This window comes from Budorcas taxicolor, chromosome 7 (genome assembly GCF_023091745.1).
Source record: "Budorcas taxicolor isolate Tak-1 chromosome 7, Takin1.1, whole genome shotgun sequence".
Taxonomy (NCBI): Eukaryota; Metazoa; Chordata; class Mammalia; order Artiodactyla; family Bovidae; genus Budorcas; species Budorcas taxicolor.
Window position 1 is genome coordinate 103,173,861 of NC_068916.1, and position 72,089 is coordinate 103,245,949.

The window sequence follows — 72,089 nt, forward strand, 5'->3', positions numbered from 1 at the left end:
CAGAATTTCTAACTTTACTCGAAGCATTTATACCAATTTTGCCCTCAATACTGGGAAAAAAAAAATTTAAGAAATTTCACTCTTTCTTTACATTAAGAATAGGGAAAAACATCTGAATCTCTCTGAAAAAAAATTTATTAAACCCATAAAATTACAATATGTTTATTTTCTACTTAAAATCTCAAAATATTTTACCCAGTATTAACTGGCCACTTATATCAGTGTCTATTTATTTTCTGGTTTCACTATGATACATAATCTATCAACAAAAGCTTATGTCACTTAAAAAAAATATGTTAGTCACTCAGTTGTGTCTGATTCTTTGCCATCTCATGGACTGTAGCCTGCCAGGTTCCTCTGGCTGTGGGATTCTCCATGCAAGAATACTGGAGTGGATAGCCTTTCCCTTCTCCAGGGGATCTTCCTACCCAGAGACTGAACTTAAATGTACTACATGGCAGGTCTATCCTTTACCATCTGAGCCACTAGGGAAGGCCCTTTATGTCACTTATATATAGTTAATTCTAAAAACAACAAAATAAGTTAACTCTATCGTTATTATTTAATTGGACAATAAATCAAATTTTGTGCATTTGTTAAATGTTCCTGGCATACATTATTCTTATGGACATGCATATCTAAATTGAAGGAAAAAAATCTGTATTGCCAGTAAACAGAATTTTTATTTGTTTTCACAATGTGAGTTACTTATTCTGACATACAATATATTCTGTGAATGTGCATCTAAGGAATGCAAACTTACTTTAATATTAGTATTAGTACATACAAATTAGTAAATGAAATCTTCTCTGATAAACTTAGAGCATAGGAATTATTTTTAGATAGTCAGACTTGACTCCTTTCCATTAGTGCAGATAATTCAGAATGAACTCTGTGAATTTGTGTGTGTAGACTCATTATAAATCATACTTAATCATTTTTGTTTTCTTTTGAGTAGAGGTATACAGTAACAACAAATAATACATTTTCAAATTTTCTTTGAAAATTAATATTTCTGGATATAGGGCATAACAAATAATCTGCTGTCAGACAAAAGCTATCTGATTTTACAACTGTAGTATTTGCAAGAAGGCAATGACAACCCACACCAGTACTCTTGCCTGGAAAATCCCACGGACGGAGGAGCCTGGTCGGCTGAGCCCATGGGGTCGCGAGGAGTCAGACACGACTGAGCGACTTCACTTTCTCTTTTCACTTTCATGCATTGGAGAAGGAAATGGCAACCCACTCCAGTGTTCTTGCCTGGAGAATCCCAGGGACGGCGGAGCCTGGTGGGCTGCAGTCTCTGGGGTCGCACAGAGTCGGACACGACTGAAGCGACTTAGCAGCAGCAGCAGCGGTTGGAAAGGATGGGCTTCCCTGATAGCTCAGCTGGTAAAGAATCCGCCTGCAAAGCAGGAGACCCTGGTTTGATTCCTGGGTTGGGAAGATCTGCTGGGGAAGGGTTAATGTACACACTCCAGTACTGCTGGGCTTCCTTTGTGGCTCAGCAGGTAAAGAATATGCCCGCAATGCGGCAGACCTGGGTTTGATCTCCAGGTTGGGAAGGTCTCCTAAAGAAGGGAAAGGCTACCCACTCCAGTATCCTGGCCTGGAGGATTTACCGTCCATGGGGTCACAGAAAGACGGACACTACTAAGCAACTTTCACTCACTTCACTATAGGAAAGAATGAAATTTCCTTCAGCTTTTTAAGAAATGAATTTGTCTTTAGGTACCTATCATATGCAGTAAGAGGAGAAATTTGGCTTTTAGAACTGGTGAACTAATAAGATGAATTGCTACAAAGTATTGAGTTCTCATATCAAGACAATTTTACAGTAAATGTAATATTGCTTTTATATTTACCTCATTCCCGCAAATAAAGCAAAGAAATACAAAGTTCAATGCTAATACTCAATGAAAGGCCTAGCCCTTTCCAAAATAATTGCCGGGATGTAGCATAGTCATTTAAATTATATAGGTCTTTTAGTCTAGATTTCTTAGCCATTTACTGACAGTGCTCATATTCTCCAAAAGCCAGTTACATGAATGAGGCTCTGCATAGCTGTAAATTGTGATCCGTTTTTATAAATTGTGCCAAGGTGTATTCCACATCCTGCATAAACTGTATGAAGATTCAGAGAAAAGGACAGAGTTAAAATTGTGTTTATCAGTTATTTGTTCCAGATAGATCAAACAAAATCCCATACTTTTTTCTCACGACAATTTTACTTAAAAATGACCTTCAAATGTACTAAATAGTTATTGTATATCTAGCAGATACCAGAAATGTTAAGAGTGCAAATGGTATAAAATGGAATTTTTGACTTACAGGAATTCATGGTCCTGACTGAGGGATATAACATGTTCTCCAAAATATTAAATGGTACCATGTTCTGGACAGTATGAAGGACAGGGAAGCCTGGAGTGCTGCAGTCCCTGGGGTCACAAAGAGTTGGACACAACTTAGCAACTGAACAACAATATTGTTTTTTACTAATTGTGTAGAAGTCTTGACTATTAAAGGGCTTATATAAAATTTGAGAGTTAAGTTGAAATTTCAAGAAAAGATGAAAGAGGGAAAAGAATCTGAAAAATACTCTATGTACATACAGATGTGTGTGTGTGTGTGTGCATACACATAACTAAATCATTTTGCTGTGTACCTGAAAACAACACAACATTGTAAATCAACCAAACTTCAAATTTTTAAAAAATTGATCTTTAAAAAAAGAAAGAAGGAAAGGACTTAATGGATTAAAAAGAACAGTGGCAAGCTTTCCAGAAAGTGCAGTACAGAAGTAAATCTTAAAAAAATCAGGATTTAACAGGGCATGTGGTTCTCACAGGAAAGGGCCGTCTTAAAGGGGCATGGCGGTAGGTATATTGTATCTAGACACAGGAGAGTTTGAACAGTCAGTTTCAGAAGTTGGACCTGTTTCTCAGGATTCCCCACCATTCTCATCAGAGGGATGGCAGTGATGGGCTGTATTAGGGGGTTTTGTTTGGGGAAAAGGACTTAATTTTCCCCAGAGCAGCAAGTGGACAGATCCTCCAACATAAGTTGTGTGTACTGAGAAAGGAAGGAGAGTATCTTCAAGTAGCTATTCATTCTTCCACGTGATGTTTTGTAATTTCCTCTCTTTCACGCATGTACACATGTATACATACTCCAGGTGTATACACATGATCAGCTCTTATTTACCTAAATTCTTAGAAAGGAACCGTGACTGATGAACTCAAAAATCTAAAAATAATTTTGGTTTGGCCGTAGAATGAGTAGTAAAATGTATCAAAGTTTATTTATCAATTACTTTGCTGCACTGATATTAAAATGAGTTCATATAATAATACACTTGTCTTATGTTGCAGCAACATCAATTTTTGCCATGGTCTGTACACAGCTGCTTCTGTACACTGGCCCCTGCCAGTCTCCTGCCAGGAATGTTAACCTTAGCACTATTACATGGGTACCGGATACCATGCATTAGGCCAGGTGCTTTTCATTGATCAGCTCCTTTAGTCCTTATAAAAATTTCACCATGTTAATTTTGCAAATAAAGTAATTGAGACTCAGAGAAACCAGTAACTAATTCCATCCCACACTAGGTTATGAACTCCCTGAGGGTTGATTCTATGTATTCATTTTGCTCCTGCCAGTGACTGTTACCATGATATTAAATGTTGGTTGATTAAATACATTATTGAAGAAGAAGACATAGGTAAATATATTAACCCAGAAAGAGCCAGCATTATGTAAAATAGTATCATACTCAGATGGTCAAAATCTAAACATTAGGGAATTGAAAATTCATGTAAAATTCATGTAAACATTCATGTAAAATTGGAAATGTTGGATACTAATTGTATCAAATTATGATGCAATTATTAGTGAAAACGTTTAGAAAGTGCTACCATAAGTCTCAACACGTAGCCACTTTCTGGACTTTATTATCACCTAGCTATAACTTACTTATACCACACTTTGTGAACAAAATCTTCAGTGTTGATAAACATTATTCCTTTATTTAGTTTATAATCCACTGAGATATGCTACCCTTTTATCCACAAATTTCTCCAACAAAACGTGATCATTTTAGTCTAATTTACTACACAGACTAACGATGAATTGGCTTACTATCTCATCAATAGTCTCAAAATTGCAGCTCTTGTATCTTTTCGCTCTATCGTTCAACTCACAACACTGATTAAACAGTACAATTTGTTATCTATTTTCCTGCACTAGTAAAGTGATTGCTTTTTGGAAAAATTACAAAAATTTGTGGAATGGTAGACTGATGCAACTCCAATATCATTATTTTAAGTTCTATCTGAACCATCAACAGTATTTGTCAGTCTGTTATTAAAAATACATTTGTGACCCCTTTCATTCGAGAGGCTCTCCTAATAAGCGAGGAAATCTCCAAGGTTTCCTTACCAAACTTTCAACCCATTGATTGCTCCTATAACTGATGCAACCTCTGACCTCCCTCACTGAGCAGTGCCTTATGTTTTCCAATACAACCATTCCTTCTGTGATACACATTAAGCCTTTAGACTTATTTTCTTGATCATTCCTAAAATCCCTGGGACCTAAAGCATTCTCTGGAATGTCACAACTAATCAATAAACATATGTAAAAAAAATTAAGAAAACCATTAGATAGGTAATATAAGTGAGGTTGATAATGAAACTGGTAGTTAGAAATGGGGGTGAGGCGTTAAATCTGGAAGATGGACAGAGGAAGCCACAGTAACATACTCTGAAAACTGAATATGAATGCCTGGAATAAGGCTGAGCCCTAGCAGCAGAAATAACCATGTCTGAGCAATAACTATAACCAGTCTTTAGGTTGTTTTATGGAGAAACAGCACAGCAATACCTTCTTTTGGCTCGAGGTTTGAAGAAAGAAGGGAAGTTAGCTCCTGAGAAAAAAACACCGTAGACATCTGGCAGAAAGACATGGGTTATCAGGGTTCAGTAGAAGGTAGAAACACAACAGAGCAAAGACAGTGGCCTGCCACGCTAGCCTGGCTATTTGCTGCACCACAGTGCATGGAAACTTTGAATTTTATGGTGATTTGCCCTTAGCTGGGAAAGGATGATGTGAACAAATTCCAGATATATGATAGCAATGGATACTGATAGTTATCTTTAAAATTTATTTTATTGTCTTTATTATGGAAGGAAGGGGAATTTTAAACATAGATCCGTAGAGTCTACATTAGATATTTTGGGCACACTTTTCATATATCTCTTTTAATCACCCCAAATCTCTTTAAGAAAGACGGTATTATCATCATGCTTTGAATAAAGAAATGCATGCTCAGAGAAGTAATTTGCTTAAAGCCATTTATTACACTGTAGAACTGGATCTGAAGCCACATTGCCTCTTTCATGATCCTGTGCTAAGTAAAGAGCCTGCATCTTCCTTGAGGGGCCTGCATGAAAAGCAGGATTAGAAAAACTTGCTGTGAGAGTTTGCAAGTATTTAGTTTATCATTGCTTAATGCCAAGCCACTAAATAGTATTCTCTTCAAAATGATAAAAGGAGAAAAAATGAGTTGCTAGTTGGGGTTTAAGGAGAACCCCAACTTTAAAAGCACATACGGAATTGGGTGCAGGTGTCTTTAGAATCTACACATTTTAACTTCTTGAGCTTTGGTCAAAATAGTATCTTTTAAAAGCTGCTAGCAAACTTTGGTAATTAATATTTAACTAAATATTTGTGCTATGGCATAAGACTTTATTTTTGAGTTGACATTTTGGTGAACTGGAGGCTATTGTACTGAGGATTCTGGTCCTAGAAACAATTTTACTATTCATTTCATCATCTTTCTGTCATTCATTCTAACAAAGAAAAATAGCAGTAGTTGGTATCATTGATAACCTTGGAGGAAGAACAGGAGAATAGATGTCACACCAAGAGTCTGCAACCTTAACAAAACAAGGCCTAATTAACGGTTTTGCTTGTTTTACCCTGAAGTTGATATTTTATGCTACTGATATCATGTACCTAACCAATTTTTAAAAATGACTTTACTCATTCATACTAGTACCACCTCTTCCACTATTTTTCTTTCAGTGAATTTAAAAGTATATATCACTTAATTAGGGACTTCCCTAGTGGTTAAGAATCTGCCTTGCAGGGTGGGGGAACAGAGGTTCAATCTCTTTTTGGGGAACTAATCTCCCACCTGCCATAGAGCAGCTAGGCTTGTACACTGCAACCACTAAGCCCACGAGCCGTAACTAGAGAGGCTGTGTGCTGCAACAGAAGGTCTGCACGCCACAGCTAAGACCCAGCACAGGCAAGTGAAAGATACAAGCCAGGCATAAGGGGCCACCAAAAAAAAAGTGTAGCACTTAGTTTTATACTCATTCAAGCTCTTGACTACTTTTCCTCATAGCTTACATGGTCCCAAATGAGACCCAGAGTTAGCAGATAATGCAAACAGTGGTAATACAGAATGCTAAATCAAACTCCGGAGGAAATACCTAGTTCAAAAATGAAATTATTAAATAGCATAAACATTACCTACTCACTTTAACTGCTCATTTTGTCTGTTTTCCAATGAATTAAACTATGTGAATGGTCTTTAACAAAACTAATTAATTCTGTGAGATTATTGAGCTGCCATTGTGTATGACAAGAAAAACACTGGAAGCCATTGGTATTTGCAATCACTTCTCTATTCTGCCTTCTAAAGAGGCTGCTGCTGCTAAGTCGCTTCAGTCATGTCCGACTCTGTGCGACCCCATAGACAGCAGCCCACCAGGCTTCCCCATCCCTGAGATTATCCAGGCAAGAACGCTGGAGTGGGTTGCCGTTTCCTTCTCCATTCTAAAGATGACTTGGGTTGTTGTTATTCAAACTCTAAAGCTCATTTTGTACTGGGGTGTAGCCAGCTTACAATGTTGTGGTGGTTTCAGATGAACAGCAAAGGAACTCAGCCATACATAGACATGGATCCATTCTCCCCCAACTGTCCTTTCCCAGTGACAACCGTAAGTCATTTTCTAAGTCTGTGAGTCTCTTTCTGTTTTGTAGGTAAGTTCATTTGTATTGTTTATTCTTAGATTCCACCTATAATGGAAGTCACATGGTAGTTCTCCTTCTCTGGAGGAGAACTCAGTAAGAGGCTAGACTGTGCACAGACTGGCTGGATTAAAAAGGCTCTAAAAGAAGAAAAGTCAGCAGAAACAGTAGCAGTGGGAGAGCCGGTGTTCGCGAGGAGTAACATGTAGGTGGTTCTGAAAGGTGTGAAACTTTTAAGAAAAGAGTCAAGTATTTAAAGAGGATATTTTCATGGTCTTCTTGTGATCAGTGTGATGTACTCTCTAGTCTGGGTTAATTAGTAAAGCTTGGCCCTACTTTTCAAGAATTTTGATGATAGAACTTTGTGTGTGAGTATCTATGCCCACAAATGTGTTTTGTGCATTTAATAATTATATTCATATTAGCCTCTAACAAGTAATATGGAAGGATGGCAAGGCAAGGACCAGTAATATGTAATATTTGAATTGTAACAATAGTAACAACCCAAGAAAACAGTTTGGTAGATATAGAAACTAAGAGAAATCATTACATGAATTTATATTTATAATTATGCCTATGATTATAAACATATCAGATTTAATAATGAATATACTTCTACATCTTGCATATATTGAAAAAATTCACACTCATTATTCTTTTAACCCTTTGTATTTATTAAACAAAGTCAATGTTATTGATTTGGTAATGATAAATTGATCTCAGTATATTTTTAACCATAAGAGATTACTGTATTCTTATTTTTCTCCAGGTTTATATTTTTCTCCCATCTATCTTTCTAGTAATTTGAGGCAGTAGAAATATCATATGTAACTTCAAAATAAATATTGGATTCTCTCATTTTGCTGTATAAAATACTTTATAAAAAGTCTGAGAGGATTTCTCTAACATTATTTACTATCTATATTACATAAAGTAACAATAGAGTTATTGTTAACTCAATCATCTAACTAAACATCTTTCTTCAAATATGGCATAAACATGCATGTAAATTTCACAAAAATTGGAAACATTTTTTGTTTTCATGCTAAAATAAGGAAAATATATTTTTGGCTGCTTGGTAATTTAAATTTGATAAATTTAATTACACCATTCATTCAATGGATTCTACATTTATTTTGCAACCAGATTTCACATAAATCCTTCCAATTCCTTAAAGACTTTGAGTTATCAAGACTTACAGAAATGCTCAACATTTGATTCTATAATCTATACTTGTAAATGTAGTCTACAAATATGTACATGACTATTCTTCACAGTGAAGGTTAGAGTGCTTGGCCAGAAATTGAAAATGAATGGAAATCAGTAAACTTTGGTGAGAGATAAACTTAGTACAGGACTTCTTTACTTTATATTCTCATATATTTTCAGACCAAGTGACTTTTCAAGCGTTAAATGTTACAAGCAAATAAATTTGGTATGAGCATGTTGGTCCTAGTGCTTATATGATTACATTGTGTTTCTTTTACTGTGATGGTGAGGGCTATCAAGTTTAAATGTAAAGGAGAATAGCAGTCTCTTGGCATTTAGACATTTAGCATCAAATTTCAAATATTCATAATCAACCATAATTCCAGAAAAATATCGACTTCTGCTTCATTGACTGCACTTAAGCCTTTGACTTGGATCACAACAAACTGTGGAAAATTCTTAAAAAGATGGTAATACCAGACACCCTTACCTACCTCCTGAGAAATCTGTATGCAGGTCAAGAAGCAACAGTTAAAACCGGATGTGGAATGGACTGGTTCCAAATTGGGAAGGGAGTATGTTGTCACCCTGCTTATTTAACTTATTTGCAAAGTGTATTATGCTAAATGCTGGGCTGGATGAAGCACAAGCTGGAATCAAGATTGCTGGGAGACATATCAATAACCTCAGACATGCAGATGACACCACCCTCATGGGAGAAAGTGAAGAGAAACTAAAAAGCATCTTGATGAAAGTGAAAGATGAGAGTGAAAAAGCTGGCTTAGAGCTCAACATTCAGAAAACAAAGATCATGGCATCCAGTCCCATCACCTCGTGACAAATAGATGGTGAAACAATGGAAAATAATGACAGACTTTATTTTCTTGGGCTTCAGTAACACTGTGGATAATGACTACAGCCATGAAATTAAAAGACACTCCATGAAAGAAAAACTATGACCCAGCTATGCAGCATATTAAAAAGCAGAGATACTATTTGCCAACAAAGGTCCATCTAGTCAAAGCTACAGTTTTTCCAGTAGTCAAGTATGGATGTGAGAGTTGGACTATGAAGAAAGGTGAGCACTGAAGAATTGATGCTTTTGAACTGTGGTGTTGGAGAAGACTCTTGAGAGTCCCTTGGACTGCAAGGAGATCCAACCAGTCCATCCAAAAGGAGATCAGTCTTGAGTGTTCATTGGAAGGACTGATGCTGAAGCTCTAACATTTTGGCCACCTGATGGGAAGAACTGGCTCACTGGAAAAGACCCTGATGCTGCGAAAGATTGAAGATGGGAGGAGAAGGGGACGACAGAGGATGAGATGGATGGATAGAATCACCAATTTAATGGACTTGAGTTTGAGTAAGTTCCAGGATTTGGTGATGGACAGGGAAGCCTGGTATGCTGCAGTCCATTGGGGTCACAAAGAGCCAGACACAATTCAGCAACTTTACTGAACTGATAATCAACCTTAAAGTTACATGACAAATAGTAATCAGTAATTTTGCTAAAGTGAAGTGAAAGTGAAGTGAAGTGAAAGTCTCTCAGTCGTGTCCAACTCTTTGCAACCCCACGGACTATACAGTCAATGGAATTCTCCAGGCCAGGATACTGGAGTGGGTAGCCTTTCCCTTCCCAACCCAGAGATGGCACTCAGGTCTCCCACACTGCAGGCGGATTCTTTACCAGCTGAGCCACAGGGAAGCCCAAGAATACTGGAGTGGGTAGCCTACTCTTCTCCAGTGGATCTTCCCAACCCAGGAATCAAATCAGGGTCTCCTGCAGGCGGATTCTTTACCAACTGAGCTACAAGAGAATCCCTTTTTTTTTTTTTTTTGGCTAAAGTATAATTTAAATAACTCCTGAACTGAGGCTTTTGTTGACAAAAGAAGCTGATGGTACCTGGAAAACTCAGTCAGGGCTGCTTTGTATTACTTAACTTGTCCTATGTGTATTTTATGCTTCTTTTTTCCAGGTTTGAGTTCAAGAAACCAAAATTATATCAAACATTTTAAACAGAAAGTGATTTAATAGGTAATAGAGGGTAAACAAATCCACCTGCAATGCAAGAGACCTGAGTTTGATCCCTGGGTTGGGAAGATCCCCTGGAGAGGGGAACGGCAACACATTCCGGTATTCTTGCCTGGAAAATTCCATGGACAGAGGAGCCTTGGTGAGCTCTGTGAGCCTTGGTGAACTCTTTGCTCATAGGGGAGCAAAGAGTTGTACTCAACTGAAGTGACTGAGCATGTATACACACAGACACATTACGAGGCCCGCAAGAGTGAATTTTATCTTAGGCCCCAGGAGAGGGTAATGTTCAAAAGCCCCAGAACTGAGCCACTAAGAGGGTTACTAACTCTGTAACTGTCAAGAAGCTCTCACGAGAGTATTTTAGCTCATGAAAACACCAAAATCACTGCTATCCAGGACGTGTTCCCTACATCCATGGCAACCGTCCTCGTGAGAGAATTTGTGTGTGTGTTCACCTTTTATCTAGTCCTTTACATTTTCTTTTGTTAAATATGATGTACAATGCACATCATGTATTAGAACATCGTGTGCATGTGTTTAAAAGTAGATGCTCGGGGCTTCCCTGATGGCTCGGTGGTGAAGAATCTGCCTGCCAATGCAGGGGACATGGGTTCAGTCCCTAGTCCAGAAAGATTCCTTGTGCAGTGGGACAACCCAGCCCATGAGCCAGAGCTACTGAGCCAGCGCCCTAGGGCCCGTGATCCACAGCAAGAGAAACTTCTGCAGTGAGGAGCCAGCATGCCACAGTGAAGAGTAAGCCTCCGCTCGCCAGAACTAAAAGAAGCCCACGGGGCAGCAATGAAGACCCAGCTCAGCCAAAATAAATAAATAAACAAAACTTAAAAAAAAAACTATGCTCATGACATTTACACAAAGATACTGTGATGCACCTTTTTCATGGTACATGCTGATGCACCATGAAAACCCTTTGGACAGCAGTGGCCTAAAGCCACTCTGCTTAGCCATATCCCCGCTTGACTGCTGCTGGTAACACGTGCCGGCTCTATGCATGTTCTAGGAAAAGTGCAATTTAGGATTTTCAGGCAAGAAAAATTCTAGTCCTCTAGGGTTAAAACACGGGCTTTATTTAGCACGGAGGGCTGCATCCCATTGCCTTCTCAGCCTGATAACAATGTCCATGACATCAAGCACCTTCCTATGCCTGAAAAATAGCGGAGGAGAAAAGGCAGAGGGAAATGCTCTCCAGACCTGTTTTGTTTTCACACAACAGTGACAGAAAAACACAGTTTCCGCTGCCTGGTTCCTCAAGCACATTTTCTAGCTCTCAATCAAACAAACAGGAACTTAGAGGCCTTTCAGACCTCCCCGTTCTCGGGCAGATACTTACTTGTCCCTTCCTGGCAGAGCTTCACATATTGTCTGAAATACACAAGTAGATGTGTAATGGCTTTTTTGCAACCTTGGGTTGTTCTCCGGGACCTGGCCACCTACACTAAGCAATAAGGGACAAAATTGAAGAAGCTTTTTAGCTTTTTATAGCTTATTGATTTTTGTATTTTCTGATGTATTAGAGCAATTTTTCAAACGTATCCTCCTTACCTTGATATCTTGAGTGTAGAGAGAGGATTTCACATTTATTAGTTTTGCTTTAGGTTAAAAAAAAAAAAGAGAGAGAGAAAAAAATTTATATAAATTCTGTGTGTGTGTGTGTGTTATCTCAGAGATATAAATGGTTTAGTATTAAAAAAATCAATTCTTAGAGTAAAATTCAAAGACTGCGTGCAAGTGTGATGTAAAAAGAAGACAGCAAGGAATATTCCCCTTCCAACAGGCAACAAAGAGGGTTTTGCAAAGTACAATTTCTGGGCCATGGTTAGACTCAGAGATGCTCGACACTTTTCAAAAGAAGAGTTCTACCATCATGGACAGCGTATAATGTGGAAAATACTTTTTTTTATTACCTCTGATCATCCGTGACAGCATCAAAGAAGGAAGCGCAGCAGAAATGTCTTCTCCAGTGGGAGCAGTCTTTTCTCAGAGCTCAGAGACAAGGTGTGGAGCATTTCATGGTAGAGACTCTGTGAAGCTCCCCTTTTAAAATAATAGGTGCAAAACAAAATTACCTGGGTATGCTAGTGCACTGCTGCACTCTGAAGAATTAATAGTTTCACTTTTAGAGAGAGTCTATTCCTTGATAGTCATGAATTTCACTCGAGTATTTTCAATCCTTAAGATTCTTGAGAATCAGGCTGAAGTTTCCCCCTATTATTTATTTATTTTTTTTGGACAATAAATTCCATGACTTATCAGCATTCTTTTAAAAACCTCTAAAACTTCACTCATCTATAATGTATTTAGATAGAGAAATAAACTAAAAGCATCAAGGAAGTTTTAGAAACCTTGAGTTATCCTACCTCCAACAATGTCTCCTATTATTCTGATATAATGAGTGAACTTTACTGAACTTCTATTTTCCTTGAGGCGATGTTTTTGTTTGTTTGTTTAAGAGTTAGCTATTACAATATATAGAGCAAATTAGGTTAAACACATACTCCTGATTTCAAACAAATTACAATTTTAGATGTGTTTCTTACCAGTAATTAAATTTAACAGGTTAAAAATATGGAAGACTTTTGATAAAGACAGTGGGCACGCCAAACTTAAATGGTGGTGCTAGTAAGTCAATTATCACACAATCATTGTGCATTCTTAAACCTCTCTGAGAATGGGTAGTTCATCTATAAATTGGGAATAGTGATACATAAACACAAGGTCGTTTTGAGAAAAACAATAGAGCAGACGTGAAACATAGAGTACCCAACCAAGAGTGTAGTGTGCCCTAAAAATACAGCAGGGTGCTTTCTTGATTGTTCCATCGTGTTGCTCATGAATTTATTTGATTCAGAGGGTACTTCAATTGAGAAATACTCCTGATGGTGATTAGATGTGGTATAGACAGGGGAGATATGAGTTAAGGTCTCTAAATTCATGCCAGGAAAAAGGAATGGAGTGTATAAAAGAAAGAGAAGAATAGAATAGATCCTGGAAGGAAACCACAGTAAAAACCTGCATTCTAATGTCATCTAAGATTTACCCTGAGCTTTGAGTTTATATACACAGACTATCTGATAGAAGCTCCAAAGGCTTGAGCTGCTGTGAGGTTGGTTGATAAGCATTTCTTTCAACCACAGTGTATCTCTTGCCATCCTCAACTCTTCAATATCAATGACCTAGTTTACATCATTTCCTGAGCCTCTGAAGCTATCAGAAGTTGTCCACTTTAATTTGCTCACTTGCATCTTCTGGCGAAGAACAACATGCCAGTGTGGAACATGCCCCCCTCAGTTCACTTCTGTGAGCCAAGGTGGGGGTCCGGTCCAATGGCTGGAAAACTGTCACTTCATTCGTAGCAGCTGTGTGAATGCTCTGAAGCAAGAATGGGCGCCCCCATGCTCCTCATACAATGGGAGGAAATCTCCATATGGTCGCTACCTCGTTTGTTTCCTAGCCCATATCTTCTTTTCTCCCTTGAAAAGCAACCGCAAAGCACAAAACCATCAGTTCTGCTCTCAGAACAGAGAATAAAGGCATCTGACTGCCCACTCCGTGGTCATCCCACAACAGATTTCTGGAGGCCAGCCCGGTCTTTGGAATTCTTACTCAAGTTCTGAGCAGTGATGAAATCCCCTTTGCCTGACCCTGATGGTTTTGACTTCAATTTTCTGACAACCAGGTCTGTTTCGAACAAAGGACTGAGAGACGAGGACAGGAATTGAAGGGAGGAAGCTGTCTAATACATCGACTGAAAGCAATACAGCCTTGAGTAAACACTGACCTAGACCCATTCTCTGATCACTACCTGAATGGATTATCTGTAATAATCCATTATGATTATCTGACGGACACTGCTTGTGTAAACTAGGGCTTCCAAAGTACGGTTTAATTTGAACTTTCTTAGAATCTGTCAGTGGTTTCCATTTCTTCTAATGACTTTCTTGGACTCTGACTTATATCATTTTCTCTTCATAAATGACCTCTTTTTTCCTCAGCAGGCATTTCACTATATGACATTAGGGGCCAGAGAGTATATAACCCAGCCAGAATATATTCAAAAGTGAAAAAAGGTGCAACAGATAATATGCCCATCAGGTCTCTGGGACAGCAGGACAGATAGGTATGAACTGAATCATCCCAGGCAAACTGTGACTAATAGTTCCCCTGATTTATTGCCCCTTTTTTTTTTTTTTTTTTTCATCTATTAGGAGCACTAAAAGCTTTTGCCAGTATTAGGCTTGGACTAAACATTTAGGTGTAATTTTAAAGAATCATGTATTATGGCGAGTTGAAGCAAGAAGAACTTGAAGTCAAAGAAGTACCTTCTATTTGGATTCTGATCCTTCCCTAAAAGGAACTATAGGGAAAATGCATTTAATAGCACCTGCGCTTAGAGTTGTAAGAATTAAATGACACAATATATTTTGAAATGTTTCCAAAACTGCACAACCCAATCAACATTAAAAAAAAAAAAAAGTTATCCAAGAGCAAGGTGTGTTAAAGTAGAAAGTCATGGGTTGGTGCCATTATGTGAAACAAACAAACGTTTTAAAGAAGATAAGTCTTAATAATTAAATCTAAAATTTATATCAGTGGTAATAAAATTAGGGGGGATTATTTGCTGCTGTTTGCTAAGTTCTATTAGAAAAGTAGAAATAATTTATGAACCAATAGCTCTTAAGGATGATAAGTATTTTCAATCTACCTTAAAGGGTATCAAGAGAGCAGGGAAATAAGTTGCCAGAGCTAGAGAAAACAATTAATTGATTAAGCTAATGCACATACCTTCATAAGATTCCCCCAGGCAGTAACCACAATTGCCTATATAGTAATATTTTTAAAGCACCAACATATGACTCATCCTTAATACGTGAGACTGTCACATGACTGGGAAGTTACTTATTGAAATTTCTAAATTCTCGTGGGAGGAGCAGAGGAAAGTGACTGCAGTGGAGCAAGTTGGACACATTGGTGTAGAAGAATTTAATTTGATCTCTTCCTCATGCAGGCTTAACACTGACGTGCCTATATCAGACCCTGGTTCTGTATGTGTAGTCACTATTATTCTAAGAAATCACATGACGACTATATTTTGTATAATAATATGGCCTCACACACCTTACAAAACTTGAATCTTATTTACCCAAAATGGATACCCAGGTATCTTCACAGCTAAAGCCCACATCACTGCTTTAGTATGGTGTATTATGAATCTCACCGGTATTTTCTGCCTTTTTTTTTTTGGCCATGCTCCACAGCAGGTGGGAATGTGAAATCTTAGTCCCTGGACCAGATATGGAACTTGCGTCCCTTGCAGTGGAAGCATAGGACGTTAACCAAAGGATTGCCAGGGAAGTTCCTCACCTACATAATTTTAAGTATCTGTTTTTTAATAAACTACAAGTATAATCATTTCTTTAAAATAGGGGTAGGATGTTCAATGAAGTTTTGTGCACTGATGACAATGCTTTGTTTCAAATAGAAATTAAAAAAAATAGGTGTGCATTTTTGTGTGTTGGGGGGTGATAAAGAGAAAGAGAAATGGAAGGAGAGAAAAGGAGTAGGAGGGGAGAAAGAGAGCTCACGGCATTCCAGGAGATGCTACAGAAATAAAAAAGGTCCTTGCTTACATGCGGCTTTTGTACCAATACAAGGAGCACACAAACAAAGAGATCTGTGTTTTTCATTGTGTGGAAAAAATCAAGTGATGTTCCAATAAGGGCCAAGGATGAGTTGGGTAAGCTTAGGAAGGATCGGTGAAGGCCACTCTGAACAAATGGGATTTTAGCCTAGGCTGGAAGGACAAAAATGAGCCTACCATGTCAAAAGCAGAGCCAATTTTTGTCACTTTCAGCCTCTGAAACACTTTGGTGTATTTAAGGAATGAAAAAAAGGAAAAATCAAAAGCTGACGTCAGAAAGCAAGGCAGAGAATATAGGAGATGCAAGCAGAGAGACCGAGAGGGGTTGGTTCTCTCCCTCCTCCCAGCGGTTTATAATGAAAGGCATGCCGTATCATCTGTGTTGGTGGCATTTAGAGATGTGTGGAGGTGGAGAGCTCCTGGCATTTAATGCCCAGGGCCTTGTAATGGCAACCATTCTGCAGTGCCAGGGACTGCTCCTCACAAGGCAGAACCCTTCTTCTCAGAATGGCGATAGCACCATCATCTCACCTTTCCCCACTGAAAAATACCAAAAGTCTTTTAATTCATGCTAAGGAGCTTTAGAATTTATTCTAAAGGCATCGAGGCTAATATTTTTTTCAGGGAGGTGATATCATCTAAATTAAGGGTTTAAATAATCTGTAGCTCTATGGAAAATGGATGGTAGATGGCATTAGTAGTATCATTTGGGGATTTGGAAAAAAATTATATTTGTAACCTAAATAATACACTGTGACATGATTTCTTCGTATGAACTGGGACTACCTTTTTCTTTTTTTTCTTGCCTCCCAAGTTGATTCTGTACATTAAGTGAAGGGAGAAAGAATATTTTAAAATAATGAAGCACTATTTTGGTTCCTATTTTTTATCATCTTTGGGATTTCCTCATCAACATAACCCTGAAAACATACCAAATATTGAATTAGATAACCTCAACCCCTATGTCTTCACAAACTCAAAGGAAAGTGCCAGTAATTTTGCATAAATCTGAGAAGCTAAATTACAGTCTTTATTAGCCTTTTTTTAAAAGCCAACATTACCCTAAAATTTCAGTCAAGCAACACACAACAGTTTAACCCTATGACTTAACATTCCTGCCAGATACCAGGCTGGCTTGAGGCACTTAGCTGAAAAGCTGAAGCCCCCATCGCAGTAGAATGCCTCCTGCCCTTGCTGGAGGGCTCCTGTCCCCTTATTTTCCACATTCAGATGTTGTTTGAGGAGAGCATTATGTCCCCCTTAGCCCTTTGGCCCCACTGGCATCTGCATCCATTAATTCAGGACCTCCTGTGAGAACATGTTCATTACCAGAATCCAACCACCTCTCCCCTAGTCTCAGTAAAACATCCAAATCCTCCGAACACATTTCCTTCTGCTTAATGAGGTGCCCAGGGGTGATGACAAAGGTTTCAGGCTGGGGAGGGATATATACCAGCTGTGGTCTGCTGGTGTAGGAGGTCACTGAATTATTACCACCCCCCCCAAAAAAAATTGCCATCAAAGAATGATAACTGCAAATCAAGAAGGGAATAAAGAGATCATTTAGTCTGTGTGTTGCAAACACAAGTATATACAGAGACAAGCAAGTAACAAAAATGAGCGAAGAGGGCCCTGTAACTTCACTCAGAAGGGCCGGGCTGGTGGGAATGGAGAGGGCGGCCCCTGAGAACACACGCTGTTGCCATGTGTGCCAGGACATGGCACGTGTCCCCACCCACTGATTTTTTTTTTTTTTTTCAGAAAAAGCTATAAATCCAGACTATTATAAAAATGATCCTTAATTTCATGCTAGGGCTTCTCTGGTGGCTCAGATGGTAAAGAATCCAAAGAATCCGCCTGCAATGCGGGAGCCTCAGGTTCGATCCCTCGGTTGGAAAAATTCCCCGGAGAAGGGCATGGCAACCCACTCCAGTATTCTTGCATCAGAATCCCATAGACAGAGGAGCCTGATGGCTACAGTCCGTGAAGCTGCAACAAGTTGGACACCACTGAGCAACTGACCACACTATTTTGTACCAAACGAAACAAAAACAGGCTGCCAGTGTAAAATCTCTGGCTCGTCTAATCTCTTGATTACACCGAGATGCTAAAGCATGGTTCTAGAGTTAATAGAGAGAAAGAAGGAGTTGTGATTAAACAACAGAGATGTCTTGGTTTTTAAGTCATTACTTTTCTATGTGTGATTGAATCATCCTTTTCCCTTTCTTCTCTATTACTCTAGCCAACTGAGTCTCAGCATGCCTTCCAAGTATGTGTCTTCAGCTCACCAGAACAGGTTTCTATGGCACCTTCTGGCATGACGAAGTGAATATCAGTTATTCATTCTACCAGCAAGCAGAAAGTTTTTAGGACTAGCAGAAATATGGTTTATCATTGTAGAGGATGAAAATACCTTCAGTTTCAGCTGTTTTCCTGTGGTATGTATTACAAGTTGCATAAAGTACTTTCCCGACCAGATGTGAAAAAAGGAATACCAGACATATATAAAGAATCCGATGCAGATTAAGGTTAATTTGCTATATCCAAGGAGCTTTTAAAAGCACGGGCAACTTAAAAGAGCAGTGTATGTCATTTTAGCCAGTTTTCTATGTCTGATAAGTGTGCGTGCTGTCACTTCAGGCGCGTCCAACTCTGTGCGGCCCATGGACGGTAGCCCACCAGGTTCCTCTCGCCATGGGATTCTCCAAGCAAGAGTACTGGAGTGGGTTGTCATGCCCTCCTCCAGGGGATCTTACCAACCCAGGGTTCAAATCCATGTCTTTTAAGTCTCCTACATTGGTAAGTGGGTTCTTTACCTGCTCACAGATAAGTGTGAGCAGTTATTAAATATAAATTGAGTAGAACAATAATTTTTACAGATTTTTAGTAGCTATGGGTACTATTTCAATAATCGTAGTAATAAAATCATATTATTCATATTTATCACATGAATTGAAGGTAAATAAGTTCTCTTTTTTAATTAAATGTCTAATTATATACATATAATTTCAAGAGTTGACATCTTTCTTAAAGATTATTTAAAGTGGTAATTTTGAGGAAAGCCTGACACAGGCAGGGTTATTCAATAGTTCTTATTTAAGAGGGCAGTTTATTTGCAAGAAGGAAATATGATTAGCTCAAAACTGTCATTAATAAAGAAAGACATCTTAAATTATCTTTATTTATATATAATATGTATATTATTTATATATATGTATACATATATAATATATATACATATATATTATTTATATATGTGTATATATGTATACATATATGTATGTATACATGTGTATGTATGTATACATATATGTATATATGTATACATATATATAATGTGTTTGTATGTGTGTTTTCCTTAAAGATAATTTAAGATATCTTTCTTTATTAATAACAGTTTTGAGCTAATCATATTTCCTTCTTGCAAATAAACTTCCCTCTTAAATAATGAAATAGCTATAAATATAAGAAGTTGGCAAAGGGGGAAACAAATGAAGAAAATCATCTACTCATGCAATCATCCAATGGTTCCTTAGATTTTTTTTTTAATCTACTATAAAGCTAGGTAGCTAGGCAGTAAGGTACAAGTAGAAAAGAGAATTTGTGTCACAGATCAACTTTGGTTGTAATGAATTTCAAGTTTCACATTGTACTTGAATGTCAGTGCTCTGGAATTGTTCAACCTATATTGCTCATTGATTAGAGTTAAAACGTTTTAAGGATATGGGAAAACTCATTATTATGGGGTTCATATTAATAGCATTTATCTGCATAATTTTGAAACTTACCTACTGCTCTTCATTCATTCTAGTGCCTGTGTGCTCAGTCATGTCCGACTGTTTGCGACCACCCGGCTCCTCTGTCCATGGGATTTTCCTGGCAAGAATACTGGAGTGGGTTGCCCTGTCTTCCTGACCCAGGGATGGAGCCCCAAACTCCTGCATCTCCTTCACTGATAGGTGGATTCTTTACCACTGAGCTGCAAGGAAGTCCTTTATTCTAGCATTTATTAGCAATAATTATGATAATAATTAGGGTAACTTGCTTATAAGCTCTATGGTTAGAAGTTCAATAAAGACATTTTTGACTACATTGAGTGGGTATAAAATTTGGCAGTGAAATTCTAAACTGGATTGGATCCCTAATCCAGTTATGACAGCTGCAATCTCTATTTAACCTTCTATTATCCCAGACTTCTATCATCCCTAAGGATACCAAAATTCACAAAAGAAAAAGATTTTTTTCAATTTTTAATGCAAATATGAATTGAATGCTTTCTGTATGCTTGATTTTTTACAGGAATTAGAGACCCATCAGTTAATATAGGAAAAAGATATCCCTTTGTTAGCAATGGACAGGGAGGCCTGGCATGCTGCAATCCATGGGGTCGCAAAGAGTCGGACATGACTGAGCAACTGAACTGAACTGATAAAGCAAGAAAGTGTTTTTATTGTGCCTACAGATAAACAATAAACTTGAACAACATAGGAGTTAGGGATGCTGACCCAGTACACAGTCAGAAATCCATGTATAAGTCAACAGCCAGGCTTCCATACCAACAGTTCTATATCCATTGATTCAACCAAATCAGATCATATAGTATGATAGTGAAAGTGAAAGTGAAGTCGCTCAGTCATGTCCAACTCTTTGCGACCCCGTGGACTGTAGCCTACCAGGCTCCTTCCTCCATGGGATTCTCCAGGCAAGAATACTGGAGTGCGTTGCCATTTCCTTCTCCAATTGTATTGATAGGTAATTATTGAAAAATACGCATATAAGTGAACCTGTGTGGTTCAAACGTCTGTTTTTCAATGGTCGATAGTAGTTTATCACCTTTATGTTAAATGAAGGGGAATACAGTGTGTTGCAGGTGGAAAAAGAGCTGTACCTTCACACCTTTGGCTAGAAAATGTCTCAGTGAGAGCTTGCATTTGAGGAAGACCTACAACTGGTGAAGAAGTAAAGTGAAAGTTACTCGTTCAGTCTTGTCCAGCTCTTTGGGATCCCATGAACTGGATCGTCTGTCCTGCCAGAATCCTCCCCCCATGGGATTCTCCTGGCAAGAATATGGAGTGAGTTGCTATTTCCTTCTCCAGGGATCTTCCCGACCCAGGGATTGAACCCGGGTCTCCTGCACTGCAGGCAGACTCTTTACTGTTTGAGTCACCAGGGAGGCCAGAGAAGGAGTAAACCACGCAGCTATTTCAGAAAGAACATTGTAGGGTGTGAGAAGAACGCATGAAAAGGTCTGGGATTGGAATACACGTGCATGTTCATGGAACAGCAAGGAATGGCAAGGAGTCCCTGTAGGCTGGAGAGCACGTGGGGAGGGCTGACTGTAGAGAGGCTACTGTGTATGAGAGCTTTAGGAAAGATGGACCGGGTCAGGGAGGAGCCTATAGGCTCCTAAGAGACACCAAATCTGACTCTGAGTGATATGCGAAGACTCTGAATTCTTGTTGTATTTGTAAACCACTGTTATATAACAAATGACCACACACTTGGTGGTGTGTTAATTCACAATCCTGTAGGTCAGAAGTTCAAATATAGGAAACCAGGTTCTCTGCTCTAGGATAGATATCAAGAGGCTAACATGAGAATAAAACTGAAGTCAGTCTTACAGTATATTCAGATAATTTTTCTCATACTTCTCTTTAATTTATATTTTCTTATTTAATTCATTTATAAACTATACTAAATTTCTTTAAACTTCTTGATGCTTTGACAGAATTGAAATGAGATAAAATCATAAGTATATGTCCCCCTAAACTTCATAAACATGTTGCCATTCACGTGTTTTGAGATTTTTCTAGGTATTTATCTTCCTGTTCGTTCATTTGACATCTATTGCTGGGAGAAATCTCTGAATGTTATTTTTAACTCTTTTGGCCCATTACACTTCTGTGTTTAATACTGCATTTATGTTGGTGTTACCACAGGAAAACTAAAAAGTTAATACAAATATTTATAAAATAATACTTATGAAAAGAGTAATTTATACACTTGGAAAATGTTTTTGACATTCTACTCGAGAAGACCGTCTCATATTATCTGGTGGCATATAAGTTAATCCGTGTTTTATGCCTTTTGGATATAAGGAACAACATGTTGTCACTGGAAACACTGTCTGCTGACTCGGCATTCATGAAATTCACTCAGCCTAAATTGCGGGGTTAGTTCAGCCTATAAGATATGAAATCATTCAGGTTTCTAAAAGGGAATAAGAATAGCTTCACCCTCAAGCCTCCATTTCACACATCATCACTCAAAATATCTTCACATTTTATAACCTTTTGAAAAAATCACATTTATCAGCACTTTTAATATTAGATTCTAGGCATGTTTCCTTGTTGCTTTTGATATTTGTTGTTGATATTGCTATTTTGTTTTAATTAGCATAATTGGTATTATAGTGCAATTAGAATTTTATTATTCTTCGCATCCAGTCAACTTGGAGAATGCTAGAGTATGAGTTTCTGGCAGGTACTCCGGCTCTTATTATATTGAAAATTTCTTATTTTGCATACTGATTGAATGACCATCTGTCCCAATTTTTCATCTCCAAGTTTAAGTATCTGTAATATCATGAATTTGGAAAAAGCAAGATCCTTGGTAAATTATAATAGAGCATGTAGTGCATGAAACAATCCCATGGACGGAGGAGCCTGGTGGGCTGCAGTCCATGGGGTTGCTGAGTCGGGCACGATTGAGTGACTTCACTTTCACTTTTCACTTTCATGCACTGGAAAAGGAAATGGCAACCCACTCCACTATTCTTGCCTGGAGAATCCCAGGGACTAGTGGGCTGCCATCTATGGGGTCGCACAGAATCGGACACAACTGAAGCGACTTAGCAGCAGCAGCAGTGCATGAAAATAACAGAATATTAATGACATGCAATTGACTGAAAAGACTTGAAATGACTCCTCTAACACCTGATCTTTTCCATTTAGCAACTGACTTTCTTACTTCAACTTAACAGTCTATGCATTCATAGTTTTCTTGACTATTTTGTCTTTAAACCAATGAACCTAAGTGTGAGCATGAGCACCTAAATTTTATGTAACAGGAACTGCTTCATTGTTAGTCACCAAAAAAGTTGCCTTCTGGTAGACAAAGCAATTGAGCAACATAGTAATCCAACTCTGTGGCTATAGTTATACTCCTTTTATATCTATTAAACTGTGAAGTCAAGTGAGGTTTTCAATTTATGCTCATTCGAAGCTGTGCTATGCAGCATCAGGGGCTCTGAACCACTACAGGATGTCTATTTAAAGCACTGAGGAATTGGTCAATAGAGGAAAATGAGTAATGAGCCAATTTCCAAACATCTATGGTCTCATTCTGTAAAACTTTTGGATCACTGTACTTTTAATTTTAATTGTATTGAAACCATTATTAGAGCCTGTGTTCAGCTGTATCCATTTCTAGGAAAAAGTAAGAAGAAAAAAAATGAGAGATGAGGAAAATAACATAGCTAAATAAAATAAAAAGTAAAAAAAAAACTTCAATTTGTTTTTTTCTATAAAGAAATAGTGTTGATTTCTGCCTTGGGAAAATGTTTTTCCTTAGATTTTTACTAGTCTTCCAAATGCCAGAGAACCAATTAGTACTATAAAGAGATTTATTTTATGACAGATATTGATGCATATTATTTTGAATAAAATGTACTTAGAATAGAGATATTTTCTTTTTTTTCCCTGGAATTCTACACTCTAAATCATGAAAACATGTTTATTTCTTTAATAGAACTCCTGGAATAAATGGGCCAGATATTAAATACACAATAAATCTGTTTTGTTATGTAAAAATTCTTTGGCCAAATGAAATTAAAAATTTCCATTTTGACTTTACAAAACAGAAGCTTAATGCTATGTTTTGATGAACATGTAGTTCACTAATTTATAGTGAAATCATCAGTTAAAGAAGTCACTCACATTTCTACAAGTATTTGTCATATTTTATTCTCAAAGGACTACAGAGTGATTTTCAGTCCCTTCCCAATACTCCTCTAAATCAGTTTTGGGTCTATTTATCTATGTATTGGATTGACGTACTATTTGATTAGAATGAGGATCTTTGCACAATAGGCACAACCTAAGAAATTAACTGCATAACCATATGGTTTATTGGAAATGTTTACCGTAAAACATAAATAAACTAAAAACAACATCATATTATACTGCTAAATTTAATTCAGGTTGCTTTGCATTGGGAAGAAAGTAAACTTTTCAGTAACAATATGGCTTTATTTTAAAACAATTTCTTATTTTATACTGCAATTTAACTTTTAGTTTTAGAGTTCATTTTCTCCTTCAACTATTGTGAAACATAGTTAAATATTTACAGTGAAGATTTAGATCTATAAAAGTGGAGAGATACTAATTATTGTCTTTTTAAATACTCATTAATGAGAAAGTCTTTATTTCATAATAAATTATCTCAAATATCTAAAAAATTTAGAAAAATGTTTTCATATAAATAAAGATTAATACATTTTACTTTATAAAAATTAAATATGACAAATTCACTTTGTATGTGAATTTTTCATATAATAAAATTTACTTGCATAATGGTTAAATGAAGTTTTCGTATTTTTAAAAAAATACTTTGTCAAACATTATTTCACACAAACTATTGGTCCTGAATTCATAAATAGACACTTGAATACACTGGAAAATTATACAAAGATATTATTATTTTATGTGAAAAGAAGTATATTTTTAAATTGATTAATGATATCAAATTACAGTAAGGGAAGCACTTTAAAATAATATTCTGCTGCATTATTTTTGAAACAGTCATTTGAACTTACTAGAAGCTCAAATTCAATGCTTTTTTCATCACTTTTTTAACAGTGAGATTTAAAATCCCTGTGTGATTTGGTGAAAATAACATGATCTGTATTTTTAATATTGTATCAGAACTCATATATTAATATAACAGGTTAAAAGCATCTTACTTTCAGACATAGATTCTTTTTTATTTTTACCCATGAACATTAAAAATTGTATTTCAAGTTCTAAAACGTGAATACAACTCCAGTGAAATTGAGAGTATAAATGTAGTATATAAATATATCTAATATGGAGATTTTGCATTTCATCCCTTTATTGTCACTCACTCTTGTACATTTTACCTGTAAATATTTATCAAGCGTTTGGTATTTATGAGAGGTGATATTAGACATTTGGGATACAGCAGTAAATAAATCTAAGGAGACCCTGATGTCATGGAATTTGCACTTTTAGCAATCAGAAAAGAAATACAAAGAATCCAAATTAGAAAAGAAGTCAAAGTTTTATCATGCAGATGACATGATACTCTACATAGAAAGTCCTAAATATGCTACCAGCAGACTACTAGAGCCCATCAATGAATTTGGTAAAGTTTCAAGATACAAAATATAATGCACAGAACTCTCTTGTGTTTCTATACACTTACAATGAAAATCAGAAAGAGAAATTAAAGAAACAATCCCATTTATCATCACTTCAAAAAGAATAAAATACCTAGGAACAGACCTGTAACAAGGAGACAAAGACCTGTACTCTGAGAACTGTAAGACAGCAATGAAAGAAACTGAAGGTGACTCAAACAGATGGAAAGATACACCATGTTCCTGGATTGGAAGAATCAATATTGTCAAAATGACCATACTACCCAAAGCAATCTACAGATTCAATGCAATGCCTATCAATTTTTTTTCACAAATCTAGAACAACAACAACAATAAAAATATTTCTATGGAAACACAAAAGATCCTGAATAGACAAAGCAATCTTGAGGAAGAAAAATGGAGCTGGAGGAATCAGATACTCTGACTTCAGACTATACTGCAAGGCTACAGTCATCAAAACAGTAAGGTAGTGGCACAGAAATAGAGATCAACAGAACATAATAAAAAGCCTAGGAAAAAAAAAACAAAAAACAAACCCACACAGCTCTGGTTAGTTGATCTACAAGAAAGGAAGCAAAAATATACATTGGAGAAAAAATACTCTCTTTAACGAGTGGTGCTGTGAAAACTGGACAGCTACATGTAAAAGAATGAGCGTAGGAATGTCCCGGGCAGTCCAGTGGTTAGGACTTTGCCTTCCAATGCAGACAGTGCAGGTTCGATCCCTGGTTGGGGAACTAAGATCCCGCATGCCTTGTGGCCCAAAAACCAAAACATAAAGCAGAGGCAATATTGTAACAAATTCAAAAAAGACTAAAAATGGCCCATATTAAAAAAAAAATGAAAGTAGCAAATTTTCTAACACCATACACACACATACACACACAAAGAACTAACAATGGATCAAAGAACTAAATATAAGGCTGAAAACTAAAACTCTTAGAGAATATAGGCAGAACACTCTCTGACATAAGTCCTAGCTGCATCTTTTTGGATCCACCTCTCAGACTAATAAAAATAAAAACAAAAAATAAGTAGATGAGACCTAATTAAACTGAAAAACTTCTACACATCAAATGTGAAAGTTGCTCAGTTGTGTCTGACTCTTTGTGACACCATGGACTGTAGCCTACCAGGATCCTCTATCTGTGGAATTCTCCAGGCAAGAATACTGGAGTAGGAGGTCATTCCCTTTTCCAGGGTGTCTTTCCAACCCAGGGATCAAACTCAGGTGTCCTGCATTGCAGGTGGATTTTTTTATCATCTGAGCCACCAGCAAAGCCCTCTGCACATCAAAGGAAACTACAAACAAAATGAAAAGAAAACACACAGAATGGAAGAAAATATTTTCAAATGAAGCAACCAACAAGGGACTACTCTCAAAAATATACAAACAAGTCATGCAACTCTATGTCAAAAAGACCAAAAATAATAATAATAATAATAAATGGGCAGAAGATCTAAATAGACATTTCTACAAAGAAGACACATACAGATGGCCAAAAAGCACATGAAGAGATGCTCAACATTACTATCAGGTAAATGCAGATCAGAACTATGATGAACTATCACCTCACACAGGTTAGAATGAAAATGAAAGTGAAAGTTGCTCAGTTGTGTCCAACTCTTTGCGACCCCATGGACTCTACAGTCCATTAAATTTTCTAGGCCAGAAAACTGGAGTGGGTAGCCTTTCCCCTATCCAGGGGATCTTCACAACCCAGAAATCGAACTGGGATCTCCTTCATTGCAGGCAGATTCTTTACCAACTGAATCACAAGGCAAGGCCAAGAAAACTGTAGTGGATAGCCTATCCCTCTCCAGCAGATCTTCCCAACCAAGGAATCAAACTATGATCTCCTGCATTGCAGGTGGATTCTTTACCAACTGAGCTATAAGGGAAGGCCACAGGTTAGAGTGGCCATCATCAAAAAGTGTATAAACAAGAAATTCTAGAGAGGGTATAGAGAAAAGCAATGCTTCTACACTGTTGATGGGAAAGTAAATTGGTACAGCCACTGTGGAGACGAGAATGTAGTTTCCTTAAAAAAGCAGCAATAGAACTACCATATGATCCTGCAATGCCATTCCTCGGCTTATACCTAGAGAAAACTGTAATCTGAAAAGATCCATGCACTCCAGTGTTCCAATAGCCAAGACACGGAAGAAACCCAAATCTCTGCTGACAGAGGAATGAATAAAGAATAATGTGATGTATACATACAATTGAATATTACTCAAAGAATGAAATAATGCCATTGATGAAACTGAAGATTATCATACTAAGTGAAAAGTCAGACACAGAAAGCTGAGTATCACATGATATCACTCATATGTGATGTCTAATTTTAAAAATGATACAAATGAACTTATTTACAGAACAGAAACAGACTTGCAGATATCAAAAACAAACTCATGCATATCAGAAGGGAAACAAGGCTGGGGAGGGGTAAATTAGGAGCTTGGGATGAACAGGCACACACTGCTGTGTATAAGATAGACAACGAGCAAGAACCTACTGTGTAGCACGGGGAACTCTACTTAAATGTTTTGCAATAACCAATTTGAGAAAAGAATCTGAAAAAGAATGAACCTATGCTTATGTGTAATTGAATCACTTTCCTGTATGCCTGAAGCTGACACAACATTGTAATTCAACTCTACTCCAATAAAATAGATAACTTAGAAAGAATGTACCTTTTCGGTATGTATTTTATGTGGGTGTAATGGGAACAAACGGTACATAAATGAGTAAAAACAGCCACTGTGATAATTAGTTTTAAGTATTAGCCTGACTAGGCTAAGGGATGCCTAGGAAGCTGGCGTTTTCAAAAGAGATCAAATCTGAATCAGTAGAGTGAGGAAAGCCAATCAGTCCTCACCAGGGTGGGTGGCCACCATCCAGTCCTTGACTGCCCAAATAGAAGAAAATGATGGGAGAAGGGCAACTTATCTTTCTTTTTCTGAGCCTAGACATCCATCCTCTTCTTCCCTCAAGCACTGGAGCTCCAGGTTCTCTACACTCTTAACCCTAGGACCTACACCAGTGGACCCTAGCTCTCAGCTCTTCCCACAGACTGAAATACACTGGTGGTTTTCCTGGTGCTCCAGCTTGCACTGAAGATCATGACAGATCATGGGACTCCTTGGCCTCCATAGTAATCTGAGCCACTTCCTGTAATAATATATCTCTGTCTCTAATCTCTGTCTCTGCCTCTCTTTCTACATTTAAATCTGCATCTATGTCTATCCTACTGGTTCTGCTTATCTGGAGACTTTTGACTAATATACCTGCCTGAAGTGTACTATTACAGTGTTTTGAAGTCACAGACAAGAAGCTATTTCACACTGCAGCATAAGGAAAACAAAGTTTAAGCTGAGATCTAAGCCATTAAAAGGAGACAACCAACTAAAGATTTGCTAAAATAGCTTATAATACATATTTTACAAACACACTATTCCTAGATCCAAAGCAGAAACGAAACTATTGAGGTCTAGGAATAGAAAGAGAAACATCTTTGTGCTTGTGAAGTAAAGGAAATCAGTCCTGAACAGTCATTGGAAGGACTGATGCTGAAGATGAAGCTCCAATACTTGGGCCACCTAATGCGAAGAACTGACTCCTTGGAAAAGACCCTGATACTGGGAAAGATTGAAGGCGGGAGGAGAAGGGGACGACAGATGATGAGATGGTTGGATGGCATCACCAACCCAATGGACGTAAGTTTCAGTAAACTCCCGGAGTTGGTGATGTACTGGGAGGCCTGGTATGCTGCAGTCCATGGGGTCACAAGAGACAGAACTGAGCAACTGAACTGAACTGGACTAAGGTGTGAGGGAAATGAGGGGAGTGAGACAGGCCAGAGTGAGATGCACAGTAAAGGCCACATCGTAAAAGGCTGATGGGGTTTTGTTTCTTGTTTTAATTGAGCTGGAAAGCTATTTAAGATTTTAGGGGGAGCCTATTATACAGAGTGAAGTAAGCCAGAAAGAAAAACACCAATACAGTATACTAACATGTATATATGGAATTTAGAAAGATGGTAATGGTAACCCTGTATGTGAGACAGCAAAAGGCACAGATGTATAGAACAGTGTTTTGGACTCTGTGGGAGAGGGCAAGGGTGGAATGATTTGGGAGAATGGCATTGAAACATGTATAATATCATATGTGAAACAAACCACTAGTGCAGGTTCAATGCATAATACAGGGTGCTTGGGGCTGGTGCACTGGGATGACCCAGAGGGATGGGATGGGGAGGGAGGTGGAAGGGGGGTTCAGGATGGAGAACACGTGTACACCTGTGGGGGATTCATGTCAATGTATGGCAAAACCACTACAATATTGTAAAGTAATTAGCCTCCAATTAAAATAAATTTATATTAAAAATAAACTTAATTAATAAAATAAAATTGTAACAAAACAAATTTAAAGTTAGACATAAAAAAAGATTTCAGGTAGAAAATTGCAGGACGTGATTACTATTAAAATACTATTCTGGTTATTCATTTAAAATGTACCGTAGGGGGTTGAGGCTGTGAAATAAAATTCATATTTTATGGAAAGACAAGTAAAATTTCAACATAAAAATTCTCCTCTGCCCTTTGACTTCCTCTCTCCCTGCACTGTGCTTCATGTATCTGCATTATACATCAACCAAAACTTCCCCATTGGCAGAAATACCTGTTGAACCATAAAGAGCAAGTTTCTCCTATCATCAGGACAGTTTGTTAAAAGATAGTATTCCTTCTTGATCTTACAAAGGGTCACATAACCCATTACAGTGATGGTTAGATCTGGATTATGTAAACTGTCAATACCATGTCATTTGGCATGCAATCTTGTCTCAAAAAAAAAAAAGTATGTGACTGTGGCTTGACTTCTAACAGATGGAACAGTTCTCAGAGCTTTCTGATATGCTCTTCCAGAGTTACAATCCTCAAATTCGGCTCGAATAAACATTTTCATTTCTTTCATAGATTGAGTGGTTAATATTTCATTGACAAGGCAAAATGGTAGCTTAGAGATTAATGAATAAAATCAACAAGCCTACACAGAAGTACAGTCAAGAGAGAGTAGAAATTAGGACAAGGATGGTAGAAGCTGAAATGGTGAGAAGTAGACCCACTTGGAATATATTTTAGGATTAATATGAGTCGTCTTGAGATGCTAACATAGTGTTCTTCAGTGTCTTCCATATTCTCAACCCAACTTTTGCCCTAGTTGTTTATCTTCCCCTTTTAACAAAATCAAGATACAGTATCAAAAATCCTTACCTTAGGCCCAGGTGCAGAGTTATGCCCTAGGTGCCTATAGTTGACTGTTCTTTCTTCATGGTAGTTGAATATTCACCAAAAAGTCAAGATCACTCTGACAAAGTATTTGTTATTTAGAAATTATAGGAACTTTTAATAAAATAATCACTGTTTAAAATTTAAGTCACTCATTTTATAGATGAAGGAATGTAAGCTCTTAAAGGGAGGGAATTTATCACACATCACAACCTATCCTCAGCATTCACACTTTGCTGGGGCATATTACTAATGCATGCTCAACAATATGTTTTTCAGAGGACAAAGTAACATACCTTATTAGTGTCAGGGCTGGAACTCTAATGCAAGTCTCTTACCTTCAAAAGAGATCTCTTAAATCCTCTTTTTCTTCTTAAATTCAAATCTGGAATCTCAAGTTTCACTGTAGTCCTGAGTCCAGGTGTAGAAAACATCTGAAAGATAGACTATTATACATTTTTGTCATAATCTTTTATTTAAGGAACAACCTTTAACATTTTAAGCATCTGGTTATCTGTATTTACCACATAAAAGCCCAAAGAGTGGTGGTTAAGCCACATCTCACAGATGAGCAAGCAGAGGCTCAAGAGGCTGTGTCAGTTTCTCAAGGTGACAGAGATAGTTGTCAACAGAAAATTTAATTCTAGAGCATTTGACACCAAGTCCTAGACTCGTGAACTCTATGACAAGAGATAACTCACAGCACCCAAGCTTTTGATTGAAAATAGTTTGAAAATCACCCTCTTCCATGAAACAAATACATAAAACTATTAAATGACAAAATCGTCCCCGTCTTATCTCTTCCTATCACTTTTATTATTGCTAATTTGTTCCCTTTTATGATCCAAGTCTTAAAAAGCAAGTGAAAAATTTTAGATTTTTTATAAATTTAGACTTAAATAATGTAAATCTATAGATCACAGTTTAGATGTTTATATAAATATATGTATTCTTATATAAAAGAATATTACATTAACATTATTAAATAATTATTGCCTGAGCCACCAGGGAGCCTGAATTAACATGTATGTACCCCCAAGCCAACTGGCAAATTGAAATGCTACCAAATTGACAATGCTTTCTACATAGTTCCTGTGGACACAATCTACTAATTTAATAAGGTGGCTATCATTCCCATGGAATTCTATATGAAATAAAGATGTATACATGCAGGATTTTTAATCAGTGGATATGAAACAGTAACATCATAACAGTTTTTTTGGTCTTTTATTTTGATTTATATTTTAAATATGTTGTTCAATCATATCTGAACTTGGCTGAAGAAAAACTATTTGAAAAGACTATTGTAACAGGAAGAACACTCAGACCTTGAAATCTGCAAGCATCTCAAAATCAAACAAACAAAAAAAAAAGCTTTTCTTGTATAGGGAGGAGTAAGCAAGGTCAGCAAGAACTTCGAGGGGAAATCACTCAAGCAGGTGGGCATGAGCACATAGCATGACTGGACTGATTGAATAGGAGATGTTTCTTGCTGTGACCAGCTAATTATCAGAGCATGCTTCTAAGGGGGCATATACTATCTCTTAGTAAGTCCTTAAAAATGCGAGTAAAGCTAAGGTTCATAGGATTATAGGAGGGAGAAGGCTAATTACATTTTATCTGGGCCACATGAGTGAGCAAGTAATGGGCAGCTGGGTACAACTGGTCAGCCTCTCTTGTTTAAGAAGGACAGTGTCTGTCTTTAAATATTATTAGCGATGTCGTAAGAGTCATTGTTAAATTGAGGTCAGCTGGCCTTCACGTTCATGTTGGCCTTAAAGAGACTTGACAAGAACTATAACTAAGAATGTAGTAAAGGGTCAAGCAAGATGGCAACATAGGAGGCTCCTGAGATGCCCTAACACACTGAATATTCTTCCTGTTTGAAAGAACACACACACACACACACACACACACACACACACACACACACACAAAACAATTCTCTTGGGAAAAAAAAAAATCTAGAAGATATTATAGCAGAAAAGACAATGGGGAAAACATCCACATCAAAATGGCAGGCTCTAGGGGATGATTGAGAGTCCACCAAGAGACCAGTGCTACTTATAGACACCACTCTCGCCTTCTCCCTCCAGTCAGCTCCAAGAAAATTCCTTGAAAGAGCTTTTACGCATATCCTAGCACCCCAGCTTTATTAGCTGCTGCCAAGAGAGAGGTTCCCAAATGTCTGGTTCTGTTTGTGAGTCCCACTCTTACAAGATGATACCAAACAAAGAAGCAATTTTTTTCTTATTCCAGTTTTATTGAGACATAGTTGACATATAGCACTGTATAATCTGGGGCTTCCCTGGTAGGTCAGCTGGTAAAGAATACACCTGCAGTTCAGGAGACCCCAGTTCAATTCCTGTGACTAAGCACAGCAAGCACAGCTATATAAGTTAAAATGACGGACTGCTTCAGAAATTGTCATCCTTAAACGGGGGCCATGCCTTCTCTGTATCATTCCAATTTTCAGTGTGTGTGCTGCCAAAGCAATTACCAAAGAAGTAATAAGAACCAGCTGTTCTACTGCTCAAGACACTAGGAAGAGCGTATTAGCAGAAGGAAGTACAACAAAGATTAGAACAAAAATGAAGACTTAAAAAATTAGGGAAAAAATCAATGAATCTAAGAGTTATTGTTTTGAAAAGATAAGCAAAACTGATATACTGTGAGCTAGACTAAGAAACCAGTGTTCTTGCCTGGAGAATCCCAGGATGGCAGAGCCTGGTGGGCTGCCGTCTATGGTGTCGCACAGAGTCGGACACGACTGAAGCGACTTAGCAGCAGCAGCAGCAGACTAAGGAAAAAGAAACAAAGACTCAAAATTATAAATGAAAAAGAAAACATTACAGTGGATACCATAGCAAACAAAGGATTGTAAGAGAGTATTATAAAAAATTATACACCAACAAAGTGGACGCCATAGAAGAAAGGGATTCATTCCTAGATACAGACCACCCACCAAGCTGACTCATGAAGAAATCAAAAATCTGAACCAAACAGTTTGGCAATCCACTCCAGTATTTTTGCCTGGGAGATCCCATGGACAGAGAAGCCTGGTAGGCTACAGTCCCACGTGTTCCAAAGAGTTGGACACAATTGAGTGACTGAACTAAGAAAGCTAATTCAGTAACAAAAAGTTTTGAAAATAATGGAAAGTCCAGGACTAGAGGGTCTTACTGGTAAATTCTATCAAACATTTAAAGAAGATTAATACAAATCCTCCCTGTTATTTACCTGGGGCCGAACTATGGTGGAGGTAATGAAGATAATGGCGACCTCCTTCCAAAGGTTCCATGCAGACACTGCTAGACTCAGTGCCTCAACCCTGCAGCAGGCCACCGTCGACCCACGCCACCACCAGAGACTGCTGGACACTCGTGGGCAAGTCTGACTAACCAGATGGTCAATACCGAGATCAGATTGATAATATTCTTTGTAACCAAAGATGGAGAAGCTCTATACATTCAGCAAAAATAATACCGGGAGCTGACTGTGGCACAGATCATGAACTCCTTATTGCCAAATTCAGACTTAAATTACAGAAAGTGGGGAAAACGACTAGACCATTCAGGCATGACCTAAATCAAATTCCTTAAGTGGAAGTGACAGATAGATTCAAGGGATTAGATCTGACAGACGGAGTGCCTAAAGAACTATGGATGGAGGTTCGTGACATTGTACAGGAGGCAGGGATCAAGACCATCCTCAAAAAAATAAATGCAAAAAGGCAAAATGGTTGTCTGAGGAGGCCTTACAAATATCTGTGAAAAGAAGAGAAGTGAAAGGTAAAGGAGAAAAGGAAAGATATACCCAGTTGAATGCAGAGTTCCAAAGAATAGCAAGGAGAGATAAGAAAGCCTTCCTCAGCAATCAATGCAAAGAAATAGAGGAAAACAATAGAATGGGAAAGTCTAGAGATCTCTTCAAGAAAATCAGAGATACCAAGGGAACATTTCATGCAAAGATGGGCACAAGAGAGGACAGAAACGGTCTGGACCTAACAGAAGCAGAAGATATTAAGAAGAGGTGGCAAGAATATATAGAAGACTGTACAGAAAAGATCTTCATGACCCAGATACTCACGATGCTGTGATCACTCATCTAGAGCCAGACATCCGGGAATGTGAAGTCGAGTGGGCCTTAGGAAGCATCACTATGAACAAAGCTGGCAGAGGTGGTGGAATTCCAGTGGAGCTGTTTCAAATCCTGAAAGATGATGCTGTGAAAGTGCTGCACTCAGTATGCCAGCAAATTCGGAAAACTCAGAAGTGGTCACAGGACTGGAAAAGGTCAGTTTTCATTCCAATCCATAAGAAAGGCAATGCCAAAGAATGCTCAAACTAACCCACAATAGCACTCATCTCACATGCTAGCAAAGTAACACTCAAATTTCTCCAAGCCAGGCTTCAACAATGTGAACTATGAATTTCCAGATGTTCAAGCTGATTTTAGAAAAGGCAAAGGAATCAGAGATCAAATTGCCAACATCCATTAGATCATCAAAAAAGGAAGAGAGTTCCAGAAAAAAAACCATCTACTTCTGCTTTATTGACTGTGCCAAAGACTTTGAATGTTTGGATCACAATAAACTGTGGAAAATTGTTAAGGAGATGGGAATACCAGACTAACTGACCTGCCTCATGAGAAATCTGTATGCAGGTCAGGAAGCAACAGTTAGAACTGGACATGGAGCAACAGACTGATTCCAAATCGGGAAAGGAGTCCTTCAAGGCTGTATATTGTCACCCTGCTTATTTAACTTATATGCAGAGTACAGCATGAGAGACACTGGGCTGGAGGAATCACAAGCTGGAATCAATATTGCCAGGAGAAATATGAATAACCTCAGATATGCAGATGACACCACCCTTATGGCAGAAAGTGAAGAAGAACTAAAAAGCCTCTTGATGAAAGTGAAAGAGGAGAGTGAAAAAGTTGGCTTAAAGCTGAACATTCAGAAAACGAAGATTATGGCATCTGGTCCCATCACTTCATGGGAAATAGATGGGGAACAGTGAAAACAGTGACAGACTTTTTTTTGAGGGGGAGGGGAGCTCCAAATCACTGCAGATGGTGACTGCAGCCATGAAATTAAAAGACCCTTGCTTCTTGGAAGAAAAGCTATGACCAATCTAGACAGTATATTTAAAAAGCAGAGACATTGTTTTGCCAACCAAGGTCCATCTAGCTAAAGCTATGGTTTTGCCAATAGTTATGTATGGATGTAAGAGTCGTACTTTAAAGAAAGCTGAGTGGTAAAGAATTGATGCTTTTGAACTGTGGTGTTGGAGAAACTCTTGAGAGTCCCTTGGACTGCAAGGGGATCCAACCAGTCCATCCTAACAGAAATCAGTCCTGAATATTCATTGGAAGGACTGATGCTGAAGATGAAAGTCCAATACTTTGGCCACCTGGTGCAAAGAACTGACTCATTTGAAAATATCCTGATGCTAGAAAGATTGAAAGTGTGAGGAGAAGGGCACAACAGAGGATGAGATGATTGGATGGCATCACCAACTCAATGGACACGAATTTGGGTAAACTCTGGGAGTTGGTGATGGACAGGAAGGCCTGGTGTGTTGCAGTACAGGGGGTCGCAAAGAGTCTGACAGGACTGAGTGACTCAACTGAACTGAACTGAATACCAGTCCTCAGACCCTTCCAGAAAATAGAATAGGGAGAAATACACCCAAACTCGTTTCATGAGGCCAGCATTATCCTGATTCTAATGCCAGACAAGGACACAACAAGAAAAGAAAATTGCCGGTTAATCTTCCTAATAGATATAGATGTAAAATTTCTCAGAAAATTACTAACAAACAATTCAACAGCACGTTAAAAGATAAGAATCATGCACCTTGATCTAGTGGGATTTGTTACTGGGATGCATTAAGATTCAACATCACACATTATAAATGTCACATTATAAAAGCGACAGATTATATTAAGAAAATAAATAATAGAAACCACTGGCTATTTCAATCGGTGAAGAAATATTTCACAAAATTCAACATCGTTAAATGGTAACAACTCTACACACACTTTGCATAAAGAGAATGTGTCTCTGCGTAATAAACACTGTCTGTGACTGACCCTCAGCAAACATCATAGTAAATGGAGAAATGCTGAATGCTTTTCTTCTAAGATCAGGAACATGACAAGTAAATCCACCTTCATCACTTTTACTCAAAGTAATGTACTTTGAGTACATTACATTACTCAATGTAATGCCTAGTCAGAGGGTTCCAGAAAAACAGCTATTTCTGCTTTATTGACTGTGCCAAAGCCTTTGACTGTATGGATCACAATAAACTGTGGACAATTCTGAAAGAGATGGGAATACCAGACCACCTGACCTGCCTCTTGAGAAATCTGTATGCAGGTCAGGAAGCAACAGTTAGAACTGGACATGGAACAACAGACTGGTTCCAAATAGGAAAAGGAGTACGTCAAGGCTGTATATTGTCACCCTGCTTATTTAACTTCTCTGAAGAGTACATCATGAGAATCACTGGACTGGAAGAAGCACAAGCTGGAATCAAGATTGCCGGGAGAAATATTAATAACCTCAGATATGCAGATGACACCACCCTTATGGCAGAAAGTGAAGAACAACCAAAGAGCCTCTTGATGAAAGTGAAAGAGGAGAGTGAAAAAGTTGGCTTAAAGCTTAACATTCAGAAAACAAAGATCATGGCATCCAGTCCTATCACTTTATGGCAAAAGTCAGAGAAATTAGGAATGAAAAATAAATAAAAAACAGCTAAATCAGAAATGAAGAGTAAATTGCCTCTGTTCACAGACAATAAAGTACTACAGATAGAAAACCCTTAGTTGTCACCAAAAATCTCTCAGGACTAATCAACAATTTAAGTAAAACTGCAGTTTATAAAATTAATATAAAAAGTCAGTTATGTTCTTATACATTAACAAACTATATAAAAGTATAAATTCAGAAAACAAATGTATTTATAACAACATCAAAAAGAACAAAGTTCTCAGGTATAAATTTAACAAAGAAGGTGAGATATCTATATGCTGAAAACTGAATAATTAATGAAAGAAATTGAGAAGGAATAAAATGAATAGAAAGACTATGTTTATTGATTAGAATAATTCATACTGTTAAAATATCTATATTTTCAAAGCAATACACAGGTTTAATGAAATCCCTATCAAAATTGCAATGGCAGTTTTTAGAGAAATGGAAAAAAAAAATTCCTAAAATTTATATAGAACCACCAAAGATCTCATGTATCCAAAATGATCTTAAGCAAGTAGAGCAATGTTGGAGGCATCATACTTTCTGGTTTTCAACATATTACAAAGATGAGTTAAAAATTATGGTATTGGCATTTAAAAAAAAAAGAGGCACAGATCAGTGAACATAATGGAGTCCATAGATAAACTCACACATACATGGTCAGTTAATTTTAAACAAATGAGCCAAGGCTGTACAATGGGGAATTGGTAGTCTCTTCAATAAATAGAATTGGAATAACTGGAAATCCACATGCAAATAAGTGAAATTAGATAACTATCTTACTCCATTCACAAAAATTGAACTTGAAATGTATTAAAGAACTATAAGATCTGAAACTACAAAAATCCTAGGAGAAAATCAGAGGTAAACTTCTTGGATTATGCATTGGCAATGATATTTTAATTATATTTAATATCATTTCATATATTTTAATGATATTTCTAAGTGAACAATGCAGAGAAATAGAGGAAAACAATAGAATGGGAAAGACTAGAGATTTCTTCAAGACCATTAGAAATAACAAAGGAACACTCCATGCAAAGATGGGCATAATCAAGGACAGAAACCTTAAGGACCTGACAGAAGCAGAAGCTGTTGAGAAGATGTGGCAGGAATATACAGAAATATATCGAAAAGGTCTTAATGACCCTGATAACCACGATGGTGTGATCACTTATCTACAGCCAAGACATCTTGGAGTGTGAAGTATAGTGGGCTGTAGGAAGTGTTACTATGAACAAAGCTGGCGGAGATGATGGCACTCTACAATATGATGCTCTTAAGGTGCTGCACTCAATATGCCAGCAAATTTGGAAAACTCAGCAGTGGCCACAGGACTGGAAAAGGACAGTTTTCATTCCAATCCTGGAGTAGGGCAATTGCACTCATTGCACATGGTAACATGGTAATGCTCAAACTCCTTCAAGTTAGGCTTCAGCAGGATGTTAACCGAGAACTTCCAACTGTACGAGCTAGGGTTTCAAAGAGGCAGAGGAACAAGAGATCAAATTGCCATTATTCACTGGATAATAGAGAGAGCAGGGATTAAAAAAAAAGAATCTGCTTCATCAACTATACCCAAGCCTTTGACTGTGTGGATCACAACAGACTGCGAAAAATTCTTTCTGAAGATGGGAATACCAGACTACTTACCTGCCTCCTTTGAAACCTGTATGTAAGTCAAGAAGCACCAGTTAGAATAGAACATGGAATAATAGACTGGTCCAAAATTGGGAAAGCAGTACATAAAGGCTGTATAATGTCACCCTGTTTATTTAACTTCTATGCGGAGTGCGTGTGTGCTAAGGCATCCCATTCATGTTTGACTCTTTGTGACTCCATGGACTGTAAACTGCCACGCTCCTCTGTCCATAGAATTCTCCAGGCAAGAATACTGGAGTGGGTTGCCATACCCTCCTCCAGGGGATCTTCCTGAACCAGAGATCGAACCTGCATCTCCTGTGTCTCCTGCATTGGCAAGTGGATTCTTTGCCACTGAGCTTCCAGGGAAGCCATTCTATGCAGAGTATGTCATGCAAAGTACCAGGCTGGATGAAGCTCAAGCTGGAATCAAGATTGCCAGGAGAAATATCAATAACCTCAGATACAAAGATGACACAACCCTAATGGCAGAAATCAGAGGAACAGATCTTTTTGATGAAGGTGAAAGAGTAGAGTGAAAAGCTGACTTAAAACTCAGCATTCAAAAAACTAGGATCATGACATCTGGTTCCATCCCTTCATGGCAAATAGGTGGAAAAAATTACAAGCTTTATTTTCTTGGACTACAAAATCACTGTAGACAGTGACTGTAGTCACGAAGTTAAAAGATTCTTGCTCCTTGCAAAAAAGTTTTAATAAACCTAGACAGTGTATTAAAAAGCAGAGACATCACTTTGTCAACAAATGTCTATATAGTTAAAGCTATGGTTTTTCCAATAATCATGGGTGGACATGAGAATTGGACCATAAAGAAGGCTGAGCACCAAAGAATTGATGCTTTTGAACTGTGGTGCTGGAGAAGACTCTTTAATGTCCATTGGATCCCAAGGAGTTGAAACTAGTCAATTCTAAATGAAATCAATCTTGAATATTCATTGGAAGGACTGATGCAGAAGCTGAAACTCCAATACTCTGGCCACCTGGTGTGAAGATCCAACTATTTGAAAAGATCCTGATGCTGGGAAAGATTGAGAGCAGGAGGGGAAGGGGGCAACAGAAGATGAGATGGTTGGATGGCATCATTGGCTCAATGGACATGAGTTTGATCAAACTCTGGGAGATAGTGAAGGACAGGGAAGCCTGGTATGCTGCAGTCTACACGGTCTCAAAGAGCTGGACACGACTGAGTGACTGAATAGCAGCAATGATATTTTGGGTTTGATACCAAAAACAAAGCCAACAAAAGCAAAAAAATAAACAAGGAGGACTACCTCAGATGAAAACTCCTGTGCAGAGTGAAGGAAAGCATCAACAAAATGAAAAAGTATCCTATGGAATAAAAGATAATTATTTGCAAACCACATACCAGACAGTGAGGTAATATCCAAAATATATGAGGAACTCAGGCAGCTCAATAGCCAAAAAGACAAATAACCCTCAGAAAAAAAATGAGCAGAGGACCTAAATAGACATTTCTCCAGAGAAAACGTACAAATGATAAATAGGTACTTGAAACAGTATTCAACATCACTAATCACCAGGGAAATGCAAATCAAAACCACAGTGAGCTACTAACTTATATCTGTTAGGTTGTCTGTTATCAAAAAAGTCAAGAGATAACAAATGCTGGTGAGAAGGTGGAGGAAACAGAATCCTCGGGCACTGTGTGTGGGAATGTAAACCAGCACAGCCACTGTGCAAAGTGCCACGGGGGCTCCTCAAAACAGAACAAGGGAACTCTCAGACCATCCAGCAGTTCTACTGAGTACACATCCAAAAGATATAAAATCATTATCTTCAAGAGATATCTGCACTCCCATTACTCACAATAGCCATAATATGGAAAAAATCCAGTTTTCCGTCAACAGATGGAAGGATAAAAGAAAAAAACCTCTCTCCCTCCCTCTCCCTCTCCCCTCCCCACACACACAGTATGCAACATTATTCAGCCTTAAACAAAAAGGTAAACCCTGTTATTTGTGACAACAGGGCCCTGAATGAACCTGAAAGCCATTACACAAAGTGAAATAAGTCACATGTGAAAAGACGAATACCACATGGTACCACTTATTTGTGGAATCTAAAGAAAGAAAAAAAGTCAAATGCATGCCAATAAGCAGGGGTAGAATAAGCAGAAGGTAGAAAAGCGGTTGCTAAGCCATCACATTGTACACTTTAAATATTTTTTCCTTTTCTAATTATACCTCAATACAGCTGGGTGGGGGGATGAAGCACACGGCAACATGCGCGCTCACGCACCAAAGAACATATAAGAAAAATAAAGAGGCTTAAAATGTCATTGTGAAAGTAAAAACTAGACTGGAGGTCTGAGGGAGATAAATTCAGAGGATTCAGAATGTTGGACTCAACGCATCCTTAGACAGTAGAACGAGGACAGCAGAGCTGTTGCCGCAAATTTCCTGGTTTGCGGTCTAAATATTTTCCGCGGCAGCACAGATAACAGCGCGCTCAGGGAACGTGCACAGCAGTCACTGTGACCGATGCCCAGCTGTATCCTAGGGAAACCAGAATCATGCCCAGTGTTATATAAGTGTAGATGACCCCTCACTGGGGTGCTGTTTATCATTTTTGTAAGATAGTCTAGAGTCCTGCTTATTTCCCAGACCAGAGCATGTGAAATCCAGGAGCTCCAGTGACCTTCCTTTGGGGTCCATATGGCAACATCAACAGGCAAAAAGTTCACCCATAAATGATCTGCTATGACAGTCAAATATTTTAGGTTTATGCCAAGTCCCTCAGCTTCTGATTCCAAGTCTTTTTGGGTAAAATGTGAGAAAGGAAGGTCATAGATTCCTTTTAGGGATAAAATTTGACACCTAAGCTTATAAGTGTAACACCTTGTTAAAGACTTTTTGCTTCATCTACTGTCTGAAAATTTTGAAATCAGAGGTCATAGAATAGTTAAAGTGAGAAAAGAAGATAGCTTATTTGAAGACTTGACAAGGGCTAATTGTATTGGCTGGATAATAGGATCTAGTTCAGATAGCAGGCAGATACTAATAGGCACATTTGCCATAAATAAAATATGCCTCACTGTGTGCTATTCAGGAAATAATTGTTTCATGGGTTTGACATTTTTTGAATTTATATAAAACATTTTGATGAAGTTGTTGTCTCAGTTCTCAGTCTTATATTAAAAAAAAAAAAAAACTACATATTTTTGTTTGTTTTTTGTGGGTCGAGGCATGTAAGTCAGATACAGACCAAGGCTTAAATGTAACTAATTGAGGAGGTGATTGGAGTCACTTAACTTCTCTCCCCCAGTGTCTGAATACTAAGGGAGCAAAATCAAGGTCTTTAATTTTAGGAAACTGGGGAGTGAGAAAAATAAAAATGGGTTGGGAAGGGGTAGGTAAAACCAAAGAGGGCTCAGACAGATGAGACAGGAGAGCATGCTTGGAGGAACAGTATGATAAGGAGAGCAGACACAGAGAAACCTGTCTTTGAGGTTGGAATCAATGTGGGACTAACAGCTGAAGACATGAATTTTGACATATTGAGTAACTTCAGATAAGTAGGCTGAGATTGTTTGATGCCCTGATTAAGATTAGATTGAGAAAGGTGTTTTTCTTCTTCATAGCGGGATGAAAAAGCAAACCATATTTTTAGAAGAGATTCCTAGAATATTGATTTTCAAGGGCCCTCTGGAAATGAACCAGTTTGGAGAGACTCCAGGAACTCTTGCTCTCATAAACAGTGTTGCCATAGGCATTCCCTACTTCTCTTTCTGTGGATAATTCAAAGTTTCTCAAAATGATATATCTAGACAACGCTTTCTGAGTCAGGGGGACTGAGACCTTGAGTTTTACTAGATATTTCAGATATATTTTGAAAGTGGTTGTACCAGTTTTATTTTCACCCCAAAAAGATTTATATTTGGTTAAGGTCCTTACAACATTTAGTTTTGTGAAACATATATTTACTCAAACTAAGGATTTGGGATGTAAGATGGTCTCTCACTCCTTGCACTTTTATTCTTATTTTTAGAAGAGATTTCATTTTACTCTTCTTTTCAGAAGAGATTGAGCATTTTTCCTCAGATACTTTCTTAATGACATTGCCTGTTTTGGCAAGAATACACAGAGGAAGCATGTAAAAGGTCTTAACGACTCAGATAATCACAATGGTATGGTCATTCACCTAGAACCATATATCCTGGTCTATGAAGTCAGCTGGACCTTAGGGCATTATGATGAACAAAGCTAGTGGAGGTGATGGAATTCCAGTGGAGCTCCTTAAAAATCCTAAAATATGATGCTGTTAAAGTGTTGCACTCAATTTGCCAGCAAATTTGGAAAACTCAGCAATGGCCACAGGACAGGATTGAATTTCCAAGAAATTCTAACAATGCCAAAAAATGTACAAACTACTGAACAATTGCGCCCATTTCACATGCTAACAAGGTAATGCTCAAACTCCTTCAAGCTAGGTTTCAGCAGTATGTGAATCAAGAACTTCCAGATGTACAAGCTGGATTTAGAAAAGTCAGAGGAAACAGAGGTCAAATTGTCAACATCCTTTGGGTCATATAGAAAGCAAGGGAATTCCAGAAAACATCTATTTCTGCTTCATTGACAACATGAAAGCCTTTGACTTTGTGGAGCGCAACAAACTGTGGAAAATTCGGAAAAAGATGGAGTACCAGAACACCTTATCTGCCTCCTAAGAAACCTGTATGCAGGTCAAGAATACAGTTATAACTGGACATGGAACAACAGACTGGTTCAAAATAGAGAAAGGAATATGTCAAGGCTGTATATTGTTACCCTGCTTATTTAACATCTGTGCAGAATACATCATATAAAATGCTGGGCTGGATGAATCACAAGCTTGAATAATGACTGTCAGGAGAAATGTCAACAACCTCAGATATTCACAGGCCACCACTCTAATGGCAGAGGGTGAAGAGGAACCAGAGAGCCTCTTAATGAGAGTGAAAGAGGAGAGTGAAAAAGCTGAGTCTCTATCTCCCTCTGCAACAATACTCCCGTTATTATTCTTGGAATCCATGTAAAGCATACGTCCAATATCCTATCAGTCACATGATCTAGTTTCATCCAAACACCTTGTCCTCAATCCCACCTCAGGCAGTGCGTTATCACATCAATACTTCCCCCAAATCACACTCTACTTCTCCATTGACAGCAAACTTTTTAATCCACTAGAAGTTTAAATCCAGCATTGCAATCACGTTTATTCACCTCTCCTCTCTCTCCCCATGAACTTTATCCCCTCTAAGCTAATGTTATTCTCTTGCCAGTCATTTTGAATATTCTACTGCACAAACTCTTCCTGCCCTTGCTTCTCTATCTCTTTGCCCAATTTGCTTCTGCCATGTGCCCTAGTTATATCTAATGAGTTACCTCAGTCTTGTTTCAGCCAGTTAAACTTTCCCCCCAAATAATGCACTATCATGTTTCTAGTCTTACTCTACATTAGTAATTAATCACCAAAAGGGGGCTTTAATGCTATTCCTGTTGTCTTTCCTGTGAAGTAGGATCTCCTATTTTCTGTTCATCTCTAAAAGCTACAATTTCCTTCCCCCATTCTCATTATAAGTTGATACTATTTTATTCTAAATCAGAGAGAAAACTGAAGCAATTGGGAGAATTTCCTCTTCCACTGGCTCTTCATATTATGATCCACTTCCCTGCTGCTTAAGCAACAAACCTGTTCTCCTGGTCTTTGGCTTGGTAGTGTCTTTCAGCTCACCACTTACTAAAAGGAAACCCCTGTTTTAGGGTAACACTATCACTCTGTTTTTCCCGTTTTATACCAAACAGGGCCTTGTGGGGCTCCTGGGCACAAAGCTTTTCTGTGTCCCCCATTTCTTTGATTGGAGGAAGTACCTTCATTCAGCCTCCATGAACTTCCCTGAGTTCCAACAGGCAGATTCAAGCCGCTGTTAATTAAGGAAATGAGGGGATGCAAGGCCAGAAAGAGACAGTCAAGGGAAGCAATAGTGCAGCATTGGAGGCAAGGTCCTGGTTCCCCATCGAGGGACACACAACAATATCTTTGAGCTGTTTTGCAGATACCGAAGCCCCCTCCAGGTGGGAGAAGTTAATGATTAATGATGGCATGCTGCCCACAAGCATTAGACCTCAGACTAGTTGGAACCTGAAGGTTGATGATGCTGACTCGTACTTAACTTCACCATCAACCCATCAGAAGAATGTCCACTAGCCAACCATACTGTCTGGGGAGTTTGTAATTTCCTCAGTTCTGTCTTGTCACAACAAAAAGTTGAAGCAACAGACGGACCAGCGTGACAGCCCTGTGTTACAGCTGTTTTCTTTAGAAAGCAAAGGAAAATACATCCTCGAGGCATGAGGGCAGGCTGACCCAAAAGACTGAAGAGAGGAAAAGCCACCAGCCCAGTTTTGGCTTCTCTTTTTATCTGTGTTATTTTTCTCCTCCCCTGGAGCCTGCCCTGTGTAAACTGGGCTAGCCAGGAGTGCTGTGTGCTTCACCTGAGGTCCTCACTGTGGTCCTCGGATCTTCCTTTGTTCTATTTCTGGGGCTTTTCCCTTCTTTGTCTTTTCACCACCACCATTCTGGACTCCTTTTTCCTATTCTAACTACCTAGCAATACCCTCTTTGAACTATTACTATAAAACTTCTCACTGTCCTCTTCTAGTGGAAACAAATAGTTTTTCGTGGTAGGATTCCACCATGTCTCTCTTTGCCTGGCAAAGTAATAAAGCTATAGTTTTCTACGTCAACCGAAACTCTGTCTCTGAGATTTGACTAGGCACCGTTGTACAGAGAAGCTGAGAAGCTGACCTTTACAACTGCAGTCCTTGAAGAAAAAAAAAAAAAAGTTTAAACTTGCTTTATCTAATTTTTTTCTCCATTCTCTATTGAACCCGTTTAAATAAAGTACTTCTTTAAGATATCTTGTCTAAACTATCACAATAGCATGTACCATAACTGCTTATTTGTAGAACTTTTCGCCCTGAAGGGAAAAACTCTATTTCCTACTCTGCTTTCTATAACTGCCAGACTCAATGTATCTGACACTGTACTTCTGAATCTGTAGGCAGACAGTGTAGTGGATCCTCAGAGGAAAAGAACTAGAGTTGCCTTCTCTTTTTTTTAGACCTAAAATAAGCCATCTGGGCCTGAGCCATTTTTTGTTCTAAGCCTGGCCACAATACCTGCCCTTGAACAGGTCTCAGGAGTTAATTACCTCTCAGTGGTAGAGGACGCAGAAAAAAGGGAGGAGCCACGAGAAAACAATAGTGTAGCCTTGAGATATACATAATAATACATCTCTGAGTTCAGCAGTACTAAGGCCTCCATTCAGGATGGAATTATAATGTTGACCCTCCTGATTCAATCAACTGAAATTTGGACCGAGTCATCCCTGATTGTATGCTGAATTCTCTGTTCAATGCCCCTCATCAATATGCTTAAAACTTCCCCAAAAATGCTGATGGGGAGACCTTGCTTTGGGAGAGATCCTCCCTGATGTTCTCCTTACTTGCTGCAAGTAATAAATACTTCTGTCTTCTGGCTCCAAACTCAGCAAGTGGTGAACCCACTTTGGGGATAACAAAACCAGATAGGTGGGGATTTCCAAATCAAGCAATTCTCCAACTTTTGGAAGACCTCAACTAGGTGTCTATAATTTAACTCAAATCGTTCACCAACTCCTGGATTTAAAGTAGAGCCCACAGGTTAACACTGTTCCTCACTTAAGACATGAATCACAAGCCTGGATTGTCATCTGTGCTTCTGACTGTCTATATATAGAAATTTCTACAAATCCTTCATTAGGTTTGATAATTTCCTAGGACACTTCACAGAACTCAGGAAAATGGTTTACTTACTAGATTAGCAGTTTATTATAAAAGAATACTGGGCTAGATGAAGCACAAGCTGGAATCAAGATTGCCAGGAGAAATATCTATAACCTCAGATATGCAGATAACACCACCCTAATGGCAGAAAGCAAAGAGGAATTAAAGAGCTTCTTGATGAAAGTGAAAGAAGGGAGTGAAAAAGCTGGCTTAAAACTCAACATTCAAAAGCGAAGATCATGGCATCTGGTCCTGTCACTTCTTGGCAGATAGATGGGGAAAAATGGAAACAGTGACTTTATTCTCTTGGGCTCCAAAATCACTGCAGATGGTGGCTGCAATCATGAAATCAAAATACACTTGTTCCTTGGAAGAAAAGCTATGACAAACGTAGACTATGTACTAAAAAGCAAACACATTACTTTGCCAACAAGTTCCATATAGGCAAAGCTATGATTTTTCCAGTAGTCATGTACGGATGTGAGAGCTGGACAATAAGCAAGGCTGAGTGCCAAAGAATTGGTGCCTTTGAATTGTGATGCTGGAGAAGACTCTTGAGAGTCCCTTGGACTGCAAGATCAAACCAGTCCATCCTAAAGGAAATCAATCTTGAATATTCATTAGAAAAATTGATGCTGAGGCTGAAAGCTCCACTACTTTGGCCACCAGATGAGAAGAGCCAACTCATTGGAAAAGACCCTGATTCTGGAAAAGATTGAAGGCAGGAGGTGAAGGGGATGACAGAGGATGAGATGGTTGGATGGCATCACCAACTCAATGGACATGAGTTTGAGCAAACTGTATGAAATAGTGAAGGACAGGGAAGCCTGGCATGCTGCAGTCCATGGGGTCACAAAGAGTCAGACCCAACTGAACAACTGGACAACAACAATAAAAGAATGGAAGTCAGATGCACAGGGCAGAGTATGTGGGAAGGGGTGCAGAATGTCGTCTGTCTCCAGGTGAGCCATTTTCCTAGCACTTCCCTGTGTTCAGCAGTCTGGAGCTCTCTGAACCTCTTTGGTTAGTGTTTTTCACTGAAGCTACGTTACACAGGCATGACTGATTGATCACTGTGATTGATGATTTATTCAAGCTCTAGCCACTCTTGCCTCCTTAGAATTAGGGGGTGGGGTTGGAAGATTCAACTGTCTTATTAAATAGTTACTTCCTCTCCCATAGGGCTTCCCTGGAGGCTCAAAGGTGAAGTGTCTTCCTGCAAATGCAGGAGACCGGCCTTCAAGCCCCCGGAAAAGGAAATGGAAACCCACCCTGGTGCTCAGGGATTGAACCCCTGTACTCTTGCCTGGAAAATCCCGTGGACAGAGGAGCCTGGTGGGCTACAGTCTATGGGGTCTCAAAGAGTCCACACGACTGAGGAACTTCACTCACTCCCGTGAGCACCTATCCCTGGGGCTTTCCACAGTCACTTCATTAACATAAATTCAGGTGTGGTGGAAAGATCTTGTCCTGAATAACAAAAGACTATCTTTTCACCTTTATTGCTCTTATCACTTAGGAAATTTTAAGGTTTTTAGGAGGCCAGGCACAGGGACAAAAACCAAACATATTATTTCTTATTGTACATCACAATATCCCACTCCCTAAACCCATTCACCCATTTTTAGCAGCTCTTTTCCCTCCATTTTTCCTCCTTCACTCCTCTTCAAGCAGCATTTCCCCCACCAGCAAGCAGCAGAACTTTGTCATTTCCTGCTTGTGCCATGATTGCTTATAGCTCTTGGGCGATGGCGAATTAATGAAAGGAATTAAAAAGTCTTTCTCCCTCTTTTAAAACCGGTGGGGCCCTCCCTGATGCAAAAGCCTTCCCATGTGCCCTTTTTCTGGGTTATAGGAAAAAGGCTTCAGTCTCCTATACCTTCCCGGAGTTCCAAAGGCCAGATTCTAACAGTTACTCATTAGGGAAGTGAGGGAATACAGAATCAAGATAAAAGCAGCCAAGAAACAAGAGTGCAGCAATAGAGCAGAGTCAGAGCTCCTCCTCCAAGGGTATACAAACTAGCATCTTTGAGTTCTTCTGCTGAAACTAAAGTTCTCACCTAGGTGAAGGGTGGCTTGCATAACATTCCTTGAATACTACTCTCCTACCACACCACCAACCAGTCAGAAGAAACGCACACACCTTTCCACCCTCACCCCAATTTTTGGCTTTCAAAATTCTTCCCTGAAACCCACCAGGAAGTCCGGCCTTTTGAGCATGAGCCACCCATTCTGTTTGCTTGGCCCTTGACATAAACCTTTCTCTACTCCAAACTCCATCATTTTGGTTTGTTTGTCCTCACAGTGCACCAGGCACGTGAAATTAGGTTCAACAACACTTTTCTGACTTTTGATATCCTACCAGACCATCAAGATATTCATTAAATATCACCTCTGAGAATAATTTTCTGTTTTCTCTCAGTCAACTTAAAATTTCATTGTTAAAGTATTTGTAGTAGCCTGATTTGCCTAGCAATTACTTGAATATACTTGTTTCCTTTGATAGTTTCTAAAGGACTTATATTATTACTTTTGATACCTTAATTACTTATACCAGTATTTAAATCATTTATATGCTAAGAATATGTTTTGGGTTGAATTTAGAGTTGACTGAGGGAGATAGTAGCTTTTCTAGTAGCATCCTTGATTTATATAGTTTCTTAGGGAGGGAAACTATAGTTTCATTTCTAGACGTATTTAGATCAAAATCCAGATCAAGCAGATGAGTACATCTTGCTAGGCACGGTGACATGTACATTAGACTATAATAATTAAACTTAAAAAGAAATGTGCATACTTTTATAAAATAAAAAAAGTTTTGTTCAAAAAACCAAATAGGAAATGTGTATGTCTTTTGGTGACTTCTTTGTATTGGTGACATAACCTTTTCCTCAGGGAAGACCTGGATCAGTACTTACTTGTTGAAGATATATGTAAAGTTTTTTAAACTTTGAAAATAAAAACTTTTCAGTTCAAAAACCGGTCTTTGTTCCTTTAAAAAAGAAAAAATATATATATGTATGCACATAGGAGGAATATACTGGCACATCAATATGGAAAGTATTATGTTTGGTTATTAGAAATCCAAATTTTTAAACAAAATTAATGATATCAGCATATTCTCATTGCTCTCTCCATCAACTTCCACAGTTTTAGCAGCTAAGATGTTCTTTTTTAATATCAGTTGAACAGTTTTCATTTCCCAGAGCACCATTTTCTGCAGTACAATAGTTAAAAAGAAAGTTTCTGACAAGAATCCAGATTCATAGCATATAAGAGTATAGCTGCTGCTGCTGCTGCTGCTAAGTCGCTTCAGTTGTGTCCGACTCTGTGCGACCCCATAGAAGGCAGCCCACCAGGCTCCCCCATCTCTGGGATTCTCCAGGCAAGAACACTGGAGTGGGTTGCCATTTCCTTCTCCAATGCATGAAAGTGAAAAGTTAAAGTGAAGTCGCTCAGTCGTGACCCCATGGACTGCAGCCCACCAGGCTCCCCTGTCCCTGGGATTCTCCAGGCAAGAACACTGGAGTGGGTCGCCATTTCCTTCTCCATTGCATGAAGGTGAAAAGTGAAGGTGAAGTCACTCAGTCATGTCTGACTCCCAGCGACCCCATGGACTGAGCCTACCAGGCTCCCTGTCCCTGGGATTCTCCAGGCAAGAACACTGGAGTGGGTTGCCATTTCCTTCTCCAATAATAGTATAGAGGAAGAGTAAAACTCCTATATCTTAATAATGGACGATGAAAAGAAACTTAGGGGCCACCATTTCTCAAATATAAAATGCATTATTTTCACATCTACCAATCTAAGATAGAACTAACAGGATCACAAGTAGAGAATGGACCTACCTAATATTGCTGAGGGTGTCTGGTGTAGCCTGAATCTTTGTGTCTCCCCAGTATGGTTGTGTTGAATTCCTACCTCCTCTAAGATGATGGTATTGGGACGTGAGGCTTTTGGGGGGTGATTAGGTCATGTGGGTGGAGGCCTCATGAATGGGATCCATATTTTTATAAAAAAGACCCACAGAGGTCCTTTATAAGGTGGAAGAAGGCAACGAGGTACTGGTCATGAACCAGGAAGAGCTCTCTCACCAGCATGTGACCCGTCAGAGCCCTGATGTTGGACTTCCAAGCCTCCAGAAACGTGAGAAATAAGTATCTGTTGTTTATAAGCTACTCAGTCTGTGTATTTATTATAGCCAGGATAAGCTAAGATAGTCTCTGTCTATAACTACAGACTTCCTAATTTGTTATTAAGTTTCTACCTCATTACTAGATTTAGGGATTGTTTCACTCCTTGTCTGGCATCCAACTTCACAGGGATGGGTGAGGGAAGAAAAGATAACAGTACCAACATCTTTCTGCAGTCCTATATGTCATTTTCTGACTTTATCAAATATTAAGACAAGCTTATCACCTTGGTATCATTCCTTATGGCTTATGCATAAAACATCCAAATCAAGTAAGCTATAGACAAGACCGTGCCTTTCTTTGTACACCTGACATCACTTTGGTATTATGCTCTTGCCCTCTCTATTGCTGTATTTAAATCCAGGTCCCATATTTTCATTTCCACACATAGGCTTTTGATTTCCTCTTAGAAGCAGATAGCTCCAGTGCACTTTCTCAACTTAAAATGTGCATAGGGTTTAACCATGGGTATTGTTAAAAGTGCAAATTTTGATTCACTGGGTTTGAATCTTGAGACCTCAAGATTCTTCATTTCTAACCAGTTACCAAGGGATACCAGCACTGCTGGTTTGGAGACAACACTGAGTACAGCAGAGTTTTAGTCGATTTTATATGATCCCTTAAAAAAGACAGCAAACCCCCCTAACACTGCTCACAGCATTCTTTATATACTTGATCTTTATCTTATCCACCCTACTTACCTGCAAGCTTCTTGAGGAGAATAAACATGCCATTTACACTGGTGTGTATATGTGTGTGTTTTCTTTTTGGTCCTCTAAATTCTTAACAAGTATTTCAATTTTAGTAGTTCCACACTAAATATCATTTGCAGATGGAGTGGATATTTCAGGAGTGTGAATGACTGGGGAAGCCTCAAAATAGTCAGCCAACTATCTCACAAGTGTAGGTTTTATGTGGCTCTGTATGATTTGGGAGAGGGTAGCAATTTATGTTTGTGGAAGGATGGAAGTTAATGAAATCAATTTAGTTTGAAGAGGTAAGTATAGTGTGTCTGGAGGGAAGAAAAACAACTGAAGAAGAGCAGAATAGACAGTGCGTGTGGAGAGGCCCAGTTTCACAATGTGTATTTGACTATATGAGCCAAATTAACAATTAAAAAGAGTTTCTGGTATCTTCAGACTTCTGATAGACTTGAGAATCCTTGCAAAAGCCACTATGTGTAACCAGCTCTAATCAAGAAAGAGGAATGAGTGGCCTGACTCAGAATAATATCTAGAGAAGATTTTTTTTTTAAACCTCCTAATGAAATCAGCATTTATCTCCACAAAAATAGCAATTTAAAACAAAAGAGACAGATATTGTGAATTAATGATGTAGAAATTAACTGGAATGCAAGCATCTAAGTATACTAAAGACCTTAATAGCTCTTAACCTGAAATATGGCTGAAGTGAAATGACTTCTTAAAAATACGAAGGACCTGCTCAGATAAGTCATTTATTTTTCATGGACTGTTGGTGCCAAAACATAAATACTGAGATCATCTCGACCTGCACGGGGCCTTTGTACTCTATGCCTATGCATGAGTCCCTATCAAAGGACTGGGAATTTGCCAAGCCTCATATAAAACGGCAATGACTTTTAAGGCCACTCAGGCCATTCCATCTACTCAAAAATGAAATTAGGCTTCTTTTTATAGGCTTGAAGCCACCTAAATTTGACCTCTATCTAGCACATTTTTATCCATCAAAATTATCAATACTGTGAGTAAGGGGTAGAAAGTTTAGAGTCAGTCACCAGAACATATCATTTGTAAGGTCTTTTATCAAGGTTTCTCAAATAAATTGGTTTTGCAAATGCATTTAGAGAGAAATAATTAACTTTGAGGGTCACAAAGAGAATATATGTGTAGGTAATACCAGAGTTACTTTTCCTACCATTCTTTCCCCCACCCCTCGCCTATCATTTACTATAGATGCAAAAAGTCTCTTTCGTAGGACAGGCAAAGAGACAGATATTCCATTAAAATAATTACATTTATGCTCTGAAAATTTATCAACATGAAAATACAAATATTTGCTTAGAGGTGTTTTTATCTGAAGATTTTTAACTTCTTAAGTCTCATCCAATAGATCAGAAAGTTTTAAAAATGTGATATTGTCTACATTGTAGGCCCTGGGAAAGGAAAGGAGGGTAGCTTAAGACAGAGGGTTTTCTGGACAACACAAGAGCTTAAAGCATCTGAGAGAAAAAAATTAATGATGCATATCCAATTTAATTTTCTTATGTACTTGATGGAAAAAACTAAAAATACTTTACACATAAGACTGGGTCTCCTATGAGCATCTAACAGGAATGATGTTATTGATGTATACTGAATACTTCCTCCCAAACATTTTGGGCATTAGTAAAGGTTTATGTCATATGGGAAATAACAGAACCAACTTTGATCTATTTCTCCAGATTAACCACTGATACATGCAAATACCATCATTCTTTCAAAGGTGATTTTTTGAACTGTAAAGGATTTCAGAGCATCAACAGTGTTACAGCTTTGGGGTCACCTCTTCCTTTCCCCCTCTAACTGGACAGTCCTAAAATGAAGCTAAAGATAGGACCAATGAGTGGCCGATTAGCAAATCTAAAGGACACTCTTCCCTCCTTAGAATATTGGAGCTGTCTAAGTGTCAGGAGGATTTAGTGAACTATCTGGACAGGATCTGCAAAGATCCTACCCAGGCTTCCTGAACTCCTTGAGGGTTAGGAAAAACATTCTTCACACAAACCTAGCATAAACTAAATTTGAACAGGCAATTTAGGAGAGAAAGATTTAAAAAGTGATTTATTATTTTGTGGAGAAAATAAGGAAATCATAGCATTTTTACCATTACCTTCCCAAATAACCCAACTTAAAACTGTTGAACGTCACCACGTATATAAACAATGAAAATGAAGTGATCACTGAAAACGTAGGATTAACTTGATCGAGTTGATTATATGATTAGAGAAAAATTATTTTGGGATCTCAATCTGATACTTTTGCTGCATATATTGATCAAGTTGACTGAATATTTTCTAGCACACTTTGTCATGTCGCCTACAGTGATATTATGCATGTTTAAAGCTATTCCTTCTATGTGTCACTATTGATATTTCTGCATAAGGAGATGTTTGTTCCGGGTCTCTTCTCCATAAATCTTGAAGTATTTTGTTTTTCTGAGGCTATTTTGGTTCTTATAACCAATTCTGCATTCAAATTAATTCCCTGCCCTCACCAACACAAACACAGTTTAAAGACAGAATCATTGTCTATCTGTGACATCAAGTAATACACTTATCTAAGTCTGTCTTTTAAGAGCAGCATCAATGGCACTAGCAACACAATCACCAATAATGCCTCCTAAATTACAACAGATAGCAGTGGAAGAACCCAGAACACTTTTGGACTTTTGTTATTACAAGTGAAGTGAAGTCATTCAGTCCTGTCCAACTCTTTGTGACCCCATGGACTGTAGCCTACCAGGCTCCTCAGTCCGTGGAATTTTCCAGGCAAGAGTACTTGAGTGGGTTGCCGTTTCCTTCTCCAGGGGATCTTCCCAACCCAAGGATTGAACCTGGGTCTCCCACGTTGCAGGCAGAAGCTTTACCGTCTGAGCCACCAGGGAAGTTAACCACAAATGGATGACAACTAGCAGGTACTTTAATAGAGGGATATTCTGAAGTACAACCACTGTTGGCTAGAGCCCAGTTTTTCAGGGCCTAGAAGAGAGGAAAGATTATTAATCATAACAGATGTTATAATCCTTGCCTTTTGTTCTGTATCAGACATACAATTAATGCATTATATAGATCATCATATATATTTCTAATTAAAAAGACTGATGGAGTAGGTAGCATTAACCTAATTTTACATATGAGGAAACTGAAGCTTAAGAAATCCAAGTAACTCAGATTAAATCTCACAACTACTGTGTTAAGAAGCTGAAATAGTATCATATTCTGACTCTCTAATTTTCAGTTATGCTTACTAATTTGGTGGACATCACTTGCTGTCTATTAGGCATACGTTCCATTCTTTAAAGTAACACTTAGGAAAGATTCTAAGAAAAAAATGTTATGAAGAAAGATATAATTTTTTAAAAAATATTATTTCCCCCAAAACTTGCCGAAGTCTCTTTCTCCCCTCCCTCCTCTGCACTCACAAATTGAAATGTCTTAACATGCAGCCTCATCCAGCTGTGAAACTGGACGGCACTGCATGAATAACAACTCAACACACTCAGAGGAAAAGTGTATATCTTTGGTAGGAGAATAAAAAAATAAAAAAATGGTGTACCCAAAGGGCATAGGAGAGAGAATAAAGATATTATATTTAGAGAGGGAGTTTCCTAAATGTCTAATGTCTAAGACAGGACTGGGCGCACAGGTTTGAGTCTAGAATGACCAGTCTCATGTTCCTTAAGTAGCTGAGCCTTTTGTGGAATAGAGTTTCCCCTCTAAGTTCTCAAATGCTGTGGCTTTTAGATGGGCTGGCAAAGATAACACAAACTAAAATACTAGAAAGATTATGTGTAAGCCTGATAATCCAACATGAAACAAACACAAACAGTAAAAATCTTGGTCAAGGACTCTACTGTTCTAGACTTCATTCAGATTGTATTTTAAACATTGATTTCCACAGTCTGGAGTGAAGAGGGAAGAAAAATCACTTACTGGTTTCAGTGAGATCATTATTTCTATTAATTCCATGTTTACACTTAAATTACACTTAAATTGTGAACCCTGATTTATTTGCATGTGATATATCTTCTATTTGAGTTAATGTGAGGTAATAAATCTCTGAAAGTGAACTTTATCTTTCTTTCAAGGAGTTTAGAATGTTTTGAAATACCATTTCACTTAAAAAAAAAACATCTGCTGGATATCTAACATGTATGTATCTGGGAAAGTACTAGGTACCTGATAAATGAAACAGTTTAATGGGAGAGAAAAGTAAATATACTAATGTTTAAGCATAATGATTGCTCAGATAGGATAAGCCTTGGATGACGTGAGACTACATATGAGTGCACTTTATCTAGCTGTCAGGATCATGGATAGCTTCCAAGAAGAAGATGAGGAACTTAAGTATTCCAACATGATGGGAGCACGGATTCTCAGATGGGAGCTGGAGTTTTTAGGAGGGAGTCAATATTGAGAGATGAAGTTTGAAAGTTAGATGGGGGCCAGTCTATGAAAGTCCTTACATGCAAAAGTAATGAGTTTGGAATGTCTCCTAAGTGCTATTGGAGCCACTGAAAGATTTTTGGCAGGAAAGAGAGGTGTCTAAACTTGTATCTTAGATACATTTATCCATCATGTCTGTGGACTATATTTTGAAAACCTGAGATTGGAAGGAGGCCGAGCAGGAAATGATACAGGTTTGATCAGTTCAAGGCACACACAGAAAAAAAGAGTAGAATGAGAAGATGTGAGTGGCTGATTGCGAGTACGAGTTAGTGAGGAGTTAAGGATGACACACAGAGGTCCTGGTTTAGGCAACAGGCAAACAGTGGTGCTGGGAACCGGGAGTACTATACACAAGGATCAGTAGGAAGGTTTGAAAATGTGTATATTTGCTATTTTGACCATTCACTACACATTGTTAGTATATTTGGGTAGAATCTGATGTCTGACTGCTGCAAGCCATTAACAGGGTACGAGGATGATGATTTGGATCTGCGGGCATTGGGGTCAGCTTGGATCCTGGGGCTCACAGTCCTTATAAGGTATGAGTGTCCAGCCTCCCCCTTCTACAATATTCAGTCACTTGAGTAAATGGGCATAGGCCCATTAAAAAAATAAACAAAACAAGAACACAAAACCCAGCTTTATGAATTATTATGGTAGATTCTTGTCACATTATTGCAGAGTCCTTCCTCTATGGGACATAATTATCTCTTTGAGTCTGTGAACTGAGCAAGGAATTGTGACTTTGTATTATGGTAACTGCCTTCAATCTCTCAGTTTTTTACTCTTCTAATCTCTGATATACATGTTAAATAGATACAAATAATATTAACCTCCTTGTTAGCTTTTCTGTTGATTTTTTTCTGATATTTATGTTTCTCAACATCATATAGTAAACATTTAGGAGAGAAGCAGTGATTAACTTAGTAATATTATATTCATATCACATATATTAGGAACTTCCCTGGTGGTCTAGTTGTTAAGACTCTGCCCTTCCAATACCGGGGATGCCGGATATCACAAATATAAATATACATTAATCAAAACCTAGGTTATAAAAATTTCAAGGGTGAGTATGTCAGAATTCTGATGTTACTCAGTTACTCAATGCCATTTGCCACTACCAAATAAAACAATCCTCATGGTTAGTTTCAGTCAAGTTCATATATGAAAAAGATTGGCAAAAAAAAACAAACAAAAAAACTGACCATTCATGATTTATTTTCTACCCTTAGTGCGTAAATCTATGTACAAGTATCAGATTAGGCTCCCTCAGGATTAGAAGATTGATAATGTTATCAAATGTTTTCAATTAATTCCTGAATCTTTATTTGCTTGCATGACAACAGTATTAACTTTCTCTATATATGTATATGTGTATGTATGTATATGTATATATATAATTTTCCAATACTTGGAATGAAAGAAACTTGTGAGAACATGAACAAGGATTGTGGAAAAGAGGTAAACAAGGTAATGGATGGAGAAGTTTAAAGGAGAAAGTAAGACAGAATCATATTTTACACCTCAAATTTTAAAAATCTGTTTACAAAATTGAAAATAAAGAAAGTGTTTAAAATTAACATTAAAAATTAAATTAGGTAATACACTAAGGGTTTAATTTTGGTCTGTGTGTTTTAAAACAATGTATAAATTTTTATTTTTGATGGCATGCCCATGATTTAAAGTAATTAAATGATAGATCCTTTCTGTCTGATAATTCCTTATTTTATAGACACAAAGCTATACTTTTTAACTGTATCTGGTATTGGTACAGAGTATTCATAGCATATATTCTGAAATAACATCAATCTCACATATAAAATTATAGTTTTGAGGTAATATAACATATTGGCTAGAAATAGCTCTTCAACCTCATATCATTTTGTTTCCTTTCAATAATGTATTTCTTTCATATAATTGTGCGTATTATCTTAAATTCTTCCACATATACTTATTACAACCAAAAGCAAGGGAACATGATTATTTCTTGATGTTTCTTTTTAAGCCAGAGAACCAAAAATTTTACTCAAGTCATGAAGCAACAATAAACATACTAATTAAATTCTTCAGAAATTTTACATATACCAGGATGTAGTTATATCTAAATATGAGATGATTATTTTAAATATTCTTGGCTTATTTATAAACATTAGTCGTAACTGGGGATCAGTAGATGAGGTGACATAATCTTTCAACATGTTTATAAATATATTCCTAGATAATTATATTTTAATATGAATGTAATAATCTTCGATCCAAATTTTGCATATTATTTAAAAATGAAGATTACAGGGTTTATAAAATCACTGAGGATGGTGACTACAGTCATGAAATGAAAAGATGCTTGTTCTTTGGAAGAAAAGCTATGACAAACCTAGAGAGCATATTATAAAGCATGGACATCACATTATCAACAAAGGTCCACATAGTCAAAACTGTGATTTTTCCAGTAGTCACATGTGTATGTGAGAGTTGGACCATAAAGGCTGAGTACTGAAAAATTGTGCTTTTGGATTGTGGTGGTGGACAAGACTTGTGAGAATCCCTTTGACTGCAAGGAGAGCAAGCCAGTCAATCCTACAGGAAATCAACTTTGAATATTTATTGGAAGGACTGATGCCGAAGTTCCAGTATTCTGGCCACCTGATGCGAAGAGCAACTCGTTGACAAAGACCGTGATGCTGGGAAAGACTGATGGTGGGAGACATGGGGTGACAGAGGATGGGATGGTTGGATGGCATCACCAACTCAATGGACATGAGTTTGAGCAAACTCCAAGAGATAGTGAAGGACAGGGAAGCCAAGCTTACTGCAGTCCATGGGGTCGCAAACAGTCGGATGTGGCCTAGTGACTGATCAACATCGGAGTTTATAGAAACTGCTGAGATCATGAAATTAGTCTATTCCTGTTCGGTGTGAACCTCAGATCCAAGACCAAAAGATAACTCTGGCATTCCCTTGTTTTCATCTTGTGGGACTTACTGTATCCCAGAGACCGTTGCAAGGTATAAACTTACAGAGGCTGTCACATGAAGTTCCCCTGTGAGGAGCTGAGGATGTTATACATATACAATAATTCTCTTTCTTCTCTTCCTTCTTCCCCCAGAAGATTTTTTGTTTGCTTTTGTTTTTAATTTTTCTGTTGGTTGACTTTGCAATTTATGCAATCATGACTATATTTTTAAATAATGAGTATGTTTTCCTGGGTACATACCAGTGTTTGTGTGCCTGTCTATGTGTGTATATATAAGGGGGTCTCAACCTTATGAAAATTGGAAGCAGACTTCCAAGGTGTTTTATATCCTCAGATGTTAGGAAATGAAGTAATTTATAGGGAGTTGTAAACATCAGCAATGTCAAACAGCAGAATATCTGACAAGAGAAGGCAGCTTTGAAATCTTTTCTGGTGGGAAGAAGTTGAATACACACTGCTCATTCTGTCGTGCAATATAAGTTGAGTCCATAAGGCCTTTTCTTGTTTTTCTAGTGATACTGAAGGCAGCTTTTCCATATATGAAGAGCAAGAAAATGGACAGTGTGAAGAACGCACCTTTAGCATTCTCATGCTAGTAAGAGGCGGACAGGGGAAGACAATTAAGGTTTTCACCCTAGCGATAATCTGTACATTAAGGCTTTACCACCATGTTTCCCAGAATCATCAGATTTTACCCTACAATATGATGATACTAACAGAGAAGCAATGGCACCCCACTCCAGTACTCTTGCCTGGAAAATCCCATGGATGGAGGAGCCTGGTAGGCTGCAGTCCATGGGGTCACTAGGAGTCGGACACGACTGAGCGACTTCACTTTCACTTTTCACTTTCATGCACTGGAGAAGGAAATGGCAACCCACTCCAGTGTTCTTGCCTGGAGAATCCCAGGGACGGGGGAGCCTGGCGGGCTGCCATCTATGGGGTTGCACAGAGTCGGACACGACTGAAGCAGCTTGGCAGCAGCAGCAGCATGATGATACTAGAATGCTATATATTAAATTTGTAACTATTTGGAAAAAATAATCTTCTTATTGAGTAAAAACCATTTATTTGACAAATTTAACTTTTCCACAATTTGGGGTGTAAATATTTCAAAGAGGATAAAAATGAATTAGGTTAAAAAATTAAAAGTAACACTTTAGATCAGACTCTGAAAAAAAGTCCATATTATCAAACTGGAATAACCCTTGAGTGCCACCACCTCTGACCAAGAATTAACTCAATGTTATGTGGCTTACCTACAGAAGAGATGCATCTCATCAATGGAATGAGACATCATTCCATTATGCGGTATAAATAAAACCCAGAATATACGCTTTACATAAGCCCAATGTACATAAATATGCCTTCATTTTTCCAGATGAAAAATCTATGGGAAAACGGTAGCTCCGTCAAATTAGTGAGCAAACAAGACCATTACATCAAAATAGATTTCGCTCATTTACTGTGACAAGTGTAGCAATATAAATTATTTATAGTTCTAGTCTGAATGGTTTTACAAATGCCCTGTAGTGCATTTTGTAAATTCAGTGGAGTCTTAGTAACTTCTTTATTAATTACATTTATAAATTACAATCCTTGAGAAAGCCCTGAGACTCATAATTGATACATTAAATATTTACCAACTCAGTAGATACTGCATTTTATATATAAATAAATTTAACTAAAAATATAGATTCTTCCTTTTGGTGAAAGAGTAATAATATATTATTAGGAAAGGATTTATAAAAATAAAGTAGTACCTTGAAAGTTCTCCCAATTGTGGTAAATGTTAGTTGTACCTCCTAAGGCTTTCTCATCTTCCATCAGAAAAGATGGGATTACAGACACAGTGAACACAATGATCAATACTTTGTCAATTTCTGCAAATATCTACTTCTAATTATACTGAGAAATTATCTCACATTACTATGTATCATTAGTGTAATAGTTAACATTCATGGAGACCTACACATTCATTCATGAAGAAGATAGGAAAAAATGTTGACACAGGTTATCATAAAGTAGGAATCCTAGCAATATATTTAAAAAAATAAAATAAAACTCAGTCTCTGCTTATACTTGAGTCCTAATACACAGAGGAAAAAAATTCTGACCAGCCGATGTTAATTTTTATCTCATTTAACCTCTACTTTTCTCAGTATCTTTCAAGCCACATGCAGTTAAAAGAGTCTGACTCCCTGCACTGCACGTAGACCTGAGATGGAAGGCAACGAATGGAAAGGGATCTGATGTGTTTGGGCATCCGATCTGCTGTACGCAGTGGAGAGGCAAGGTGAGTACTGAGATCAGCGTACTCTAGAGTGCTTAGCTTCTCAGAAATCACTCCCAGGTAAATAAAAATTGCAAACCATTGTTATTTTGTGAAATAATTTTGTTGCCTGTTCAGAGGGACAGACAATGAGAATGGGAGATAATTCAGACCCAATTCAATAGAGTCAACAGCTAAAACACCAGCATTTTGACCAGGCTCTATATAGCAGATTTCACTTAAATGTGGGATTGGACGAAGAGATCATGCAGAACCAATGGAAGTGATCAAGAAATAACTGCAGTAGATACATTGTGTAGGTTCTCGGTCCCCAAGTTCAGATAAAGTGCTCCTAGGTTAATTACTATTATTTTTAAATTCTACAACCTTCATGTCTTACTTTTAAAAATGTAAAGCATGACCATTATTTTAAAATAAGACTATACTTTTTGTTATGCTTCAACTATGCCCTATAAACTATTAGTAAATGCTCTTAAACAGATCTCAAATAAAGAAAACTTCCAAGTGGAATAAGAGGCAGGACTATGTAATGAAAAGAGCAAGTGCTTTGGAGTCAGGCAATCGTGGATTGAAATTCTGACCTGATCTCTAATTCAAAGGGTGTTTTTGACAAGATATCTTTATATGGTATGAGTTTCAATTTCCATATCTATGAAATGGAAATAATAATATCTAGTTCATGGGGTTTCTTATTGTGGAGTTAAATAGGCTATAACAAAGAGAATATAATTAAAAAGGTTAATTAAATACCTGATATAAAAGCATATACTATATATAGTATGTTATAGAAATATACACATTATTTTCTTTGTCACTGCCTTTGATAACCTTTGGAGCTAGAGCTAAAATGTGAGCTTGTAAAAACAGGAGTCAGGCTTGGGGGGAATTTGATGGATGAAGGAGTTTTAAAAAGATAAACAGACTGTTTATGAGTTATCTGCTTGACAGTTTCTCCTTCATATGCTCGGTAGTCATGTTGCAGTAAGTCTAGAGAGTGTTAGTGGTTTCTTAAAGTTGTATTCATGATCTCTCGCCTTGCAAGGTAGTGAAAGCTGAACAAGCACAGCCTTCCTGTCCATACTTATAGTGTGACTAAATAGATGAAGACATTTAGAATCAACCCATTTTGAGGGGGCACAGAATGGTTTCATGACCTATTAGAAAGGAGAGAGCTGTTTTTAGATAATAACTGCTTTAGAAATTATAGATCATTATTGACTGTAACTTTAAGCTGTAATGTTATTGATTTTCGGTTTACTTTACTCCTTCTTTCCTAAAACACAGTGAAGTATCTCCATCTGCCCTGCATCTAGCCCGTGGATAGAGAAGGTGTTACAAATCTTTCCTGTCTTTGGCTATGAAAAGTTGTGAGTGCACTCAGCCGCTGCTCTCCAAGAATGTTGATGTGACAAGATCTATACACCAATATCTCTTTCCATCTCACAATACCGTAATTCTTTCCATCGGACAGTCATTTGATGAAAAATAGAAATAAAACTTAGTGAGATCAGGAATTTATCCAATAGTGAGAAGGGGGAAATTTTGGAGAATAAATTATTCCTCTCCAACAGATTCTCCAGATCATAAACCCTTACCCCAAATCACCTCCTCTGGTGCTAAAGCCCTGATTTTATTTGCCTGTGCACATAGGCAGTGACAAGGGACGCGCCGCAGGAGTGTAGAGAGTTACAGATATATTTCATGGAAAGATGAGAGATGAGACACTGACAGAGTGAAAATTCGTGCAGAATGTGGACTCAGAACTGGAGAGAGTGTGCTGTGGAAACGGAAGTAAATAAATCTCAAGACCAGCAGCTGGGATGACACCTAGAGTGTTGCTTTCCTCAACACTCCTGAGCCCCCAAAGAAAACGAGAACTAAGCCTATAAAAATAGAAACACACAGAATCTCTACTAAGCTTGGAGTTGTTACCTTGAAAAGGGAAAAAAAAAAAATGATAACAACTTATAGCATTTCCCCTCGTCCAGAGCAAAGCGGCAGTAGGCTGTGGGCCCGTGTCAGAAAGAAATGGACTATTGATCCAGTTTTGTGAGCCCTCTAAGCGCGAGGATTAGATCACCACACTAATGATTGTGAAGATGGCTTTCCTGGAGACCCAACCTGTAGCACAAATATTGGGGATGGGATCCGTAAGATGAAGAAAATGATGACCGTGAATGGAAAATGAAAGGGAGGTAAAGAATGAATAATGTTCAGGATAGGCTATTAATGTATATCTTATGTGGAGCCGAAGGCCTGCTCTTTGTTAAACTGACCGTAAAAAGCATGCACATTGGGAAATTTTCTGACTTCAAGGTACAATCTATTGCATCAGCTTCCTGTGCCTGGTTCATACACACGATTTAACACATAGCAGAAGATTAATTTCTGGGGACAATTCCGAATGAATTGCATTTCTTGGCAGAAAACGAACCCTAAGCCAGCAAGCACTAGAAGGCCGAGATTGGTGTCTGTTTATAGTCAGCTCCTGGGATTGGTATTGCCTAATGCACATTTTCAACCGAAGGCTGACTTATTTCCACCTCAACTGTTTACTTCTCAGGCGAGTTTCTGTACAACCACTCTGTGTTAGGAAAATCTTTATACTGTGAGTCATCAGTCATTCTGATTCCTGCCAAGTATCCCCATTACCTTAAAGTAAACAAAAATAATACATTGCACATGACAAATTCAGATTTGAACTAGCTCAAAGAGTTTCTGCCATTGTTCAGTTCACCTGTGGATATTTACATCAAGTTTGCACTTTTCTTAAGTGAAGTATATAAACCACCCTATTTAAGATACAGATTCATTTACAGCAAATAGACAGTAATTTTGCAAAAAATGATTATTTTTACTATTTAGATACTACAATGTTTTCCACTAATTTTAAGCGTGATGGTCTTATCTATGTGATTTACAGGAAAAAAGAAAAGGAAATGATTATATTTGTTTCATTAAAGTTCCAATGAGGCAGATTCATTTACTTGAAAATCGAGTGTTTATAGTAAGTTAGTAACTATAGAACTGAACTGAGTAACTATAGTGTATAAAGGCATCACACAATTCCTGCACCTTAATGTGTTTACCATATATACGAGAACCTCACTTTTCATAATCAGCTTCTACTGAGCTCATGAAACTCTGGGAAACCTGGGTTTTGCAAATCATGCTTCCATGTAATTTCCTTTATAGCAGAACACTAGTAAATTCACACAAAAAAGATTATTGTTAAGCAGGTCAGAATACATATATTAGTTGCTCACTGTATTATCATCCCAGGTAGGAAAAGCTGCTTGAAAATCACTTTAAAAATAAAAAACTTTTTTTTTTTTTTTTCACTTGGTGAGTGTGTTATGAGAGATGAATGGTTCTACAGTGCATTGCAAGAAGTCATGGCTTCTTGGCCAGTCACCTTTCTCTAAAGGAATATACTTACCAGGACAAGAGGCAGATTTATATTTATCAACATGAAAAGTACCTTCCTGTAAAACGCATTAAAGACACCATGAAGTATTGTTTGTTTTCCCACTTATTCTAATTTTGGGGAGAGTGCTCCATTTTATGGCCTTCGTCCCTTTTTAGCATTTAATATTACTTCTCCTTTTTTTTCAAATTTCAATATTCTTTTATAACATGCCATATTTTCCCACAACATATCATGTTTTACATTGATTATATTTCAGAATGACTGCTTCTCAATAGCATTTTGGAGAAGAGACAGGGCAACTGATTCATAAAAAAAATTAAACGTGTTTTCACATGTCTTTCTGTTGGAAAGCATTCTGGCTAATATGATATAACTGTCCTTGTAAACCATCAACGGTGTCTGTTTACTGAACTTTGTTTCTTGCCTTTTTCTCTTTGCTTTTGCAAGTGCTTTCTTGCCTCTCTGCCTTAGCTCATTCCATTTTCTCTATCCTCTTCCCTCTTATTTAACTCATTTTAAAAAGTGAACTCAAGCACAGTATATTTATACAGCTTTACATATTTTGGAACTTGTATATTCTTGTTATCAAATATTTGGCCCCTAAAATATTTTTTCTTTCCTTGTTTATGGACCTAGATGTGATTATAGTTACAGTCATAATTAATCCCTGATTTCTGATGCTCTGCTTCCACTTATGACATTTCAGTTGCACATCCATACAACCTGTCACTATGTGCCGGTGGTGCCCAGGGCCATAAACGCTCACTTCTGTCTCACCTGGATTGCCAGAAAGTGTGACGGGAGGAAGGCAGTGTTCTCACCTACATCTGCTCTTGTTGTTCAGTTGCTAAGCTATGTCTTCACGACCCCGTGGACTGCAGCACGCCAGGCTTCCCTGTCCTTTACCATCTCACAGAGTGTGCTCAAACTCATGTCTATTCAGTCAGTGATGCCATCCAACCAGCTCATCCTCCGTCGTCCCCTTCTCCTTTTGCCTTCAATCTTTCCCAGCATCAGGGTCTTTTCCAATGAGTTGGCTCTTTGCATCAGGTAGCCAAAGGATTTGAGCTTCAGCATCAGTCTTTCCAATGAATATTGAGAGTTAATTTCCTTTAGGATTGACTGGCTGGATCTCCTTGCTGTCCAAGGGACTCCCAAGAGTCTTCTCCAGCACCACAATTTGAAAGCATCAGTTATTTGGCACTCAGCCTTCTTTATGGTCCAACACTCACATCCGTACATGACTATTAGAAAAAAACCATCGCTTTGCCTATACAGACCTTTGTCAGCGTAGTGATGTCTCTGCTTTTTAATATACTGTCTAGATTTGTCAGAGCTTTTCTTCCAAGGAGCAGGTGTCTTTTAATTCTGTGGTGCAGTCACCATCTGCAATGATTTTGGAGCCCAGGAAAATAAAATCTGTCCCTGTTTCCACTTTTTCCCTATCTATTTGCCATAAAGTGACAGGACTATATGCCTGGATCTTAGTTTTTAGAATGTTGAGTTTTAAGCCAGCTTTTTCACACTCTTCGTTCACTGTCATTAAGATGCTCTTAATTCTTTTTCACTTTCTACCGTTAGAGTGGCATCATCTGCATATCTGCTGTTATTGATATTTCTCCTGGCAGGCTTTATTCCAGCTTGAGATTCATCCAGTCCAACATTTAGCATGATGTACTCTGCATAAAATTTTAATAAGCAGGGTGACAATGTACAACTTTGACGTACTCCTTCCCCAATTCTGAACCAGTCCATTCTTCCATGTCCTGTTCTAACTGTTGCTTCTTGACCTGCATACAGTTTTCTCAGGAGGCAGGTACAGTTGCCTGGTATTCCTATCTCTTTCTGAATTTTCCATAGTATATTATGACTCACACAGTTAAAGGCTTTACCATAGTCAATGAAGCAGACATATATGTTTTTCTGAAATTCCTTAATTTTTCTATGATCCAACAGATGTTGGCAGTTTGATCCCTGCTTCTTATGTCTTTTCTATATCCAGTTTGTATATCTGGAAGTTCTCTGTTTACATATTGTTGAAGCCTGAAGTGAAATGAAGTTGCTCAGTTGTGTCCGACTCTTTGCGACCCCATAGACTGCATAGCCTTCCAGGTGCCTCCACCCATGGGCTTTTCCAGGCAAGGGTACTGGAGTGGGTTGCCATTTCCTTCTCAGAAGGGGATCTTCCCAACCCAGGGATTTAACCTGGGTCTCCCACACTGCAGGCAGACTCTTTACTATCCGAGCTACCAGGTTGAAACCTAGCCTGAAGGATTTTGAGCATTACCTTGCTAGCATGTGAAATTAGTAACATTGTACAATAGGTTGAATGTTCTTTGGCATTGTCTTTCTTTGGGATTGGAATGAAAACTGACCTGTCCCAGTCCTGTGGCCACTGCTGAGTGGCCAAATGTGTTGGCATACTGAGTGCAGCACTTTCACACCATCATCTTTCAGGATTGAAGTTCCATGATTTTAGGATTGAATTCCATCACTTCCACTAGCTTTGTCCATAGTAACGCTTCCTAAGCCCCACTTGAATTCACCCTCCAGGATGTCTGGTTCTAGGTGAGTGATCACATCATTGTGGTTATCAGTGTCATTAAGAACTTTTTATATAGTTCTTCTGTGTATTCTTGCCACCTCTTCTTAAATCTTCTGCTTCTGTTAGGTCCATACCATTTCTGTCCTTTATTGTGCCCATCGTTGCATGAAATGTTACCTTGGTATCTCCATTTACTTGAAAAGATGTTTAGTCTTTCCAATTCTATTGTTTTTCTCTATTTCTTTACATTCTTCACTTAACAAATGATTAGTGGACTTGATAAACTGGTTTGAAATCTATGTATGAAAGTTTCAGAATATATACAACTTGGAAGACAGATGATAAAATATGAATCATTGTTCTGAATTGTTAGAAACCTAACCAACCCTTTCAGATTAAGGATTTCAAGGTAAATTTCAAAAAAAAGGACATTTCCCTGGATACATAGCCATGCATTTGCTTCCCACAAGGGGACTAATTTGTCTGGATTAGTTGGAAGCTGGAAGTCTTCATTCCAGGTTCATGTTTTGAGGTCCTGTGTGGTCTCAGGCAGTCATCAGAGGATAATAACCATGTCTGTACATATATATGTACTTTATTTCCTGAGGAGAGAATGCCTCTAATCAGAATATTTAACACAGCTAAAGGTAAGAAGCCTTGTTTAGAGCTTCTGCTTATCTAACACAGTTCAGTTCTGTCCAGTCGCTCAGTCGTGTCAACTCTTTGCAACCCCATGAATCTCAGCACGCCAGGCCTCCCTGTCCATCACCAACTCCCGGAGTTCACTCAGACTCACGTCCATCGAGTCCGTGATGCCATCCAACCATCTCATCCTGGGTCGTCCCCTTCTCCTCCTGCCCCCAATCCCTCCCACCATCAGAGTCTTTTCCAATGAGTCAACTCTTCGCATGAGGTGGCCGAAGTACTGGAGTTTCAGCTTTAGCAGCATTCCTTCCAAAGAAATCCCATGGCTGATCTCCTTCAGAATGGACTGGTTGGATCTCCTTGCAGTCCAAGGGACTCTCAAGAGTCTTCTCCAACACCACAGTTCAAAAGCATCAATTCTTCGGTGCTCAGCTTTCTTCACTGTCCAACTCTCATATTCATGCATGACCACTGGAAAAACCATAGCCTTGACTAGATGGACATTAGTCGGCAACGTAATGTCTCTGCTTTTGAATATACTATCTAGGTTGGTCATAACTTTTCTTCCAAGGAGTAAGCATCTTTTAATTTAATGGCTGGAGTCACCATCTGCAGTGATTTTGGAGCCCCAAAAAATAAAGTCTGACACTATTTCCACTGTTTTTCCATCTATTTCCCATGAAGTGATGGGACTGGATGCCATGATCTTCGTTTTCTGAATGTTGAGCTTTAAGCCAACTTTTTGACTCTCCTCTTTCACTTTGATCAAGAGGCTTTTTAGTTCCTCTTCACTTTCTGCCATAAGGGTGGTGTCATCTGCATATCTGAGGTTATTGATATTTCTCCCGGCAATCTTGATTCCAGCTTATGTACAAGATACTGCTAATAAGCTAACCTCAAATTGGATCAGAAGAAGGCTCTTCAAGTCATTGCACAAATAGAACACTCACTCTGCACAGGCCAGTTGTAAAGCACACCTGCTTTGTTCAGGAGGAAGGCGACAGCGAGGTCAGGACTTTTGCTCAACACAATTCCTATCAGCATGAAAGCGGATGAGCCTCAAAAGGTTGGAGCCAAGAGTAGACTCATACTAATGGAGCTTATTCTAGGAATCAAGAATGACCAGGGGGATATTTCAAATCATTGAAATCTTCAGACCTTTATGCTACACCCATTTAGTTAATCCCATTTGACTCTTTCTTAATTCAAATGCCAACTTTGTCAGTGAGAATAGTCTTGATTACCTCATGTTTCCTACCAAGAAATAAGAGTTTGATACCCTCAGAATGGTAACCTAACAATGAGTCCTTGCATTCCCACTGGCATAAGGTCTAGGAGTTAATATAGCCCACCATACTTGGTAATGTGCCTTTATTTTGTTATAGCTTCCAGATCTCTAGAGATACTACAGAATAATGACCTTGTAATCAACAGAATATGGTCTATCTTGATGGTCAGCATCTGTAGCCCTTTTTCATGACTTGATAAGCACCTAACTCTGAATTAAGTCCTTTTCATATGAAAGATTGGAAGTTGTTTTTGTTTTCTATTTCCTGAATTGAAACTTGACTGATGGAGGATTCTAAACTGAATCAACTTACCGATGTATCTAACTGTTCCTTATGCAAAGATCCTACAGGGCTGCCTACCTCAGCAGATGGCACTGCCATTCATTTAGCTGCACAACCTAGACATCAGGGATCATTATCTACTCTTTTTTCAAACCATCTTCTTCTTCAAATGAGCCAAATACTAAGTCCGTATCATTGTTTTCTCTAATCTTTATGAGAAAACATTAAACCGTATATAATGCTACTTCATTGGTCTAGGTCTTAATCATTGTGCTGGTGTTGATTCCATTCTGAGCACTTTTTTTTTTTTTTTTTTCCTTTATTTTTGTTGTTGCCACAAGATGGCTGTCAGGAGTTTCAGAAACTATAAACTTCTACAGTAAACTCCAGTAAGAAACACACACACAGTCACACACACACACACACACACACACACACACACACACACACATATTAAATAGATAAAGGCCCAGAATAAAGTTTCCTTTATTTGACTGCTCTGACCTGGGCCATGTGCTTACTTATAAAATAATGTAATTCAGGAGGATGGAATGTGATGCTTGGTTATAACTAGTCAGTCTTTAATCAAAGATGTGATCAATGCAAGCCAAAGCATGGAATCTGGGATACTTTTCAAAACAGTTAATGAGGGAAAAGTTTTCCAATGTAGATTTTTCATTTGGTTTCCTTAATATTATCCCAGTGATGTTTACAAGAAGAAAATAAGAAGATGTCACTCCCTTTCTTAATTCTGTTAAGACTTGCACATTTCCCTAAGAATTATGTGCCAAATGGCAACCCACTCCAATATTCTTGCCTGAAAAATCCCATGGGCAGAGGAGCCTGGCAGGTTCCAGTCCATGGGGTCACGAAGAGTAGGACACAACTGAGCAACTAACACTATTCTGGCAATAGTGTTATTCTGGCAATAGTGTTATTCTGGCAATAGTCTGGCAGTGCTAGCCCCTGCCTACTTGTGGCTCACATATCTTTGTGACCCTATGGACTATACAGTCCATGGAATTCTCCAGGCCTGAATACTGGAGAGCATAGCCTTTCCCTTCTCCAGGGGATCTTCCCAACCCAGGGACTGAATCCAGGTTTCCAGCATTGCAGGTGGATTCTTTACCAGCTGAGCCACAGGGAAGCCCAAGAATACTGGAGTGGGTAGCCTATTCCTTCTCCAGGGGGATCTTCCCGACCAAAGAATTGAACCAGAGTCTTCTGTATTTCAGGCGGATTCTTTACCAGCTGAGCTATCAGGGTCGCCCCTATCAATTATCTAATAATGACTAATTATTAAATTAATGAAAATAGCTGCCACTTTATTGAGTTTATTACACCTGTCAGCAAGTAGGATGGATACCAGGCATGCATAGTCACATTTACCCTTCCCCACAGGGCTCCCCTGATAGCTCATTGTTGAAGAATCCACCTGCCGGTGTGGGAGACACGGGCTTGATCCCTGAAGATCCCACATATGCCTGGAGCAGCTAAGTCCACGTACCACAAGTACTGAGCCTGGGCTCTAGGGCTTGGGAGCTGCACCTACTGAGTCCAAGTGCTACAACTCCTGAAGTCCACGGGCCCTAGAACCCGTGCTCCACAGCAAGAGAAGCCCCCACGATGAAAAGCCTGTACGCTGCAGCTAGTCACAGCTGGAGAAAGTCCCAAGCAGCAACAAAGACCCAGCATGCCCCGAAATAATAAAATTTTAAAAAAGCCTTGCCCACAGAATTCATGTTCATTATTTGCAAATGGGGACACTGATGTTAAGAGACATGAGGCAGTTTGGTCAATATCACAGAGATAAATGGCACAGCCAACCCTGGCTGTCTCACTCTATTCATCTTGAAAGTTGCTTCCACCTAGCAGAGAATGGAAAAAAAAAGGGGGGTGGGGTGGGGCAGGGAAAGACCTTAGAAATAACCTATTTCATTTTTTTTTTACAATTTTATATGAGAAAATTAGTTTAGAAAGGTCATTTGGTCTAGAAAATAGCCTTATAATTTAGAGTGTGTAGAACATGATTATAATTTCGTTGATGGTCTTAAACATGGAAACAAGTGTCCATAACTGAATTTTTTTGTAGCTAAAACAAAGTAGTGTACATAATTATTAAATGGTTAATGAAAACAAGAGACAACAAACTAGAGTGCTCAGGACCATGCCAAACCTAGGAGATGTTTAATGAGTTACCCTAAGTATTACAACTTGAATCAGACAAATGTCATTGTGTATCCCTGCTTGTTGCTGTTCAGTTGCTGTGCCATGTCTGACTCTTTGCTATTGCATGGACTGCAGTACACCAGGCTTCTCTGTCGTCCACTATCTCCTGGAGTTTGTTCAAATTCATG

The 72,089-nt window shown here is 38.2% G+C and overlaps 1 pseudogene; it reads right to left on the reverse strand.

The window, feature by feature from the left end:
- Window positions 1-33,034: 33,034 nt before the first annotated feature.
- On the reverse strand, window positions 33,035-33,129 carry LOC128051806 (uncharacterized; annotated as a pseudogene).
- Window positions 33,130-72,089: the final 38,960 nt, after the last annotated feature.